This window comes from Triticum aestivum, chromosome 4A, assembly GCF_018294505.1.
Source record: "Triticum aestivum cultivar Chinese Spring chromosome 4A, IWGSC CS RefSeq v2.1, whole genome shotgun sequence".
Taxonomy (NCBI): Eukaryota; Viridiplantae; Streptophyta; class Magnoliopsida; order Poales; family Poaceae; genus Triticum; species Triticum aestivum.
Window position 1 is genome coordinate 188,164,650 of NC_057803.1, and position 72,089 is coordinate 188,236,738.

Here is a 72,089-nt window from a genome sequence, read left to right on the forward strand (position 1 = left end):
CGGATTTTCGGTTTGTAAATTCATCCAAAAGTTACTCCCTTTAAGGAGCCCCTTCATCAAGGAAAGGCGGCGCAGACGTGCGACAGGAGGTCCAAAACAACTTTTTAGACTGTACTCTCTATTTTGCGAGCCTGTAAAGTGCCTTCTACCTCAGCCATCGACCCTTGGTGTGTCAAATAGCCAGGGTCGTGGCGTTATTATATACAAAACAATGATTGGCATGTCACTCAAGTTCTAGTGAATATTAATTTATATCCTGTATTCACTTTTCTCTAAAAAAATTGTATTTTGCTCCTTGTGTTATTTCACATGCCTCGCCAGGGGCTCGATATGGGAACAAACTAAATTGCCAATAAGTCTAAACAGCTTTATAGCATACTTCGGCGTTGCGAGTCTGGCCTTATATGCATCAGCTCCGAATCATGTCTTGGGTCAATAGTTGGGTTGCCCGGCTCCTGTGCTTGTGATGTCTACTACACAACCTTCTTCTTGTAGACGTTGTTGGGCCTCCAAGTGCAGAGGTTTGTAGGATAGTAGAAAATTTCCCTCAAGTGGATGACCTAAGGTTTATCAATCCGTAGGAGGCCTAGGATGAAGATGGTCTCTCTCAAGCAACCCTGCAACCAAATAACAAAGAGTCTCTTGTGTCCCCAACACACCCAATACAATGGTAAATTGTATATGTGCACTAATTCAGCGAAGAGATGGTGATACAAGTGGTATATGGATAGTACATAATGGTTTTTGTAATCTAAAAATATAAAAACAGCAAGGTAACAAATGATAAAAGTGAGCGTAACCGGTATTGCAATGCGTTGAAACAAGGCCTAGGATTCATACTTTCACTAGTGCAAGTCCTCTCAACAATAATAACATATTTGGATCACATAACTATCCCTCAACATGCAACAAAGAGTCACTCCAAATTCACTACTAGCGGAGAACAAACGAAGAGATTATGGTAGGGTACGAAACCACCTCAAAGTTATTCTTTCCAATCCATCCGTTGGGATATTCCTATAAGTGTCACAAACAGACCTAGAGTTCGTACTAGAATAACACCTTAAGAAACCAATCAACCAAAACCCTAATGTCACCTAGATACTCCAATGTCATCTCAAGTATCTGTGGGTATGATTATACGATATGCATCACACAATCTCAGATTCATCTATTCGACCAACACATAGAACCTCAAAGAGTGCCCCAAAGTTTCTACCGGAGAATCACGATGAAAACGTGTGCCAACCCCTATGCATAGGTTCATGGGCAGAACCCGCAAGTTGATCACCAAAACATACATCAAGTGAATCGCGGGGTATCCCATTATCACCACAGATACGCACGGCAAGACATACATCAAGTGTTCTCAAATCTTTAAAGACTCAATCCGATAAGATAACTTCAAAGGGAAAACTCAATCCATTACAAGAGAATAGAGGGGGAAGAAAACATCATAAGATCCAACTATAATAGCAAAGCTCGCGATACATCAAGATCGTATCACCTCAAGAACATGAGAGAGAGAAACAGAGAGAGAGAGAGAGAGAGAGATCAAACACATAGCTACTGGTACATACCCTCGGCCCCGAGGGAGAACTACTCCATCCTCATCATTGAGAGCACCGGGATGATAAAGATGGCCACCGGAGAGGGATTCCCCCCTCCGGCAGGGTGCCGGAACGGGTCTAGATTGGTTTTCGGTGGCTACGGAGGCTTCTGGCGGCGGAACTCCTGATCTATTGTGCTCCCTGATCGTTTTAGGGTATATGGAGATATATAGGCGGAAGAAGTACGTCAGGGGAGCCACGAGGGGCCCACGAGGGTGGAGGGCGCGCCCAGGGGGGTGGGCGCGCCCCTGCCTCGTGGCTTCCTCGTTGCTTCCTGTACGTGGACTCCAAGTCTCCCGGGTTGCTTTCCTTCCAAAAATATGTTCCGTGAAGTCTCAGGTTAATTGGACTCCATTTGATTTTCCTTTTCTGCGATACTCTAAGACAAAGTAAAAACAGAAACTGGCACTGGGCTCTAGGTTAATAGGTTTGTCCCAAAAATCATATAAAATAGCATATAAATGCATATAAAACATCCAAGCTTGATAATATAATAGCATGGAACAATCAAAAATTATAGATACGTTGGAGACGTATCAGCATCCCCAAGCTTAATTCTTGCTCGTCCTCGAGTAGGTAAATGATAAAAACAGAATTTTTGATGTGGAATGCTACCTAACATATTTCTCTAAGTAATTCTTCTTTATTTTGGCATAAATTTTTAGATCCATAAGATTCAAGACAAAAGTGTAATATTGACATATAAACAATAATACTTCAAGCATACTAACTAAGCAATCATGTCTTCTCAAAATAACATGGCCAAAGAAAGTTCATCCCTACAAAATCATATAGTTTGGTCATGCTCCATTTCCATCTCACAAGAATGCTCTCATCATGCACGACCCCGATGACAAGCCAAGCAATTGTTTCATACTTTAGTAATCTCAAACTCATAAACCTTCACGCAATACATGAGCGCGAGCCATGGATATAGCACTATGGGTGGAATAGAATATGATGATGGGGGTTATGTGGAGAAGATCAAACGGGAGAAAGTCTCACATCAACGAGGCTAATGAATGGGCTATGGAGATGCCCATCGATTGATGTTAATGCAAGGAGTAGGGATTGCCATGCAACGGATGCACTAGAGCTATAAATGTATGAAAGCTCAACAAAAGAAACTAAGTTGGTGTGCATCCAACTTGCTTGCTCACGAAGACCTAGGGCACTTGAGGAAGCCCATTGTTGGAATATACAAGCCAAGTTCTAAAATGAAAAATTCCCACTAGTATATGAAAGTGACAAAACAAGAGACTCTCTATCATGAGGATTATGGTGCTACTTTGAAGCACAAGTGTGGCAAAGGATAATAGCATTGTCCCTTCTCTCTTTTTCTCTCTCTCTTCTTTTTTTGGGCCTTCTCTTTTTTATGGCCTTTCTCTTTTTTGGGGGGCCTTCTCTTTTTTATGGCCTTTCTCTCTCTTTTTTTATTCCTCACTTGGGACAATGCTCTAGAAAATGATGATCATCACACTTCTATCTATTTACAACTCAATACTAGAACAAAGTATGACTCTATATGAATGCCTCCGATAGTGTACCGGGATATGCAATGAACCAAGAGTGACATGTATAAAAGAATTATGAACAGTGGCTTTGCCACAAATACTATGTCAACTACATGATCATGCTAAGCAATATGACAATGATGAATGTGTCATGATAAACGGAATGGTGGAAAGTTGCATGGCAATATATCTCGGAATGGCTATGGAATTGCCATAATAGGTAGGTATGGTGGCTGTTTTGAGGAAGATATAAGGAGGTTTATGTATGAAAGAGTGTATCATATCACGGGGTTTGGATGCACCGGCGAAGTTTGCACCAACTCTCAATGTGAGAAAGGGCAATGCACGGTACCGAAGAGGCTAGCAATGATGGAAGGGTGAGAGTGCGTATAATCCATGGACTCAACATTAGTCATAAAGAACTCACATACTTATTGCAAAAATCTACAAGTCATCAAAAACCTTGGCACTACGTGCATGCTCCTAGGGGGATAGATAGGTAGGAAAAGACCATCGCTCGTCCCCGACCGCCACTCATAAGGAAGACAATCAAATAACACCTCATGTTGCAAATTTGTTACACAACGTTTACCATACATGCATGCTATGGGACTTGCAAACTTCAACACAAGTATTCCCCAAATTCACAACTACTCAACTAGCATGACTTTGATATTATTACCTCCATATCTCAAAACGATCATCAAGTATCAAACTTCTCATAGTATTCAATGCACTCTATATGAAAGTTTTTATTACATCCCTCTTGGATTCCCATCATATTAGGACTAGTTTCATAACCAAAGCAAACTACCATGATGTTCTAAAGACTCTCAAAATAATATAATTGAAGCATGAGAGATCAATTATTTCTATAAAATAAAACCACCATGCTCTAAGAAGATATAAGTGAAGCACTGGAGCAAACGACAAACTACTCCAAAAAATATAAGTGAAGCTCAATGAGTAGTCAAATAATTATGCAACTATGTGAAGACTCTCTAACATTTAAGAATTTCATATCTTGGTATTTTATTCAAACAGTAAGAAAAACTAAATAAAATAAAATGACACTCCAAGAAAAACACATATCATGTGGTAAATAAAAATATAGCTCCAAGTAAAGTTACCGATGAACGAAGACGAAAGAGGGGATGCCTTGCGGGGCATCCCCAAGCTTAGGCTCTTGGTTGTCCTTGAATATTACCTTGGAGTGCCTTGTGCATCCCAAATCTTAGGCTCTTGCCACTCCTTATTCCATAGTCCATCAAATCTTTACGCAAAACTTGAAAACTTCACAACACAACACTTAATAGAAAACTCGTAAGCTCCGTTAGTATAAGAAAGAAAATCACCATCATAAGGTACTGTAATAAACTCATTCTAAATTCATATTGCTGTAATATATACTGTATTCCAACTTCTATATGGTTCATACCCTCCGATACTACTCATAGATTCGTCAAAATAAGCAAACAACACAATGAAAACAGAATCTGTCAAAAACAGAACAGTCTGTAGTAATCTGGATCAAACGTATACTTCTGGAACTCATAAAATTCTCAAATACATTGCTGGACGTGTGGAATTTATCTATTAATCATCTCCAAAAATAATTAACTAAATAGCACTCTCCAAATAAAAATGGCAGCAATTCTCGTGAGCGCTAAAGTTTCTGTTTTTTACAGCATGATCAACAAGACTTTCCCCAAGTCTTCCCAAAGGTTCTACTTGGCACAAACACTAATTAAAAGCATAAAACCACATCTAAAAATAGGCTAGATGAATTATTTATTACTAAACAGGATCAAAAATCAAGGAACAAAAATAAAATTGGGTTGCCTCCCAACAAGCGCTATTGTTTAATGCCCTTAGCTTGGCATGATGATTTCAATGATGCTCACATAAAAGATAGGAATTGAAACATAAAGAGAACATCATGAAATATATAACTAGCACATTTAAGTCTAACCCACTTCCTATGCATAGGAATTTTGTGAGCAAACAACTTGTGGGAACAAGCTTAACTTCAAAATTTTAAGCACATAGAGAGGAAACTTGATATTATTGCAAGTCCTACAAGCATATATTCCTCCCTTATAATAATTTTCAGTAGCATCATGAATGAACTAAACAATATAATCATCACATAAAGCATTCTTTTCATGATCTACAAGCATATAATTTTTATTACTCTCCACATAAGCAAATTTCTTCCCATGAATAGTAGTGGGAGCAAACTGAACGAAATAACTATCATGTGAGGCATAATCCAATTGAAAACTAAAATCATGATGACAAGTTTCATGGATATCATTAATCTTTATAGCATACATGTCATCACAATAATCATCATAGATAGTAACTTTGTTCTCATAATCAATTGGAACCTCTTCCGGAATAGTGGAATCATTACTAAATAAAGTCATGACCTCTCCAAAATCTCTTTCATAAATATAATCATAATAAATATGAGGCATGCTTTCATCATAATAAATTTGCTCATCAAAACTTGGGGGACAAAAAATATCATCTTCATCAAACATAGCTTCCCCAAGCTTGTGGCTTTGCATATCATTAGCATCATGTATATTCAAGGAATTCATACTAACAACATTGCAATCATGCTCATCATTCAAATATTTAGTGCCAAATATTTTAATGCATTCTTCTTCTAACACTTTGCACAATTTTCCTTTCCATCATACTCACGAAAGATATTAAAAATATGAAGCGTATGAGGCAAACTCAGTTCAATTTTTTGTAATTTTCTTTTATAAACTAAACTAGTGATAAAACAAGAAACTAAAAGACTCGATTGCAAGATCTAAAGATATACCTTCAAGCACTCACCTCCCCGGCAACGGCGCCAGAAAAGAGCTTGATGTCGACTACACAACCTTCTTCTTGTAGACGTTGTTGGGCCTCCAAGTGCAGAGGTTTGTAGGACAGTAGCAAATTTCCCTCAAGTGGATGACCTAAGGTTTATCAATCCATAGGAGGCGTAGGATGAAGATGGTCTCTCTCAATTAACCCTGCAACCAAATAACAAAGAGTCTCTTGTGTCCCCAACACACCTAATACAATGGTAAATTGTATAGGTGCACTAGTTCGGCGAAGAGATGGTGATACAAGTGGTATATGGATAGTAGATAATGGTTTTTGTAATCTGAAAAATATAAAAACAGCAAGGTAACAAATGATAAAAGTGAGCGTAAACGGTATTGCAATGCGTTGAAACAAGGCCTAGGGTTCATCCTTTCACTAGTGCAAGTCCTGTCAACAATAATAACATAATTGGACCCCATAACTATCCCTCAACATGCAACAAAGAGTCACTCCAAAGTCACTAATAGTGGAGAACAAACGAATAGATTATGGTATGGTACGAAACCACCTCAATGTTATTCTTTCCAATCAATCCATTGGACTATTCCTATAAGTGTCACAAACAGCCCTAGAGTTCGTACTAGAATAACACCTTAAGACACAAATCAACCAAAACCCTAATGTCACCTAGATACTCCAATGTCACCTCGAGTTCCCGTGGGTATGATTATACGATATGCATCACACAATCTCAGATTCATCTATTCAACCAACACATAGAACCTCAAAGAGTGCCCCAAAGTTTCTACCGGAGAATCACGACGAAAAAGTGTGCCAACCCCTATGCATAGGTTAATGGGCGGAACCCGCAAGTTGGTCACCAAAACATACATCAAGTGAATCACGTGGTATCCCATTGTCACCATAGATACGCATGGTAAGACATACATCAAGTGTTCTCAAATCTTTAAAGACACAATCCGATAAGATAACTTCAAAGGGAAAACTCAATCCATTACAAGAGAGTAGAGGGGGAAGAAAACATCATAAGATCCAACTATAATAGCAAAGCTCGTGATACATCAAGATCGTATCACCTCAAGAACACGAGAGAGAGAGAGAGATCAAACACATAGCTACCGGTACATACCCTCAGCCCCGAGGGAGAACTCCTCCCTCCTCGTCATGGAGAGCACCGGGATGATGAAGATGGCCACCGGAGAGGGATTCCCCCCTTCGGCAGGGTGCCGGAACGGGTCTAGATTGGTTTTTGGTGGCTACGGAGGCTCCTGGCGGCGAAACTCCCGGTCTATTGTGCTCCCTGATCGTTTTAGGGTATATGGAGATATATAGGCGGAAGAAGTACGTTAGGGGTGCCACTAGGGGGCCACGAGGGTGGAGGGCGTGCCCAGGGGGGTGGGCGCCCCCCTACCTCGTGGCTTCCTTGTTGCTTCCCTTACATGGACTCCAAGTCTCCCGGGTTGCTTTCCTTCCAAAAATAAGTTCTGTGAAGTTTCAGGTCAATTGGACTCCGTTTGATTTTCCCTTTCTGTGATACTCTAAAACAAAGAAAAAATAGAAACTGGCACTGGGCTCTAGGTTAATAGGTTAGTCCCAAAAAGCATATAAAATAGCATATAAATGCATATAAAACATCCAAGGTTGATAATATAATAGCATGGAACAATCAAAAATTATAGATACATTGGAGACGTATTAGCTTGCACCTTACGTTCTGCTCCATCGACTAAGGTAGTAAAGGGAGAACTACTGCGATTGTGCCCTGGTTTGCCCAGGCGAGCACCTCAGTAGAGAAGGCCGAAAACTGACTGTCATGATGCGGCAAGAGCTGGTCAACCACTTGACCACTTATCGGAATCTTTCGCGATTCCCTCCGTATTATACGAAGGATCTTTCTTTAGGTCATACGTGTGAACGCACCACATTGGGATAATAGCATACATACCAGGGTTTATATCGTAAACCCACCATAAAACTCCTATGGATAAGTCAAAGTGTTTACGCCCTATAGTCCAGTTGCCTCGTTCACCACATTGACACCTCCATTCATGGACCAAGATGTTGGGTTAAGAGTGATCGTATGCTTTCCTAAACACCCCTCGTATTTTCTACATGGGGTATGAAGCCGACGACTGTAAAACTTTTGGATTATGCAAACAACAGCCGCACAGGAGGAACCAAAAACTTTTAAGCAAAAATCATAATATTATCATCATAATGTCTTTTACAATTCAATACATTTCATTCAAATATCATATCTTTCAAGCACTGACCCTCTATCAAGCGGGCACCCTCTAAGACGTCCTCGAAATAGTGTTCGGGTGCGTGATGGTCCTTACCCTTGGGGGGACTCCTGGCGGCAATGTCAGCGGCCTTCATCTTGGCCCAGTATGTTTTGACATGTGTAAAGGCCATCCGTGCACCTTCAATGCACATTGAGCACTTAACAGCGTCGATACGTGGCACCTCATCCACAAGCCGCTACACCAAACCAAAGTAACTATTCAGAATCGGCTCCGTAGGCCACATCCGGACTATGACGTCCTTCATGGAGGAACCAGATATCCTGTGGAGCTCGTCCCACTAGGCCATCTGTTCATTCAATAATAACTGACGCTTTGGCACGCCGAACTGTGACAAAAAAAGCTTCTCCGTGGCACACCCTTCCTGCACTTGGTAAAATTGCGATGCATCGGAGGCACTCTTCGGCAGGTCTAAAATAGGGTCCGGAGAACTCCACATTTGGTTAAGCGGGGAATACTTTGGATCGCCGAACTTCGTCTTTAATAAGAAAGGCTTACCAGCCGCTATCTCCCTAGCTTGCCAGATCTCTTCCTGAGCCACCCTAGACTCAGACTGTGCTTCTTTCACTTCTTGCAAGGCCTTGTCGAGATCGGCCATTCTGGCCTTGTTATCCTTATCAAGGAATTCGCACCGGACTGTGGTCTCCTCAAGTTTGCGCGCCATGGTAGTAATTTTTTCCTCACATTGGCGCCGAACAGCCTGTTCAGTTTTTAATTCTTCAGCCGCCTTATGGGGAGCCAAATTACTCATCCGGGTTTGTTCCTTGGCAAGGATAAGCTCAGCCCGAAGGGCCTCCACCACAGCAGCACCATCTGTAGTTACGCATGTCTCAGTATACAATTTTAGCTTCACGCTCATGTTATCATGCATAAATATACTGGCTGACCCAAAAACATACCTTGTGCCTCGTCAAGACGCTTGTTGATCAGCGTGATGTCATCATCAGCCTCATCAATCTTCCGCTATAGATCCGCAAACTCCGCGGATCGGGCAGTTGTAGGGGAAGTAATAGCCTGTGTTACAAGTAGTCTTATTATTTCCTGGATAAATATTTTTGATCCTCTGATTGCCTCCCTTGGGGAGCCTATCAGAGTCTTAGGGGGTACTATCTATACATAGGAGTATTTTGTGAATAAACACAATTGAAAGCATTACATCACAAACCTCGAAACCTCTTAGCAGGCTCGTGAAGGCTTCATCCAATCCGTCTTTCGTGGACAGGATCTTTTTAACCACCGTACCCATCAAGTTACAATGCTCTTCGGAGACGGACGCCTGTCGCAGCATGTTCGTCAATATATCTGGCGTTTCTGGGTCTCTGGAAGCAGTCGTAGCAGCACGGCCTCCCTTCAAAGGGATCCATTCATTCGCCCCTAGAGTTGTCTCCGGCTGAAAGCCGGACAGCCCGGGGCCTTCATTGTTGGTCACCGGACCCTGGGCTGCTGAAGCATCAGCTTCGGTTCGTGTTTTCATCACCCCTCGCATCGCTTGCGGATCAGGAGATACCCTCTGGGACGACACCTTGAGGTCACCCTCCTTATTGGGCGAGGAGACTGGTGGAGGCGTCTCGCTTTCCATCATCTCTGGGAGAAGGTCTCGTGAGGAAGACGATTGTTGAGAAAGATTGTGCGCCGAGCTACAAAGAACATACATTTTAGATGTTACCCTGGTCATAGGGGAGGAACGGGGTATGTGTAAAACGCCCTTGTTTGCTTACGATTTAGGCTTGGCCTCGCTGGACGACTGCGCGATAATGCCGTCCTTCAAGCCTGAGCCGCCCGACAGGGGCATCTTGCCTCGCTTGGGAGCTTTTTCTTCCCAATCTTCGGAGACGACCCTTTTCTTGCCATGGGGGGAATGAATGTTGGCTCCCCCTTTACTTTTGCCTTCGAGCGATGGAATTTTCATCTCCCCGGACAGGGTGTCTAAAATATCTTCGGGATGCAGGCCCTCTTTGGTCCTCCCGCTCCCCGTCTTGTCCTCCTTCGCAGGCATCTAGTATGGTGTCGGGGCCAGCATCATTCTTAATACGGGATCCACTAAGCCTTCGGGAAGGGGGGCCGAACACCTAATTAGTTCCGCTTTCTTTATCTAGCCCTGAAAGAAGATAATTTGTTCGGTAACATATCACGATATACTTAACTACAAAGTGTTCGAAAGACAAGGGCTTACCGGGGTGTCCGGACGGTTGCAGTCAAGGCCGACGTCTTAGGAGGTGTCCAGCCAATGTTTTTGTTTCCCACAAAACATCTTCCACATCCCTTTGTGCATAGCACCGAAGAAGTGTTGGAGGGTTCGTGGCCCTTCTGTATTAAACTCCCACATGCGGAGTGGCCTACGCTGGCATGGCAGGATTCGGCGGATCAGCATTACTTGAATCACGTTGACAAGATCGGTGTACCTCTCAAGGAGGGTTTGGATGCGACTTTGTAGAGTCCGCACTTCATCAACTGATCCCCAGTCCAGCCCCTTATTGACCCATGATGCAAGCTGTAATGGAGGGCTGGAATGGAATGCAGGTGTAGCTTCCCACTTGGTGCTACGGGGTTCCGTAACATAGAACCACTCTCGCTGCCATTGATTGGAAGCTTCGGTGAAAGAACCTTTTGGCCAGGGAGTGTTGGTAAGATGGCTTACTACAGCACCGCCGCACTCCACTTGTTCCCCGTTGACTACCTTTGGCTTTACATCAAAGGTCTTGAGTGTGGGGGATTCGGAGGAAGGCCTCGCACGTGACAATAAACGCCGAGACATGAAGGAAAGAATCTGGAGCTAGATCGTGAAAATCTAGTCTGTAATAAAACATTAGCCCCCGGACAAAGGGGTGGAGAGCGAACCCTAGCCATTGAAGGAAGTGAGAGATAAATACAACTCTCTCGCCAGATCTGGGGGTCGGAACAACCTGTCTGAGGGAGTCCTGGATTAGGGGGTCTCCGGACAGCCGGACTATATCCTTTGGCCGGACTGTTGGACTATGAAGACACGAGATTGAAGACTTCGTCCCGTGTTCGGATGGGACTCTACTTGGCGTGGAAGAAAAGCTAGGCAATACGGATATGTATATCTCCTCCTTTGTAACCGACCTTGTGTAACCCTAGCCCCCTCCGGTGTCTATATAAACCGGAGGGTTTTACTCTGTAGGACAACATACAATCATACCATAGGCTAGCTTCTAGGGTTTAGCCTCTCCGATCTCGTGGTAGATCAACTCTTGTACTACTCATATTATCAAGAATAATCAAGCAGGACGTAGGGTTTTACCTCCATCAAGAGGGCCCGAACCTGGGTAAAACATCGTGTCCCCTGCCTCCTGTTACCATCCGCCTTAGACGCACAGTTCGGGACCCCCTACCCGAGATCCGCCGGTTTTGACACCGACATTGGTGCTTGCATTGAGAATTCCTCTGTGTCGTCGCCGTTAGGCTTGATGGCTCCTTCGATCATCGATAGCTATGCAGTCCAGGGTGAGACTTTTCTCCCCGGACAGATCTTTGTATTCGGCGGCTTCGCACTGCGGGCCAACTCGCTTGGCCATCTGGAGCAGATCGAGAGTTACGCCCCTCGCCACCAGGTCCGGTTTGGAAGCTTAAACTACACGGCCGATATCCGCGGAGACTTGATCTTCGACGGATTCGAGCCCCTACTTAGTGCGCCACACGGTCACGATGTCGGAGTAATGGGCCACGGGTAGGCCAACCCGAGCCCCACGACCTTTCAAGACATCGGGGGCAGGCTGCGCCCCTCAAGACCACAGGGCGAAGAGCCGCCTCCTGGGGAGTCTACGGCAAGGCGGCTGACTGCCCGCTCATGGCCGAGTCCCAGGGACGACTTCCAGAGAAGCCGGCTTTGGGGAGTCGGCCGGCGACTCCAACAAACCGTGACCTCATCGAGAGGGACGGGGCAGGGGCGTGGCTACAATAAAGCCCACTCCCTGCCCCTTACCAAGGGCAGGCATGGCTACAGCGTGCCGTACTTGGGAAGATCTCCCCGCGGCGTGGCACTGTTGCCCAGCCGGCCCTGACATCAGCACCACTGTACCTAGTCCTGCGCCCACGACGGCTTGTCTGTACGGCCTGCAGGCAGCAGGGCCCACCAGCCAGCGAGACCTTGGAAGACGGTGGGGGCACCGCCAGTCGGACCCAACGGGAGTCGGCCCAGGGGAGTCGGCCGAGCCCTCCCTCGGGCCCACGCACCATTAATCAAGGAGAGATGGGGTGTGGCCACAGTGATCGCCCGCCAGGCGGCGGGGCTGTTGCCATGACCCCATGACCAAACTTGCATCATCAGGAGCACGGCTACAGTAATCAGCAGCTGGCAAGACCCGCCCGCGGCGGACGCGGCCTGTTGGCTCCGTACCAGAACAGTCGGTGGGGCCCACCAGTCGGCGGGCCCCAGCAGTCGGCGGAGAAGTCGGAGGTCGGAGACACTGATGGCTGGGCCCGCGCCCAGTCACATTACCATTGTACCCCTGGGGGGTAGGCGTATATAAACCCCCAGGGCACCCATGCAAAGGGTTGGATCCTAGTAATTCCATACCTCACCCGATAGAGGGAGAGAGCTAGCCATGCCCTCTCCTACCACCATACACAGCTCAAGGAGCAACCGTGTAAACACTTGACCATAGTGATCATGCGGAGACCCCGCAGAGCAGCAGTAGGGGTATTATCTCCCCGGAGAGCCCCGAAGCTGGGTAAGATTCGCCGGCGTGCATGCCTTCGCCTCATCCCGTTTCCAGGCACCGGCGACATTCTACTCGCCCCCACCATGATAAGCCATCCGTTGGCATGTGTCGCACCAAACCCCCGACATTTGGCGCCCACCATGGGGCATGGTGCACCGCCGTCCGAAGATCTGTTCTCGACGGGAACCCTTTTCCTCCCTGGCGAGCGCAGCCAGCCAGGCACGCCAGACGAAGTTTGCGTCGACGCGCTGCGTGGCATGAAGATCGCCTGCGCAGCCAGCTCCTTGGCCGAACTTGTCGGCGAGGTCCGCCTCTCCAACGAACCTGCGACTGACGCAGGCGTAGGCGGCCCCAAAAACCTCCTCGCTGGCCTCCTCGATCAACTCCACGTTTCCGACGAGCCTGCCACAGACTTGGAGTCCGTAGGCTCCACCGACCCGATGCTGGTCGACTCCGACACCGTGTCGGTCGACGCTTTCCCCTCCAACATGGTGGTCTACGACGAACCTCTCCCCCACGCGTAGAGCGACGGGAGCACCGTCACTGAGGTGCTGGTCATCAGTCATGACGAGTTCCCTGGTGGAAGGGCGCTCGACTCACTCGGCGCGGCGCTGCAAGACCTAGCTGCGCCCATTCCAGAAGATGCTGACGCAGAGACGCTAGAAGCGCGCCGCCTTCAGCTTGTTGAAGGCGCGAAGAAGCTAGCCAGCATGAGACGCTTGTCAGAAGCTTACCAGCGGGAGATGGATCGCGCTGTTGGCGGCTCACCGGCTCCGGTAGGGCCTAGCCGCCTTGGCACGGTTCAGCAGCGCGGCGTAGCCATCGCCAGCCTGTTTGGGGCTAGTCGCCCCGTGTATGCCACGCCAGCGGAGAACATCCGAGCCGCCCAGGCAGCGGCGGATGAGCTGGACAATTTCGAGGGCGAAGAGCACCGCCTCATGATGGAGCGAGTCCAGCGGCTCCTCGACGCGGCCGCCGCGCAGAACGAGGCTAGCTGCCGCACAGAGGCGCCGCAGCGGCCAAACGACGACCCACACTGGGATCAAGGCGTGACGTCTCGGACACCGACTGGCGGTACCCGAGGAAGGAAGGACAAGGAGCCGGCTGTCAGCCACAGTCGGACTCGGGTTACCATAGAGCGCGACCGAGACGGCCGCCCGAGAGCAGTGGAACGACGGGACGACTGTCCGCCTCCCCCTCCCCGCAAGGAGAGGCGAGTCTCCCCGCCGCCTGTTGACCATCCGACTCTTGGTGACCGCCTTGGCCACCGAGAGGTAGTCGGAGAGAATGACGCCCGCCACCAGATCGACCGACTTCACCGGTCCCTGGCGCAGGAAGAAGAAGACGATCTGGGTCCGCCTTGTTTCGGGCCCCGCATTCGGGACGAGCCCTTTCCCAGAGGGTTCATGCTCCCAAGAGACATGCCCAAGTATACCGGCTCCGTGAAGCCGGAAGACTGGCTAGTCGACTACTCCATGGCTATCAGCATAGCAAACGGCAACAAGCGTGTCGTCGTAAAGTATGTTCCGCTCATGCTCCAAGGCACGGCCCGGACATGGCTGAACAGCCTAAAGCCCCGCAGCATCAACAGCTGGGTCGACTTCATCGAAGCATTCGTTTGCAACTTCATCAGCATGTACAAGCGTCCTCCCAAGCCTCGCCAGCTCTCCCTATGCGTCCAAGGTCCTGATGAGTCGACTCGCGACTACCTCACGCGTTGGGCTGAGCTCCAGAACTCCTGCGAGGGCGTGCACGAGGTGCAGGCCATCGAGTACTTCATAGCCGGGTGCCGAGAAGGCACCCTCCTCAAGCACAAGCTCCTCTGCGACGATCCAGAAACCCTCGACGAGTTGCTGATCATAGCGGACAAGTACGCTACGTCCGACTCCTCCATGAAGACGGAAATTCAAATCAGCACGACTGGCAAGGTAGCTCCTCAGGCTCCAAGAACTCCGACAGCGGACGCCGACCGGCGACAACAGCAGGGCGAGCACAAGCGCAAGGCCCCGCAGCCGGCTTCCAGCAGCCGGCAGGTCGCGACCGTCGAAGCCCAGCAACCAGAAGAGCAGCCTCCGCCCAAGCGACAGAAAGGCGGCAAGCCGAACTGGTTGCCGGCCTTCTCCTATGAGCAGACCTTGGATGGACCTTGCAAGTTCCACAGCGGCGCGAAGCCATCAAATCACACCACCCAGAAGTGCCACTGGCTCACCAGGATCGCCAAGGGAGACGGCCTCCTGCCACCCCCGCCTGCTGGGCAGCCACCTCCGCCTCCGCCCCAGCAGCCGGCAGCCAGGCCAGTCGGCGCAGTACAAGACGAGTACCCTGAAGAGCACGGAGCCTATGCGGTGTTCACCAGTGTGGCTGACGAACAATGCAGCAGGCGGCTGCAGCGACAAGAGGTGAATGCGGTAGCCTAAGAGACGCTAGAGTTCATGCATTGGTCAGAGACGCCCATCAGCTGGAGCAGGGCTGACCACCCAGAAGTGATGCCGAGTCCGGGCTCCTACGCCTTGGTCTTGGACGTCACCTTTGCCATGGACAAACGGGCCGCGCGTTTTTTGCGAGTTCTGATAGATGGGGGCAGCAGCATCAACATCCTATACAAGGACACCATGGAGAAGTTAGGAATCAAGCAGAGACAGCTTCAGAACAGCCGGACTGTGTTCCACGGCATTGTTCCTGGGCTTTCCTGTTCACCAATCGGCAAGATCCTGATTGACGTCCTCTTTGGGGACAAAGATCACTTCCGAAGAGAGTCTGTTTGGTTTGAGGTGGTGGACCTCGAGAGCCCGTACCATGCGCTACTTGGCCGGCCCGCCTTGGCCAAGTTCATGGTGGTCCCCCACTACGCCTACCTCAAGATGAAGATGCCCAGTTCCAGGGGAATTCTGACTGTGGTCGGCGACTACCGGAAGTCGTCCGCTTGCGCGGCCGAGAGCAGTGGGCTGGCCGAGTCCCTGGTGATTGCGGCCGAGAAGCGACTCCTTGAGCGAGCTGTGGCAATGGCCGGCAAGCAGCCGGAGATATCGCCCGACCCGAAGGAGTCGGAAGCCGAAGGTTCGTTCAAGCCGGCCAAAGAGACAAAGAAGATACCCTTGGATCTGGACCACCCAGAGAGGTACGCTGTCGTAGGTGCAATCCTCGACAGCAAATAGGAAGGCGAGCTCGTCGATTTCCTCCGTGAGAATCGGGACATCTTCGCGTGTTCTCCCAAAGACATGCCAGGTGTGCCGACGGAATTCGCCGAGCACAAGTTACATGTCCGATCTGATGCAAAGCCGGTCAAGCAGCCCCTGCGCCGCTTATCAGAAGAGAAGAGAAGAGTTGTCGGAGAAAAGATAGCCCGACTCCTAGCAGCCGGCTTCATTATGGAAGTTTTCTTCCCGGAGTGGCTGGCAAATCCAGTCCTGGTGCTAAAGAAGAACAAGCAACGGCGAATGTGTATTGACTACACGAGCCTCAACAAGGCCTGCCCCAAGGACCCGTTTGCTCTACCGAGAATTGATCAGGTGATAGACTCCACAGCCGGATGCGAGCTGTTGAGTTTCTTGGATGCGTACTCAGGATATCACCAGATCAAGCTGAACCCGGCTGATAGATTGAAGACTGCCTTCATCACGCCGTTTGGAGCATTCTGCTACCTCACCATGACGTTCGGCCTGAGGAATGCCGGCGCCACCTTTCAACATTGCATGCAGAAGTGCCTCCTCAAGCAGCTCGGTAGGAACGCCCACGTTTACGTGGATGACGTAGTGGTGAAGACAGAAAAGCAAGGAACATTGCTGGAAGACCTCAAGGAGACCTTTGAGAACCTGAGCTGATTCCAGATCAAGCTCAACCCCGAGAAGTGTGTCTTCGGAGTACCAGCCGGCCAACTGCTAGGTTTCCTGGTCTCTGAGCGCGGCATAGAATGCAACCCAGTAAAAATCAAGGCCATCGAGAGAATGGAGGTACCTAGCCGACTGCTGGATGTGCAGAAGTTCACTGGCTGCTTGGCGTCCATCAGTCGATTCATCAGTCGGCTGGGCGAGAAAGCTCTCCCCGTATACCAACTCATGAAGAAGACCACTTTTTTCGAGTGGAACCATAAGGCGGACGAAGCTTTCCACCAGTTGAAGAAGATGCTGACTGCTCCACCCGTCCTGGCGGCTCCGACTCCCAAGGAACCTATGCTCCTGTACATCACCGCCACCAGCCGAGTAGTCAGCACAATCATTGTAGTAGAGCGCAAGGAGGAAGGCAAGGCGCTACCTGTCCAGAGACCAGTATATTACCTGAGCGAGGTACTGTCGACCTCCAAGCAGAACTACCCCCACTACCAGAAGATGTGCTATGCCGTGCGCTTTGCTGCCAAGAAATTGAAGCCTTACTTTCAAGAACATCCAATCACGGTGGTCTGCACGGCTCCACTTGCTGAGATCATCGGCAGCCGTGATGCCTCTGGTCGAGTGGCCAAGTGGGCCATAGAGCTGGCTCCTTACACCATCTACTACCAGCCCCGCACCGCTATCAAATCACAAGCACTAGCCGACTTTCTCGTCGACTGGGCCGAGACCCAGTACCTGCCTCCAGCACCTGACTCCACCCATTGGCGGATGCACTTCGATGGCTCCAAGATGCGCACCGGCTTGGGAGCCGGCGTCGTCCTCACCTCTCCCAAAGGCAACAAGCTCAAATATGCACTGCAAATCCATTTTGCCACCTCCAACAACGTGGCCGAGTACGAGGCGCTCATTCACGGGCTCCGGCTTACCAAAGAACTTGGCATCCACCGGATCTTGTGTTATGGCGACTCGGACTTAGTGGTCCAGCAGTCGTCTGGCGATTGGGATGCCAAAGACACAAACATGGCGAGCTACCGTTTCCTCGTGCAGCAACTCAGCGGGTATTTCGAAGGGTGCGAGTTCCTCCATGTGCCAAGAAACGACAACGACCAAGCAGACGCCTTGGCACGAATCGGCTCTACCCGCCAAGCAATACCATCTGGCGTCGCCCTTCAATGCCTCCTCAAGCCGTCTGTCAAGCCTTCACCAGAATCAGACTCCATATTTGTGCCGGCTCCTCCCGAAGACAGCGGACCCGACTCCAGAGTTCCGGCAGTCAGAACGGGGACTTTGGCGGACGACTCCAAAGTTGCCACGGTCGAGCCCGGCCCAGGGACTGCGGTAACGAACTTGGAGATTCTAGAACTCAGCCCAAGGACCGAGCCAGTCGGCCTGGGGACTTCATCAGCCCAACAAGCGGTTGTTGACTCCAGCCCGCCGCCTCCTAGCACAGCCGCCCTCGTCCAAGTCGCAGTTCTGATAGTCGACGAAATAGCAGCACCCTCATGGGCCCAGCCCATCCTCAAATTTCTCGTGAACAAAGAGCTACCAACTGATGAGACCTCAGCTCGGCAAGTACAACGCCGGGCAGCAACTTATACCATAATCAACAGAGAGCTGGTCAGGCGCAGCGTCACTAGTGTCTACCAGCACTGCGTAGAGCCAGAGCAAGGCCAGGCAATCCTCAAAGACATCCATCAAGGCGAATGTGGCCACCCTGCGGCTTCAAGAGCACTCATCGCCAAAGCTTTTCGGCACGGTTTCTTTTGGCCGACTGCCTTGGAAGAGGCCAAGGAGTTGGTCCAAAAATGCAAAGGGTACCAGAAGTTCAGCTCCAAGCCGCACCAGCCGGCTTCCGCGCTAAAGACCATCCCCATTGCTTGGCCTTTCGCAGTTTGGGGTCTAGACATGGTGGGACCATTCAAAACAGCACGAGGCGGTCTAACTCACCTACTTGTCGCAGTGGACAAGTTCACCAAGTGGGTGGAAGTGAAGCCAATCAAGAAACTGAACGGTCCGACTGCCGTGACCTTCATCACCGACCTCACAATTCGGTACTGCATACCACACAGCATCATCACCGACAATGGCACAAATTTTGCCAAAGGCGCCTTGGCCCGTTTCAGCGCAACATAGGGCATCCGACTGGACCTAGCATCCGTCGCCCACCCGTAGTCAAACGGCCAAGTGGAGCGAGCAAACGGCCTCATCCTGTCCGGCATCAAGCCTCGGTTGATCAAGCCTCTCGAGCACTCGGCTGGCTGCTGGCTCGACGAGCTGCCAGCCGTCCTCTGGAGTCTGTGCACGACTCCAAACAAGTCAACCGGCTTCACGCCCTTCTTCCTCGTCTACGGTGCCGAAGCCGTCATCCCAACAGACATAGAGTTCGACTCCCCACGAGTCACCATGTACATCGAGGAGGAAGCAGAAGAAGCACGACAAGACGGCGTCGATCTGCTGAAAGAGGGCCGGCTGTTGGCACTCAGCCGGTCCAGCATCTACCAGCAGAGCCTGCGCCGATACCACAACAAGAAGGTCAGGCCAAGATCTTTCCAAGAAGGCGACCTTGTACTCCGGCTGATCCAGCGAACAGCCGGCCAGCACAAGTTGTCGCCGCCTTGGGAAGGCCCTTTCATCATCAGCAAAGTACTAGGCAACGACTCCTACTACCTGATCGACGCTCAGAAGCCCCGAGCACGCAAGAGGGACGACTCCGGCAAGGAGACAGAGCGGCCATGGAATGCAAATCTTCTCCGAAGATTTTACAGTTGATGCAGTATGTACCACGCTACCTTTTGTATTAAAATACCAAGACTTCGGGCCCCCTGAGACGAGATCGGGGACTGCCCTCTTTTGTCTGTATGATAAAAATTATGCCTACAAGTATGTTACCCTTTGTCATGCCGCTTGGCACCGGGCTCGACAAGTCGGCCCGGGGACTTGCCGCCTTGCACTATGAAATGCTTCCTGCAGTCGGACAAGTAGTGTGTAAACGCCTAAGCCGTCTCCTGCCAGAAGCCACAGCTCACAAAGCGACTGTACGGTGGGAAGCAGTAAGGTAGAATGGGCATTCACATGAAAAATGGCTAAGGACCCAAAGCATAAAACATAGCTCAAGACGGCTTCCAAGCCCTTCTCGCAAACTGACTCTCGGACAGTCGGATTGTCGTTTTCTATCCAACTTGCTCAAACAATCTTGAAATCGGCTAAGTACTTGCTTTCCCAAAGTAGCCTAGCACTTGATCCAGCAATAGTCTGCAGAGCGGCTGTCCGATTGGCAAGGCAGGCAACTAGGAGAAAGCAGCAAAGGAAAACAGCCAAAAAGAACAATGAGCAAGAAAAGATAGACACATATATATAACACAGGCCCCTGGCCGAATTGTCAAGTAGAGGTTCTGAATACACGCCGCGGGTGGAATTGTGCGAATTAACAAGTTCTTCAAAAGACTACTAAAACAGATAAAACAAAAGACACAGCGGCATCTTAGGAGGCGGCAGACGGAGTCGGGGGTTCGGAGGAGGCGCCAGCGTCAGTCGTCGGGGCGGTCGGCCGGCTAGTCTCGGCTTGATCGCCTCCGGCAGCAGTCGGATCGGTCGCACACGGCTCATTGCTGGAGGCGCGGTCGGGCTGAGGCTGGTCGTCTACTCCGTCTTCTGGTGCCTCCGCCTCGCCCTCACCCTCCGCCTCGTCCTCCTCCTCGACGCTGGAGCCGATCACCTCCGCCGAGTCTTCGCCGTAGTCTGGGTTCATCCCAAATCACTCTGGCGGGACCTCCTCGCCGTCTTCAAACCGCTCGGGGATGAAGATGCTTTTGTCGGTGTACTCGGCGATCACCGCAGCACGCTTGAGGAGGGCATCTTCCGAAGCCGCCAGCTCTGGCTGGGCCTCCGACTGAAGCGTGGCCAACCGGTCTAGATCCAGCCCCGGGTACCACGCCTTGACGAACTCCAAGGCCCGGCGCGCTCCAGCCCGGGCCGAAGAGCCCTTCCAGGCCTCGAGGCGACCAGCCGCGACCTCCAACCAGTTGGCCGTCAGGCTGGGGGAGCGCAGAGCCTGCATATCCGGCCAAAGGGAGGAGATCTCCTGGGCGCCGATGCGCTGAAGCCGGCACCGCATCCGGTGAGCCGGCCGGAGGCGAGCCTCGATACTCAAGATGTGCTCATCAAGAGTTTGGGGGCATCGGCGGTGATCTTTGCGCCCTCCGCCCTCCGACTTGCACGATCGGCCTTGATGGCTTGGATAGCGGCCTGAGACTGCCCAGGGAAGAAGTCTGCAAAAGACACGAAGAAACAAAAAAGCGAGTCGAAAACCAGGAGTCGGCACGACCTAGGTCGGCGGCTCAAAGAAAGAAAACAAAGAGACTCACCATCAACGATGTCTTCGATCTCGTGGAAGCCGGAGGACAGCATCGCCTCCTTGTCAGACCAGGAAGAGCGCACACTCGTGAACTCGGCCAGGAGGGCGGCCTCCGTCTCCTCCGCCTCCCTCTGCGACTTCGCGAGCAGCCCCTTCTGCTCTGCCAACTGAGTGGTCAGCAGATCGCGCTCCGTGGCAAGCTTGCTGCACTCCTCCCCTTTGGCGAGCAGGGCGGAGTTGGCTTCACTCAGCTGATGTTGAAGAGCAGCGTTGGCCCCTGAAGGAAAGAAAGAAAGATAGCAGTCGTTAATAAAGTAGGTCGCCGGGGAGATCCGGCCTGACTGCTCAGCAGTCGGCCCGAATCTCAGGGACTACAGCCCGCGGGTGCGCTAGCGCGCCCCCGCAGAGAAGAGAAAAAGGAGGAGGACTTACTCCGGCTCTCCGCCAAGTCAGCGGTCCGCTTGCCCAACTCCTCAACATTACGGTTGAAGGTGGTGACGCGGAGGTTGTGGTAGTCCTGCAACAAGCATTTCAGACAAAGTTAGTACCCAGAAGTTCATCAAATTGGAGTTCTAGACCGCCTGCTCAGCAGCCGACCCGAAACCCGGGGACTACACCCAGTGGGTGCACTGGCGCGCCCCCACAGAGAGGAACAAGAAAAATAAAGGCCCAAAGAAAAGACATACCCGGACGGCCGCCCGCGATGCCAGGAATGCCTTGGTGCAGCTCTGGAGGGCGTCGCCCTCAGCGCGGAGCTTCGCCTGGACGTCCAGGAGCGCCCGGTTCAGCGGCCCTGTGCCGCCTCCCCGCACCCACCCAGCAGGTGCGGCGCTCGTCACCTCGGCGTCTGGAGCCGCGGAGCTGGTGGTGCCGGCCTCCAGGGGGCGGGGTGCCGAAGTCGCCTTCTCCAGATGACGGCACACTGGCGAGCCGACCTGGAGGAGCAGCCTCGCCACGGCCTCTTCTTTGGTCTGCGGCACCGGAGGGTCCGCTGGCTGCTCGCCTCGCACGCCTTCAGACGGCGGTGGAACATTCGCGCCCGGAGTAGAGGGCTCGCCGCCTTCCCTCTCCTCGACGAGGTTCTCCCCGCCGGCTCCTCCAGTCTGCCCCGTGAACTCCGGCAGCGGCGGTGCAGAGTTCAGCGGGGTAACAAGCAAGGCTGCCTGGCGGCGTGCGGCTTCCTCAGCCCGCTGCTTCGCCATGGCGGCGGCTTCGGCCTCCACTAGTTTTTTCTTGGCGGAGGCCTCCACCCTGTCGGCATCCGCCTTCTCCAGGCGGAGGGCTTCTTCTTCATTGCGCTTCTCCTGCGCATTCCGCTCCGTCGCCTCCCGGAGGTCTGCAGCGGGGTCTATCCGCCGAGTGGTGGCGGGCGTCTCTGCTGACCCCATGACGGAGGCGGCGGCGACCCGCTCAAGAGAGAGGGGAGCCCTAAAGAAAGAAGGGCGAGCAGAGACTCGGACAAAACACGAAGAAAGAATAAACTTTGAAGTCAGAATACTTACGCGGAGACCAACGGCGGCTTCTTCACCTCCTTACGGAAGCGGATGGCCTTTGCGGCTGCCTCGTCCCACCGGGTCGCCGCAGCCGAGCCCTTGGGCTTCTTCGGCCGGCTGCCAAACAAAGTCGGCGCAGCCCGGTGTTTCTTCCCGCCGCCTGGAGCGCCCGACGCGGCAGAAGAGCCCGCGCCCGGCAGGCTGGCTCCTGGCCGATGATGAGGGGCGACTCCTCCCTCGGCATCGTCTTTAGGCCAGTCGGCAAAGGTAGCCGAGGGCCTGAAGTTGCCAGTCATTCCTCCTCCTCCCTCGGCGTCGTCTTCCAGAGCCGCCGCCCCCAGATCGGGGTCGTCGACATCGCTCTTCGCCCGATCGGCGGCGAACTCACGGGTCGGCCCCGAGGTGCCGGCTGGTGGGTGAAGAAGGGGATTCTAACCAAAAAGCAGACTGATTAAAACAAGACTCGGCAAGAAGAAGACAATCTAAAGAAAAGAAAGGCGACTCACCACGGGTGGGGGGTTGGTGCGGGAGTATGGCTCCTTGCCGAATTGTCAGTCCTCCGGGAGCCTGTTGTCCGAGAGGTAGTTCACCATCAGGGCCACCTCTTCGTGAGGCATGTCCTTGGTGCACATCCGACTCGGGTTGCGGCCCCCGCTCATCTGGCATATCAGGTGAGGGCGTCCTTGGAGTGGGAGAATTCGGCGCAAGACGAAGGCGGCCAGTAGGTCCGGGCCAGTCAGACACCCCGACTGCGTCAGCACTCGGAGTCACGTGATGGCGCCGGCTCCCGCAGGCATCAGTGGCCTGGCCCGGTACGACCTGTTGGGCAGTCTGCCAGCCGGCGGGCCGGCTTCGAAAGCCGGCAGATTAACCCAGTCGCCCCTCGTGGCGACGTTCTTGACGTAGAAGTAGGACCGCTGCCACATCTTCACCGACTTCAGCAGCGAGATGGAGGGGAAGTGGTTGTCGGCTCCTGTCCTTCGCACGGCGATGAAGGCGCCGCACTGAGCCGGCACGCCCGCGGCATGGGTGCCGAGCTTGGAGAAGAAGAACTCCCCCCAGAGCTCTAGGATGGGGAGGACTCCAAGGAAGCCCTCGCACAGAGCCATGAAGGCGGACAGCAGCACCACTGTGTTGGGGGTGAGGTGATGCGGCTGGAGTCCGTAAAACTCCATGAACGACCGGAAGAAGCTGCTCGCCGGCAGCCCCAGCCCGTGTAGGTAGTGCAAGCGGAAGATGACCCGCTCGCCCTCCCGCGGGGCGGGGGAAATCTCCCCATCCGGCGCGAGACGCACCCGCACGCGATCCTCGTCGGGAAGCCGACGGGTCTGGCGGAGGAACTCGATATGGTCTTCGTGGACCTCGAAGCCGTCCTAGGTGCCGGAGCGCATTGGGGGAGGCGCGGCAGCGGAGGAAGAGCTCATCGCGAAGCTGTCGCCGTGGCGTTCGCCGGAGCTTGGGCATGCGGCAAGGCAAGGAAGAGAAGAGGAAGCAGGAGAGCAGGAGAGCGAGGAGCTGCGAGGAGGAAGAAGCGAGGGGTAGTGGGGAGGAGGGGTGCACGTGCCCCCCTCTTCCCCCTACTTATAGCCCTATGGGTTGTGAAGCCGATGGGGCGGACATGGGGATTTACTGCGCCCGTAGCCCCACGACCCCCACGATCCACATAAAGTTACTGCGCGCAGTAACTTCACGAGAATCCTAACCGCCCACCAGGGCCGCGGCGGATCCGCTCGGGCGCCGAGGCGCGGTAGTGGCGGGCCCCGCCTATGGGCCTGTCCCGTCATGCGCGTGGGATGGCAGAACGGCCTGGCCACGTGCCCTTGTGTGACAGGCCAGGAACGGGCGGCTTTCTCTGGAAGCTTAGCTAGCTTGCCACTTGAAATCCCGCTGCGACGTTCGAACTACTGAGCAAGTCAGAATTGAGTAAGTCCGAGTTGGGCGAGTCCGACTCCTTCTAGTCAGCCCGGCGGAAGTCAATCAAGACCATGAGTTGCGCCCGGAAAGAGAAACTGCTGAGGCTTCTCGGCCGATCGTCCGTGGCGCCTCACCAGCTTCGGGGACTACTATCGGAGTAATGGGCCACGGGCAGGCCAACCCGAGCCCCATGACCTTTCAAGACATCGGGGCAGGCTGCGCCCCTCAAGACCACAGGGTGAAGAGCCGCCTCCTGGGGAGTCTACGGCAAAGCGGCCGACTGCCTGCTCACGGCCGAGTCCCAGGGACGACTTCCAGAGAAGCCGGCTTTGGGGAGTCGGCCGGCGACTCCAACAAACTGTGACCTCATCGAGAGGGATGGGGCAGGGGCGTGGCTACAATAAAGCCCACTCCCCGCCCCTTACCAAGGGCAGGCATGGCTACAGTGCGGCATACTTGGGAAGATCTCCCCGTGGAGTGGCACTGTTGCCCAGCCGGCCCTGACATCAGCACCACTGTACCTAGTCCTGTGCCCACGACGGCTTGTCTGTACGGCCTGGAGGCAGCAGGGCCCACCAGCCAGCGAGACCTCGGAAGACGGCGGGGGCACCGCCAGTCGGACCCAACGGGAGTCGGCCCGGGGGAGTCGGCCCGGGGGAGTCGGCCGAGCCCTCCCCCGGGCCCACGCACCATTAATCAAGGAGAGATGGGGAGTGGCCACAGTGATCGCCCGCCAGGCGGCGGGGCTGTTGCCATGACCCCATGACCAAACTTGCATCATCAGGAGCACGGCTACAGTAATCAGCAGCTGGCAAGACCCCCCCGCGGCGGATGCGGCTTGTTGGCTCCATACCAGACCAGTCGGCGGGCCCCAGCAGTCGGCGGAGAAGTCAGAGGTCGGAGACACTGACGGCTGGGCCCGCGCCCAGTCACATTACCATTGTACCCCTAGGGGGTAGGCCTATATAAATCCCCCAGGGCACCCATGCAATGGGTTGGATCCCAGTAGTTCCATACCTCACCAGATAGAGGGAGAGAGCTAGCCTTGCCCTCTCCTACCACCATACACAGCTCAAGGAGCAACCGTGTAAACACTTGACCATAGTGATCATGCAGAGACCCCGCAGAGTAGCAGTAGGGGTATTATCTCCCCGGAGAGCCCCGAAGCTGGGTAAGATTCACCGACGTGCATGCCTTCGCCTCATCCCGTTCCAGGCACCGGCGACATTCTACTCACCCCCACCATGATAAGCCATCCGTTGGCATATGTCGCACCAAACCCCCGACACACGATGAGCATTATTTAGCTCTGCCATCGGACAGTGTCCACGAGATCGCGCCGGCAACTGCTCCAACCCTTAATTCGGAGCCAGTTGCACCATCCATGGACGGGTGGATAGACCCCACCACGGATGCCACACTCTCATCGGCGATCGAGCCGAGTATCGACCTTACCCTTCACGGGAGCCGTGACGCTGAACTACCGGATTCCTCCCCGGCCACGGACTCCGAACCGCCTGTGCCCGTGCCCATCGAATCAGATTGGGCGCTGATTATGGAGTTTACCTCCGCGGATATCTTTCAGCACTCGCCCTTTGATGACATACTGAACTCATTAAGGTCTCTCTCCCTGTCAGGAGAGTCCGGGCCGAATTATGTTCGGCAGGATTGGGATGCGGATGACGAAGAAATTCGCCCCCACCCACCACCCACTTAGTAGCCACTGTCGACGATTTGACCGACATGCTCGACTTCGACTCCGAAGACATCGATGGTATGGACAACGATGCAGGAGACGAACAAAAACCACTGCCCACAGGGCACTAGATGCCCACTTCATCATATGATGTATACATGGTGGACACAACCATAGAAAACGATGACGAGGAATGGAAGGATGCAGCGAAGGGTTGTTCCCTCGAGAAGCAGTCAAAGCGGTGGCGTAAGCGCCGCTCCAAATCCCGCCTCGGCAGAAACAGCGAGCATATAGACCCGGCGATAGAGCAGGGTGAACCATCGCCCGACCAGGGCAACATGGAGAATCAAACCGAACAACCTGACCCCGTCGAAGATAACAGTCCGGACGACACCACACCGGATAGGCACCCGGAGCAACAGAATGCCCATCAAAGGCTGGTTGCCACTGCGAGGAGTCTGAAAAAGGAAGCAAAGGCTCAGGGCTGCACAAGACACACTCAAAATCAGATGGAGTGAAGTACTCAACACTGCAGCGAAGTACGGAAGTAATCGCCACACCAAGAGCTACCCAAAGCAAAAGTTGCTACCTGAATTCAATGAGGAGGCCTTAGATCCCCCGCAACCAAAAATTAAAATGGCCATCTGGTAGGATAGACGACCTCATGGCCAACATAGAGCGGCAAACGACGCCGCACATAAGCCAGTACGTGATCCACGCGAGGGCTCGCATCAAAAGGACGGCGCAACCAGATCCACATACGGGCCACGCAAGCATGCTCCAGCATGCAATGCAACACAACAAACATCCGAACACCATGGTACACCCAAATATAGGGGTGCCGCACACCCCCTATGTTTCACCGATGAGGTGCTGGACCATGAATTTCTAGAGGGATTCAAACCCGTAAACATAGAGGCGTACGACGGAACAACAGACCCTGGAGTCTGGATTGAGGACTACATCCTCCATATCCATATGGCTCAGGGAGACGATCTCCACACATCAAGTACTTACCAGTCAAGCTCAAAGGGCCAGCTTGGCACTAGCTTAAAAGCCTCCCCGAAAACTCTATTGGAAGCTGGGAAGAGCTCGAAGACGCCTTTCGGGCAAATTTTCAAGGGACCTATGTCCGACCACCGGATGCAGACGATTTAAGTCATATAACTCAACAGCCCGGAGAGTCAACCCGAAAGCTTTGGAATAGGTTCCTCACTGAAAATAACCAAATAGTCGACCGTCCGAACGCCGAAGCCTTAGCAGCTTTCAAGCATAGCGTTCGAGACGAATGGCTTGCCAGACACCTCGGCCAAGAAAAGCCGAGAACTATGGCAGCATTAACAAGCCTCATGACCCGCTTTTGCACAGGCGAGGACAGCTGGTTAGCCCGATGCAGCACCAGCGACCCAAGTACATCCGAAGTCAGGGATGGAAACGGGAAGTCACAACGCAGCAAAAATAAGCATTGGAATAAAGAAGACAGCCCAAAGAGCATGGCGGTAAACGCCGGATTCAGAAGCTCTCGGCTAGGTCAGCAAAAGCTGCCCTCCAAAGGCAACAGAGACGAACTGTCCAGCCTAAACAAGATTCCGGATAACATATGTCAGATCCACAGCACCCCCGATAAGCCTGCAAATCGTACCAATAGGGAATGTTGGTTTTTCAAGCAGTCCGGCAAGCTCAACGTCGAACATAAGGGGCAGGATACACCAAGCGAAGACGAGGATGAGCCTCGCAAGCAAAGCACTGGGGAACAGAAGAAATTCCCACCAGAAGTCAATACAGTCAACGTGTTACACGTGATAAAGGGGAGAAACAAAGCGGCACTCCCAGAGGCACATGCCCCAGGGCCTATCACCGCGGAGTTCTGCCACTGGTCATCCCAACCGATCACCTTTGACCATCGGGATTACTCGGCAAGTATCCGGTGTGCAGGATGGGTTGCCTTGATATTAGACCCAGTAATTGACGGATACCACTTCACACGAGTCCTGATGGACGGCGGCAGCAGTTTAAACCTGATATATCAGGACACAGTCCGCAAATGGGGATAGACCCAGCAAAAGTTAGCCATAGCAATACTACCTTTAAAGGTGTAATGCCAGGCCCAGAAGCCCATTGCACGGACTCCCTGCTACTATAGGTTATATTCGGCTTTCCCGATAACTTCCGCAGCAAAAAGTTAACCTTCCACATCGCTCCGTTCCAAAGTGGTTATCAAGCACTACTCGGACGCGAAGCTTTCGCTCGCTTTAACGCAATAACGCATTATGCTTCTCTCATGCTTAAGATGACAGGTCCACGTGGCATCATTACAGTAAATGGAAATATTGGGTGCTCCTTGCGCGCGGAAGACCGTGCGGCTGCCTTGGCAGCTGCACACTAAACGGCCTCACCAACTAAATCATCTGACAGGTCGTTAAGACCACGGACACGGTTGGACGAGTCCGGTAAAGCTATATGTAATTGATACAGGTTTGATGGCTATGCCCCTATTACAATACAAGGGGCTCAATGTGCGCGCGCAAGTGGCAATCAGGCTCAACTTTACTTATTTTAAACTATATATTGTTTATTTAGTATAACTTACCTTTTGCACGGCAAATTGTCAATTAAGTTCCTCTCTTTTTTAGATGACCATCGTGCTACACCCATCCAGAATATGGCACAACGGAGACACAGGCACAGACGTGCAGCAGGGACCCGTTCCAAGGATTCTTTTTAGATTAAGACTATGCGTAAACCTTTTTTACTGTCTCTTGTTGATACACATCCCTTGGATTATCAGTACAATTGAGAAGGATGCTAACGTCTTGGCATGTGGCCACATCAGAATAATGCACGTACCTGGGCACCAGGGGCTTATTACAAAGGGCACAGTTTAGGCCCGGTTTACACCATTGTCGGTGTCAAAACCGGCGGATCTCGGGTAGGGGGTCCCGAACTGTGCGTCTAGGCGGCTGGTAACAGGAGACAAGGGACATGATGTTTTTACCCAGGTTTGGGCCCTCTCGATGGAGGTAAAACCCTACTCCTATTTGATTAATACTGATGATATGGATAGTACAAGTGTAGATCTACCACGAGATCAAGGAGGCTAAACCCTAGAAGCTAGCCCATGGTATGATTGTTGTCCCTATGGACTAAAACCCTCCAGTTTATATAGACACCGGAGAGGGCTAGGGTTACACAGAGTCGGTTACAATGGTAGGAGATCTACATATCCGTATTGCCAAGCTTGCCTTCCACGCCAAGGAAAGTCCCTTCCGGACACGGGACGAAGTCTTCAATCTTGTATCTTCATAGTCCAGGAGTCCGACCGAAGGTATAGTCTGGCTATCCGGACACCCCCTAATCCAGGACTTCCTCAGTAGTCCCTGAACCAGGCTTCAATGACGACGAGTCCGGTGCGCAGATTGTCTTTGGCATTGCAAGGCGGGTTCCTCCTCCAAGTACTTCATAGAAGATTTTGAACACAAAGGTAGTGTCCGGCTTTGCAAAATAAGTTTCCACATATTGCCATAGAGAGAATAATATTTACACAAATCTAATCTGCTGACGTATTCCGTAGCGGGACATCACACCACAGCCAAGTCTTTATTCGAATCGTTTTACTGCCCCACCTCAACGCGTTTAGTGAGGCGGTTTCCTTGGCACGTCTTGTCAAAGCAGAGATCGTGTCCCCTTATTCTAGGATTCTCATCAATACGGGCGTGGGTAACCCAACCGTGCCATTGACTATGGCGCTTGGGAGATAAGCGAGTTTTACCAGGCTGGTGGGGACGCATAGTCGCGTCCACCCATATAAGGGGATAAGGATCCACCTTTTCATCCATGCCTTCTTCCTCCTTTGCCTATCCATTTCCACGCACTCGAGCTCCAGCGCCCAAGTCCGCACACCCCACCTCAACCTTCTCCAGCCATGTCCGGAGCGGGAGGCAAGTGGATGGTCTCCTCCGTCACGGAGGGACACATCAAAAAACTGAGGAAGGCCGGATACTTGTCTAACGACATTGCGCACCGGCTTCCCAAAGAGGGGCAGCTCATCCCCACCCCTAGGCCCCATGAGAGGGTGGTGTTCCTCCCCCATTTCCTCCGTGGACTGGGCTTCCCTCTCCACCCATTTGTCAGGGGGCTCATGTTCTACTATGGCCTGGATTTCCATGATCTGGCCCCGAACTTTGTCCTCAACATCTCGGCGTTTATCGTCGTGTGCGAGGCTTTCCTCTGCATCCGCCCCCATTTCGGCCTATGGCTCAAGACTTACAATGTCAAGCTGAAGGTGGTGCGCGGCACCCAGGCGGAGTGCGGAGGCGCCATGGTGGGCAAGATGCCCAACATCCTATGGCTCGAGGGCTCCTTCGTGGGGACCCTAAAGGGGTGGCAATCGGGGTGGTTTTACATCACCGAGCCGCGCGACCCTGAATGGGTCGCAGCCCCCGAGTTCCGATCCAAACCCCCTACATGGCTCACCTCCTGGAAAGAGACGGGCCTGTCATGGGGTAAAAAAGGAGAGCTGACCGGACTCCAAACATGTGTCCAAACCCTGGTGGACAAGAAGCTCAAACTTGTCAATGTAGTCCAGGTTATGCTCATCCGCCAGATCCTCCCGTGTCAACAACGGGCTTTCAACCTGTGGGAATTCGACCCGGCGCAACACCGAACTCTGAGCAGGCTCTTCGACACGGCATACGAAGATGCCTGGAAGGTGCTTTTCAAGGGCGCCGAGGCCCCCGCCTCCACTACCGAGGATCGCAGATTCAGCACGCAGCGGCACGCTAGTGCGGTAAGCTATTTTTACCTTTTACAGGGTATTAGTTTTTCATAGTTTGACTCCATGCGGGATCTAAGCTCCCTTACCTTTGACAGGATTGGCAGGAGACATCTGGACAGATCAACTGTCCGGCTCCTTTGCCCGAAGGCCCAGCGGACGCTCGCTTGGCGAAGCTGCTGGTTCCGGCACCCTATATGGTGCCGGAGAAGAAGGCCAAGAAGAAGGCCACGGGGACTCGAAAGAGTGCCCGGCGCCTGGAGGTGTCGGATTCATCATCCGACGACTCCAAGACGCACTCCTCCCGTGAAGACGAGGAGGAGGAAGAAGAGACCTCTCCCCCTCCAGTGGGGGGAGGGAAGAAAAGGAAGGCCGCCCCAACTGGGGAGGCCGAAGGGTCCAAGAAGGGGAAGACCCTTCCTCCGGACTACTCCACTAACGCCGACGACGGCGAAGAGGAGTGGCCGCACAAGGCCAAGCCCCTGGCAAGATCGTAAGTATTCGGACACCAGAGCAATTCATAGTGTTCCTTTCTTGCACAGCTCCTCCTTACGCCGAATGTGACTATGCAGTCCACCCAAGGCCGGGCTCGACGAGTCGTCGAGCGGCTCCCTGGATTCGTCGGACTTGAATTCACTTCCGCCCGCTACCTCCCCCCACCCTACGGACGACACCGAGGTGCTGTCCCAACAAGTTCCAAGCCGGGAGGAGGTGGTCCTGGAGGCGCCGCAAGGCGACCTCCCGGACTCCAGGCGCAAAGGGGATAAAAGCCCCAAGGGCTTCGAGTCCGGCCTTGAGCCGAACACCACGCCGGAACCTTCAACGGTTCTGGACTCCGGTAGGCAGCCTCCTTCCAAGAGGAGCAAGCCTACCGAGCCGGTGACCTCCGTCCAACCGGAGGCACCGGACAATTTGCTGGAGGTGCTTAACAGCGCCTCCATCGACGAGGAGCACCACACTATTATGAGTGCAGTGATCCAGAAGGTTCAGTCCGCCAAGAGCGGATTGACTGAAGCCTGTGCCAGCCTTCTAACAGGCTTTGAGGTAAGTAAAGAATATGTAAAAATATTACCGCATAGACAGTAGCCCCTAATGCTCTGTTTAGCGTTCGGAAAGAAAAGCCAAATAGAGGATCTAATAACATTCGCAGGAGTCTAACATAATCAAGTCAATATGCGTATGCAGGCTTCGCTGCTGGCCTCTGCCGCACTGACTGCGGAGGAGGCTACGCTAAAGCAAAACCTCGCGCGGTCCGAGAACGAGCTCGGCCATGCCAAGAGGCAACTTGAGGAGAAGGAAGGTAAGTAAAACCTTGCGCAAGTATATAGAGAAGATGTGGTTGCAAAAAATGACAGGAGCAACGTGCTATTATAGGGGCCATGACCGAGGTGGCAACCCTTAAGAAAGCGCTGTCCGAGGCCGAAAACAGAGCGGCCGCAGAGCGCATAGAGAGAGGGAAGCAGGAGGCACGGGTGGAGGAGGTGCAGAAAGAGCTCCAGGCTCTCGTGAAAAAACACGAGAGTTTGGAGCTTGACTCAAAGACGCAAGCGTCCGAGCTTGCGGCAGCCCTCGAAAGCGTGAAATCTGCCAAGGCCGAAGCCCAGAAAGCCCTCCAAGAAATTGAAGCGATGAAGAAGATAGCGGCGGGTAAGGCATTCATTATGCAAACCAAGCACGTGAAAGTGAATTACTTGTTACTTACCCGAGTCCGGAGCTCTCTAGGAGCATTCGCAGATTTGCCCTGCAGTGCGTCTGATGCCGCCGCCTACTACCAAGCCGAGGAGGGGAGCTCGATGGAGAAGGTGTTCTGGTCACAGTATGCTGAGGCCGGACACCTGGTGCCTTTGAGCGACCAGCTGAAGCAAATGGTAGAGCTCCACAAGGTGGCCGAACAGGCCATAAAGGGTCTCATAGTTCGGATTTAGCCTGGAGAGGCTCTGCCTAGGAGCTACTTCGGGCTGGTGAGGCGGCTGGTGGATGCCTGTCCATGGCTTGAAGTAATCAAGCGCTCCGTCTGCATCGAAGGTGCCCGTAGGGCGCTCGCCCGTGCTAAAGTGCACTGGGGCAAGATGGATGCGGAGAAGCTGGTGAAGGACGGGCCGCCGTCTGGCAAGGAGCATCGCATCCTGGAAGCGTATTATGAGGGTGTCCTGAAGGGTGCCTGCCTTATAGCGGATGAATGCTCCAAAGATGTAATTTTTTAGTAAACTCGCATTTGTGATCCTGTACGCTGAAAACTTGTTCATATGCGCTAAGCAATGCTTTTGAATTTAAAATATTACCTTCTGTGCGGCCGTTTATCAAATTTGAGAGATGGCGAGTCGTCGGCTTCTGCCCCCATGCCACGAGTGCTGGGGTGTTCGGGATAAACATGAGCGCTCTTTTTCCCATTCTTGGGTCCTTCGAGGGAGGCACTCAACACAACGAACAAGGCAATCGGACTATAATGCTTGAACACTCTCACTTAGCCATAGAATTCTATAATTTTAAATTTCGGCGAAGCCCCTAGTGTTCGGAAGACCGTGTTCGGGGCGCTATCCACGCCTAGGCTGGACAAAGCCGACTCCTCGCTCTAAGCGGCATAAGTCTTTAGGGACTCGAAAACCTCTCGAACAGCGACCAGCTCTCGCCTCATCATGACGGTCAGTTTTAGCTTTCTCTACTGAGGTGCTTAGCCCAGCTCAACTGGGGCACAATCGCAGTAGTTCTCCTAGTGCTACCTTAGCCGATATAACGGAATGTAAGGTACCAAAACATAGGAGCCGGGAAAACCCAACTATTGAACCAAGACATGATTCGGAGCCGATGCATATAATGCTATAAGTTCGGGGTACCGCACTTGTGAAAGTGTTCGGACTTCTCACACCGTATTGTGGGGTACTTAAGCCCCTGGCGTATTGGCCGTACCAAAGTGTAGGGGTGCAACATGTCCTTAATGAACATATATTCATAAAAAAGAGTAATGCAATAATAGACGGAAGCTATGCATTGTTTGTTTAAAAAGGCTGCGATCAAAGCAGAATGATACAAATAGTGCGATAAGCAAAAGATGGAACTATTTAACATGTCCTTTCCAGGGGCGAGCTGTGGAATGGTATGTGAAACAGGTATACTTCTCGTTATAGAGACCAACTTAGAGTTCCATAGTGCGGCGTAGCTTTCTGCTCCCCTGGTTGTTGTATCGTTTATGCGGCAATTGTACTGCCGGATGGGCCTTCCGAAGAGTGGAGTCCTGAAAGTAAGAGAAAATGAAGAAGTCGACAGCCCCTAGTGTAGTTTAAGCCGTGTTTCGGGCGTGCCATGATGGTGCCCCTCCCCCTTTGCCCATGGTATTTCCAGAGCGTAATTATGTACGCGCAACACTGGTTTCGCAAGTTCGCGAGGGCTGGGGTTGGGGCCGCATTGCTACGCTTGCTCAGAACATGCCAGGCGGTCTTGTTGTAGGTTACTCCGGGCGCGCTTGACAGTGTCCAGACGTTTAATGGCCGGACTGGACAATTGCCTTGAGAGGCTGCTTTGTACTTCCGCTGTGATAGCCGCCGTATGCTCCTCCATTCAGAGAGAGCGTTCGGTGTTTCCATTGGCCGTGATGACTCCTCGAGGGCCTGGCATCTTGAGCTTGAGGTATGCGTAGTGTGGCACCGTATTGAACTTGGAAAATGCGGTTCGCCGAGCAGTGCGTGATAGCCACTGTGAACGGGACTATGTCGAAGATTAACTCCTCGCTTCGGAAATTATCCGGAGATCCGAAGACCACTTCAAGTGTAACTGAGCCTGTACAGTTGGCCTCTACACCTGGTATGACGCCTTTAAAGGTCGTTTTAGTGGGTTTAATCCTCGAGGGATCGATGCCCATTTTCCGCACTGTATCCTGGTAAAGCAGGTTCAGGCTGCTACCGCCGTCCATAAGGACTCTAGTGAGGTGAAATCTGTCAATAATTGGGTCTAGAACCAATGTGGCGAATCCGCCATGACGGATGCTAGTGGGGTTGTCCCTTCGATCAAAAGTGACCGGGCAGGAAGACCATGGGTTGAACTCTGGGGCGACTTGCTCCATCGCGTATACGTCCCTTAGCGCACGCTTCCGCTCCCTCTTGGGGACGTGGGTTGCGTATATCATGTTCACCGTCCGCACTTGTAGGGGAAAACCTTTCTGTCCACTGTTGTTCGGCGGACGGGGCTCCTACTCGTCATCGCTATGCAGCCCCTTGTCTCTGCTTTCGGAATTTAACTTGCCTGCCTGCTTGAACACCCAACAATCCCTGTTGGTGTGATTGGCTAGGATTTCGAGGGTGCCATGTATCTGTCATGAGCGGTCGAGTATTCGGTCCAAACTGGACGGGCCCGGAGTATTTCTTTTGAATGGCTTTTTCCGCTGACCGGGTTTAGAGCCTCTGAATCCGGCATTAACTGCCGTATCCTCGATATTGTCGCCGTTAATGCGGTGCTTTTGCTTGTTGCGACGCGACCTACCACTGCTGTCCTTGGTATCTGAATTACCAGGGCTCTTAGTCATGTTATTGCTGCAAGCTAGCCAGCTGTCTTCTCCCACACAAAAGCGGGTCATAAGTGTGGTGAGGGCTGCCATTGATTTCGGCTTTTCCTGTCCTAGGTGCCATGCAAGCCACTCGTCGCGGATGTTATGCTTGAAGGCTGCTAGGGCCTCTGCGTCCGGACAGTCGATGATTTGATTTTTCTTGGTTAGGAACCGTGTCCAGAATTGTCTGGCCGATTCCTCTGGCTGCTGAATTATGTGGCTAAGGTCATCGACGTCTGGTGGTCGCACGTAAGTGCCCTGGAAATTGTTGAGGAATGCGGTTTCCAGGTCCTCCCAACAACCAATTGATTCTGCTGGCAAGCTGTTAAGCCAATGCTGAGCTAGTCCTTTAAGCTTGAGTGGGAGGTATTTGACGGCGTGTAGGTCATCACCGCGGGCCATGTGGATATGAAGGAGATAGTCCTCGATCCATACCGCAGGATCTGTTGTGCCATCGTATGATTCGATGTTCACGGGTTTGAAACCCTCGGGGATTTGATGATCCATTACTTCATCTGTGAAGCATAGTGGGTGTGCGGCGCCTCTGTATTGGGCTATATCACGACGCAGCTCAAACGAGCTTTGTCTACTGTGTTCGGCACGGCCAGATTTACTATATCCGGAGTGACAATTACTGTCTCGTGTCGTGGGGCGCCCACGCGATCCGTAGATCAATCTTGTTTGCCTTGCCTTGTCCTCCAATATATCTCGCAGGTCTGGCGCATTTTCCCGTGCCTTGGTATTTTTTGAGCGGTGCCGGGGTGCGGCTTGATTGGAGGGCCGAGAGGCCTCTCTGTCGCGGCCACGGGGTGGCCGAGAGGCCGCATCATGCGCTGGTGATGTAGGTTTAGGTGCTTCCTCCTCTAATCGGGGTAGCAACCTGCGCTTTGGGTAGCTCTTGGGGGGGCGTTCGAGTTCATACTCTTCGGCCGCAAGGACTTCAGTCCATCTGTCGGCTAGCAAATCTTTATCAGCTCTAAGTTGTTGCTGTTTTTTCTTGAGGCTGCTCGCCATGGCCATAAGCCTGCGTTTAAAAAGATCTTGTTCGACGGGATCCTCCGGCACGACAAATTTGTTGTCGTCGAGGCTTGCCTCGTCTTCGGAGGAAGGCATATAATTATCGGCCTCGACCTCTCTGTCTGCCGCTCTCTCATGAGGGCTGGCTTCTCCATCCTCCTGTGCTGAATCTTGCTTGAGGTGGTTGTCTTCGGCACTGTCCGGGGTGTTATTATCTCCCGTGCCGAAATCACCGTTTTTGCTTTGGAGGGATTTAGAGCGGCGTCGCTGACGCCGGCGCTTAGGTTGCTTCTTGGAGGGGTCATCCTCCGCTGTTCCATCGCCATTGCCTTCTTTTGGGGTGTCCACCATGTATATATCATAGGATGAGGTGGCTTTCCAGTGCCCTATAGGCGCTGGCTCTTGATCGTCTCCTGCATCGGCATCCATATCGTCGATGTCTTCAGAGTCGAAGTCGAGCATGTCGGTTAAATCATCGACAGTGGCTACGAAGTGGGTGGTGGGTGGGCTTTGAATTTCTTCATCATCCACCTCCCAACCTCGCTGACCATAGTCCGGCCAGGGCTCTCCTGATAAAGAGAGAGACTTTAGTGAATTCAGAATATCGTCGAAGGGCGAGTGCTGAAAGATGTCCGTGGTGGTGAACTCCATGATCGGCGCCCAATCGGGTTCGATCGGTAGGGGCACGGAGGGCTCGGAGTCTCGAGAGGAGTCCGGCTCCTTGGAGTCACGAGCTTCGCAGAGAATAGGGCTGGTGTTCGGCTCGATCGCCGTAGAGATTGCAGCCCCCGAGGCGGTGTCCAACCACCCATCTTCGATCGGCGCAGTTGGCTTCGAATTAAGGGTCGGAGCCGATGCGGGTGCGGCCTCTAGGGCACTGTTCGGCGGCAGAGCTAGATCATGCCCATCGTGACAGTGCGGCGCGCTCGGCTGCGGCTCGAATCCGTCGAAGATCAAGTCTCCGCTGAGGTCGGCCGTGTAGCTCAAACTTCCAAATCTGACCTGATGGCCAGGGGCGTAGCTTTCGATCTGCTCCAGATGGCCAAGCGAATTGGCCCGCAGTGCAAAGCCGCCAAATACGAAGATCTGTCCAGGGAGAAAAGTCTCACCCTGGATTGCATCATCGTTGATGATCGGAGGAGCCATCGGGCCTAAAAGTGATGACACAGAGGAACTCTCAACGAAAGCACCAATGTTGGTGTCAAAACCGGCGGATCTTGGGTAGGGGGTCCCGAACTGTGCGTCTAGGTGGATGGTAACAGGAGACAAGGGACACGATGTTTTTACCCAGGTTCGGGCCCTCTCGATGGAGGTAAAACCCTACTCCTGCTTGATTAATATTGATGATATGGGTAGTACAAGAGTAGATCTACCACGAGATCAAGGAGGCTAAACCCTAGAAGCTAGCCTATGGTATGATTGTTGTCCCTACGGACTAAAACCCTCTGGTTTATATAGACACCGGAGAGGGCTAGGGTTACAAAGAGTCAGTTACAATGGTAGGAGATCTACATATCCGTATCGCCAAGCTTGCCTTCCACGCCAAGGAAAGTCCCTTCCGGACACGGGACGAAGTCTTCAATCTTGTATCTTCATAGTCCAGGAGTCCGGCCGAAGGTATAGTCCGGCTATCCAGACACCCCCTAATCCAGGACTCCATCAACCATAAAGACCGAATACCTTAGGGAGTGTTTAGTGTCGCGAGTTTGGCCTTATATGCATCAGCTCCGAATCATGTCTTTGGTCAAATGTTGGGTTTGCCCGGCTCCTGTGTTTTGCTGCCTTACGTTCCGCTCTATCTGCTAAGGCGGCACCAGGAGAACTACTACGATTGTGCCCTGGTTCATCCGGACGAGCACCTCGGTAGAGAAAGGCGAAAACCGACTGTCATGATATAGTGTGAGACTGGTCAACCACTCGACGACCTATCGGAATCTTTGGGATTCCTTCGCCTTATCGAAGGGCTGTTTCTCGGCCAGGCATGTACGCACCCTGAATTCGGATGAGTGCGGAGCCACCAGGGGCTATATAGTAGCCCCACTGTCAAACTCCTCTGGCTAAGTGAAAGTGTTAAAGCATTATAGTACGGTTGCCTAGTTCGTTGCACTATCACCTCCTTAATGGACCAAGACGTTGGATCAAGTGTGAACACGCGTCTTCTGCGAACACCCCCGCATTATATGCGTGGGGGCTGAAGCCGACGACTACAATCTTTTAGGTTATATACATATATACATAAACGGTTGCACAGGAGGCATCATAATACTTTCAGGCAAAAGTATAAATACAGCCTTGATAAACTTAACAAAACATTGTTTTTACAATGGGAATACATGTCACTCAAACATAATATTCTTCGAGCACTGGGCCTCTATCGAACGAGCGCCTTTAAGAACTTCTTCAAAATAGTGCTCGGCAGCCACTCGGCCTATGGCCGAACCCTGCGCCGCAACAGTGGTGGCATCCATCTCCGCCCAGTATGTTTTGACACGGGCAAGGGCCATCCGCAAGCCTTCTATGCACGCCAACCTCTTCATCGTATTAATGCACGGCACCGCACCAAGGAACTACTGCACCAAACTAAAATAGTTGTTCGGCTTTGGCCTTTCTGGCCACAGATGACCCACAACAGACCTGATGGCAAGTCCGGACAATCTATTCAGCTCGTCCCATTCGGCAAGCCGATCAGTCAATGGAAGCGGACGCTCTGGAACGTTAAATTGTGACCAGAATAGCTTGTCCACTTCACGATCTGTTTGATCTCGGAAGTATTCGACCGCATCGACAGCACTCACCGCCAAGTCCAAATATGCGTCCGCCGAACTCCACAGCCGGTCCAGAGGAGCATACCGAGGATCTCCAAACTTCCTCCGTAGCATAAAGGGTTTCCCAGCCGCGATATCGCTGGCTTGACGCAGCTCCTCCTTCTTTGCTCTCATTGCAGAGCGGGTATCTTTGGTCGCCATCGTGGCCTTTTCCAGGTCGTCTCCTTCGCCCGGTTTTCTTCTTCAAGAAGCTGGCACCGGTCGGCAGTATCTTTTAACTTTACAGCCATCTTGGCCATTTTTCTTTGCTCTCGCTATGTGCGGCCTTTTCGGCTCTTAACTCTTCATCCGGCTTTAAAGCGGCCGCATTGCTACTCCTGGCTTGCTCCTTGGCTCGGGCAAGCTCCGCCCGAAGGGTCTCCACGGTGGCCGCTCCATCTGCAGTCACAAACATATTAAAGATACTGGCATCAGGCAGCTCTTATTATGTGACAATCGCTAGAAAAATCACTGACCCTGCGCCTCGTCAAGTCGCTCATTGACAAGCATGGTGTCGGCATCCGCTGCATCCAGCTGCCGCTTTAGTTCGACATACCCATCGGTCCAGCTAGCCACCGGAGCCTCCACCACCTGCACATACAGGCAGTCTGGTTATTATCTGGGACTATGATACTCTGTTTTCCGCCGTTTTCGACAACAACCAAAGTCTCAGGGGCTACTATCTACACAGGGCACATCCCAAAATGTGCGGTACTTCCAAAAATGTACATCATTTCACGTACCTCAAAACCCGTCAGTAGACTCATAAAGTCTTCATGCAGCCCGCTTTCGGTGGACGAAATCCTTTCGATCACTATACCCATCAATGTGCGGTGCTCTTCTGAGATAGCCGCTTTCTCCAGCAGATCCCTTCGTACATCCGACCGCACACCAGACAGTGCCGGACTCTTTAGATTTCTCTCTTCGAGAGCCGGATACTGAGGACTTCGGGTGGCCATAGGATTACCTTCTGGGCTTGCCGGATCAGGAGAAGCCCTCCGTGACGACACCTCAAGGTCGCCCGCTTCGTAAGGCGGTGTGGCAAGGGGAGGCGTGTCACTCTCCATCATCTCTGGAAGAAGATCCCCCGAAGATGAGCTCAGCTGAGAAGGGCTAAGATCCTAACTACAAGATAAATGCTTCGATTATTCTCCTCGGAAATAGAGCAATATATTTTTGTTATTGAATACCCTTTTACTTATACCTTGGTAGAGGGTTGATCCCCGCGCGGACATTGTGCAGCAAGAGTACCCTCTGAGGCAGGTCCCTCTGGCGGAGATTTCTTCTCCTGTTTGGAAACCATAGTTTCCGGATCTTCAGAGGTAGACCTCTTCCTTCCCCAGAGAGAGAGAATGTCAGATTCTTCCCCTTGGTTATCCTCCCTCGCGGAGGCGCTCATTCCCTCGGTTGGAATAGGTAGTGATGGAGGCCCGCTTTCGCCCTCTTTATTCCCCCCTTCATCTTCCTTTGAGGGCACGAGGCAAGGTGCTGGCTCAAGCATCTTTTCTAGCACTGGATTGTCCAAGCCCTCGGGAAGGGGGGCCGAACACCGGATCATCTTCGCCTTTGTTATCATGTCCTAGTCAAAGAGTGATTCTTCAGAATGATGTCATGATAAATAAAAGGACAGTGTGTTCGGCCATGGGATTACTTACTTGGGTAGCGGTGCGGTTGCTGCTCAGGCCCACGTCCTCGGTAGTGTCCGGACACTCTATTTGGGGTCTGCAGAATGACTTGTACATCTCCTTGTGCGTCATGCCGAGGAAATTCTGAATAGTGCGCGTACCTTTCGGGTTGAATTCCCACATGCGGAGGGGCCAACGTTTGCAAGGCTGGACTCGACGAACCAGTATAACGTGCATTACCATAACCAGACTAAAATCTCCCTCGAAGAGATCCCAGATGCGGCTCTGTAGTATGGGCATGTCCTTGGCTAGACCCAGCTTAGCCCCCTGCTAATCCATGACATCAGTTGTGGTGAAGGGCCCGAGCGAAAGGTGGGGGCAGCTACCCACTTGGCACTTCGGCGAGCTGTGACATAAAATCACTCCCGTTGCCACAATCCGGACACCTCTGGGAAGGAACCCTTTGGCCATGGAGCGTCAACAATCTTGCTTATTAGAGCACCTCCGCACGCTGCTTACTGCCCCTCGACCATCTTCGGCTTCACATCGAAGGTCTTGAGCCACAGACCGAAGTGAGGGGTAATGCGGAGGAAGGCCTCACACACGACAATAAATGACGAGAGGTGAAGTAGGGAATCCGGGGCCAGATCGTGAAAATCCAGCCCGTAATAGAACATCAGACCCCTAACAAAGGGATCCAGAGCAAGGCCTAGTCCTTGGAGGAAGTGGGAGACGAACACAATGCTCTCGTTGGGTTCGGGAGTAGGGACAACCTGCCCTCGGGCGGGCAGCCTGTGCGAAATTTCGGCGGTCAGATATCTGGCCTCCCTCAACTTCTTGATGTCCTCCTCCGTGACGGAGGAAGGCACCCACCGGCCTTGAAGGATGGATCTGGACATGATTGAAGGTCTGAAGCACCAGACCTTGGCTTTGGGTGTTAGAACTCGAGGCGGGGGAAGGATTCGATTGAGCATGGGAGGGAAAAAGGTAAAAGCCTTGTCCCTTTATAAAGAGGGTGAATATCAAGCGTCCTCCTCGTGGCCGTTTGGGACTTGCCTAAAATCTAGGAGTCCTGGGCACGGTTGGGTTACCCACATCCGTATTAATGAGAATCCCATAATAAAGGGAACACGATCTCTGCTTTGAAAAGATGTGTCAAGAAACTGCCTCGCGTTATGTGCGGGGCTGGTTAAAGAAAAACGGTTCGAATAATTACCGAGCCATGGCGTGATGCCATGCTGCTAAAACATGTCAACAAATTAGATTTGTGGAAATATTATTCTCTCTACGGTGGTATGTGGAACTTATTTTGCAGGGTCGGACACTATCTTTGTATTCAAACTCTTCTGTGGTGTGTTCGGAGGAGGAACCCGCCTTGCAATGCCGAAGACAACACTGCGCGCCGGACTCATCGTCATTGAAGCCTGGTTCAGGGGCTACTGAGGGAGTCCTGGATTAGGGGGTCTCCGGACAACCAGACTATATCCTTTGGCCGGACTGTTGGACTATGAAGACACGAGATTGAAGACTTCGTCCCGTGTCCGGATGGGACTCTACTTGGCGTGGAAGGCAAGCTAGGCAATACGGATATGTATATCTCCTCCTTTCTAACCGACCTTGTGTAACCCTAGCCCCCTCCAGTGTCTATATAAACCGGAGGGTTTTAGTCCGTAGGACAACATACAATCATACCATAGGCTAGCTTCTAGGGTTTAGCCTCTCCGATCTCGTGGTAGATCAACTCTTATACTACTCATATTATCAAGAATAATCAAGCAGGACGTAGGGTTTTACGTCCATCAAGAGGGCCCGAACCTGGGTAAAACATCGTGTCCCCTGCCTCCTGTTACCATCTGCCTTAGAGGCACAGTTCGGGACCCCCTACCCGAGATCCACCGGTTTTGACACCAACGCTGTCCTTGAGCATGGAGCCTGTGGTGGATCTCCACGGTCAGGTATCTGGCCGCCCGAAGCTTTGCAATATTCTCCTCTGTGATGGAGGAAGTCACCCATCGACCTTGAGGGATGGGTCCGGACATGATGGGGAAAGCTTGGACCAATGAAGTCGAACCTTGGGTGCTAAAACTTGAGGTTAGAAAGGTTGAGGAGAGGTTTGGCATAAAAGGATAGCCCTTGGTTCCTTTATAAAGGCAGCAGGTATTGAACGCCTCCTCCTAAGCCTAAAAACCTGCCTATTCCCAAGGAATCTTTCCAGTGGAACAGTTGGGTTACCCATGCTTGTATTAATGAGGATCCCGCAATAAGGGGACACGATCTCTGCTTCAGCAGAATGTGCCAATAAAAACCGCGCCTCGAAACGTGGAACAGGAAACGGTTCGAAATAGCAACCGGACAGACGTGATGTCATCTTGTAAAAAAGTTGTCAGCGGATAGGACTCGTGAAATATTATATTCCCTGCAGTCATGTGTGGTACTTGTGTTGTAGATCTGGACACCTTCATTTTATCCAAAGACTATCTTGGAGTATTCGGAAAGTGGAACCCGCCTTGCAATGCCGAAGACAATCTGTGCGCCGGACACATCATCATTGAAGCCTGGTTCAGGGGCTACTGAGGGAGTCCTGGACTAAGGAGTCCTCGGGCTTCCGACCTATCAATATGGGCCAGACTGTTGGGCTGTGAAGATACGAAGACCGAAGACTCTACCCGTGTCCGGATAGGACTCTCCTTGGCGTGGAAGGCAAGCTTGGTGTCGACTATGAATATTCCTTTCTTTGTAACCGACCTTGTGTAACACTAGATCCCTCCCGTGTCTATATAAACCGAAGGGCTAGGTCCGTAGATATCACAGAATAATCATAGCCAGGCTAGACTTTTAGGTTTTAGCCATTACGATCTCGTGGTAGATCAACTCTTGTAATACTCATATTCATCAAGATCAATCAAGAAGGAAGTAGGGTATTACCTCCATAGAGAGGGCCCAAACCTAGGTAAGCATTGTGTCCCCCGTATCTTGTTACCATTGATCCTAGACGCACAGTTCGGGACCCCCTACCCGAGATCCGCCAGTTTTGACACCGACAGTAGAAGCACTCAGTTTCAGGCTTAGGTCTAGCTTTGGGCTTCTTCACAGGAGTGGAAACTTGCTTGTCATTCTTATTGAAGTTCCCTTTCTTTTCCTTTGCCCTTTTTTCTTGAAACTAGTGGTCTTGTTAACCATTAACACTTGATGCTCTTTCTTGATTTCTACCTACGCCGATTTCAGCATCGTGAAGAGCTCAGCAAGCTTTTCTGTTATCCCTTGCACACTATAGTTCATCACGAAGTTCTAGTAGCTTGGTGATAGTGACTAGAGAACTCTGTCAATCACTATCTTATCTAGAAGATTAACTCCCACTGATTCAAGTGATTGTAGTACCCAGACATTCTGAGCACATGCTCACTGGTTGAGCTATACTCCTCCATCTTGTAGGCAAAGTACTTGTCAAAGGTCTTGTACCTCTCAACACGGGCATGAGTCTGAAATACCAATTTCAGCTCTTGGAACATCTCATATGCTCCATGGTGTTCAAAATATTTTCGAAGTCCTTGTTCTAAGCCGTAAAGCATGGCACACTAAACTATCAAGTAGTCATCATATCGAGCTTGCAAAATGTTCATAACGTCTGTATCTGCTCCTGCAATAGGTTTGTCACCTAGCGGTGCATAAAGGACATAATTCTTCTGTGTACCAACGAGGATAATCCTCAGATCACGGACCCAGTCTGCATCATTGCTACTATCATCTTTCAACTTTTCTCTAGGAACATATCAAAAATATATAGGAGCTACATCGCAAGCTATTGATCTACAACATAGATATGCAAATACTATCAGGACTAAGTTCATGATAAATTAAGTTCAATTAATCAAATTACTTAAGAACTCCCACTTAGATAGACATCCCTCAAGTCATCTAAATGATATGTGATCCAAATCAACTAAACCATGTCCAATCATCATGTCAGATGGAGTAGTCATCAATGGTGAACATCTCTATGTTGATCATTTCTACTATATGATTCACGTTCGACCTTTCGGTCTCCCGTGTTCCGAGGCCATGTATGTACATGCCAGGCTCGTCAAGGTTAACTCGAGTATTCCGCATATGCAAAACTGTCTTGCACCCGTTGTATGTGAACGTAGAGTCTAACACACCCGATCATCACATGGTGTCTCAACACAACAAACTTTCGCAACGGTGCATACTCAGGGAGAACACTTATACCTTGAAATTTTAGTTAAGGGATCATCTTATAATGCTACCGCTGTACTAAGCAAAATAAGATGCATAAAAGATAAACATCACATGCAATCAAAATATGTGACATGATATGGCCATCATCATCTTGTGCTTTTGATCTCCATCTGCAAAGCATTGTCATGATCTCCATCATCACTGGCTTGACACCTTGATCTCCATCATAGCGTTGTGGTCATCTCGCCAACTATTGCTTCTACAACTATCACTAACACATAGTGATAAAGTAAAGCAATTACATGGCATTTGCATTTCATACAATAAAGAGACAACCATAAGGTTCCTGCCAGTTGCCAGTAACTTTTACAAAACATGATCATCTCATACAATAATGTATATCACATCATGTCTTGACCATATCACATCACAACATGCCCTGCAAAAACAAGTTAGATGTCCTCTACTTTGTTGTTGCAAGTTTTACGTGGTTGCTACGAGCTTCTAGCAAGAACCGTTCTTACCTACGCATCAAAACCACAACGGTGATTTATCAAGTTTGTTGTTTTAACCTTCTACAAGGACTGGCCGCAGTCAAATTATATTCAACTAAAGTAGGAGAAACAGACACCCGCCAGCCACCTTTATGCAAAACTAGTTGCATGTCTGTCGGTGGAACCGGTCTCATGAACGTGGTCATGCAAGGTTGGTCCGGGCCGCTCATCCAACAATACTGCCGAATGAAAATAAGACATTGGTGGTAAGTAGTATGACGATCACCACCCACAACTCTTTGTGTTCTACTCATGCATATCATCTATGCATAGACCTGGCTCTAATGCCACTATTGGGAAACGCAACATGCAATTTCAACAAATTTCCTACGCTCATGCATGATCTATCTAGGAGATGCATAGCAACGAGAGGGGGAGAGTGTGTCCATGTACCCTCATAGACCGAAAGCGGAAGCGTTTGAAAACATAGTTGATGTAGTCGAACTTCTTCTAGATCCAACCAATCAAGTACCGAACGTACGACACCTCCGAGTTCTGCACACGTTCAGCATGATGACGTCCCTCGAACTCTTGATCCAGCAAAGTTTCGAGGAAGTAGATGAGTTCCGTCAACACGAAGGTGTGGTGACGGTGATTGTGAAGTGATCCGCACAAGGCTTCGCCTAAGCACTACGAAGATATGACCGGAGGCGTAAACTGTGGAGGGGGGCACCGCACACAGCTAACAATTGTTGGTGTGTGTTCTAGGCGCCCCCTCCCCACATATATATAGGTGGGAGGGGGAGGAGAGGCAGCCAGGGGCAACCTAGGGTTGGCCGCCGCCCCCTAGGGGCCCTGCCTTGCCCTGTGCCCTGATAACCCACAAGTATAGGGGATCGTTTGTAGCCTTCTTCGATAAATAAGAGTGTCGAACCCAACGAGGAGTTACAGGTAGAAAAGATATTCCCTCAAGTTCTATCGACCACTGATACAACTCTACGAACACTTGACGTTTGCTTTCCCGAAAACGAGTATGAAACTATTTGGTAAGAATAAAACTATGAGTACTTTGCGAGAATAAACCAAGTATAGGGGATCGTTTGTAGCCTTCTTCGATAAATAAGAGTGTCGAACCCAACGAGGAGTTAAAGGTAGAACAGATATTCCCTCAAGTTCTATCGACCACCGATACAACTCTACGAACACTTGACGTTTGCTTTCCCGGAAACGAGTATGAAACTATTTGGTAAGAATAAAACTATGAGTACTTTGCGAGAATAAACCAACGGATAAATTGCAAGGTAATAAAAGTAGATAGCTTTTATCAACAAGAAAGTCATTTGTCCCTAGGCAATCGATAACAAGTACTGGTAATCATTCTTGCAATTTATACGGGGGAGAGGCATGAGCTAACAAACTTTCTCTACTTGGATCACATGCACTTATGATTGGAACTCTAGCCGGCATCCGCAACTACTAAAGATCATTAAGGTCGTGAAACCTAACCATAGCAGTAAGTATCAAGTCCTCTTTATCCCATACGCAAAAACCCACCTACTCGGGTTTAAGCTCCTGTCACTCCCACAACCCACCATAAGCAAATTATGAACGTATTGCAACACCCTACAGCGAGGATCCCTCCTTTTGCGCGAGATGGAGGGCACCGTAGGACATCACCATAAATAAAATATACAATCATACCAACCAAGATCACGATTAACCCACAGGACAAAATGGATCTACTCAAACATCATAGGATAGCCAAATATCATTGGGAAATAATATATGGAGTTGAGCACCATGTTTAAGTAGAGATTAGAGCGGAGAGAAGAGGTGTTACACTGCTGCATAGAGGGGGAGTTGGTGTTGACAGTAGCAAGATTGTTGATGTAGATCGTCGTCCTGATCCTTGCACCGGCGACACTCCGGCGCCACCAGGAGAGAGGGGGGAGAGCCCCCCTCCTTCTTCTTCTTACTTAGCCTCCCCCTAGATGTGAGGAGAGTTCCCCCTCTGGTCCATGGCCTCCATGGTGGCGGAGGGGCGGGAGCCCCTCCGAGATTGGATCTCCCTCTCTGTTCTCTTCTGTTTCGCGCTCCCCAGATCTGGTCAAAAACCGCTTCTTATATTCCAGGAGATCCGTAACTCCGATTGCGCTGAGATTTTAACACGATTTTTTTTGGATATAAGCTTCCTTGCACCCGAAGTAGAGCTCCAACTGACGTACGAGGTGAGCACAACCCACCACCACGCGCTTGGCCCCTAGGACGCGCCCTGGTGTCTTGTGGGCACTGTGGGCCCCCGTTTGCGATGATTCCAACTCCCAAAAATCACATATTTTCCAAAATAATTCTCTGTAAAATTTTATTGCATTTGGACTTTGTTTGATATGTATTTTCTGCGAAACAAAAAACATGCAACAAACAGGAACTGGCACTGGGCACTGGATCAATAGGTTAGTCCAAATAAATCGTATAAAATGTTGCTAAAAGTATGTGAATGTTGTATAATATTGGCATGAAACAATAAAAAATTATGTATACGATGGAGACGTATCAGCATCCCCAAGCTTAATTTCTACTCGTCCTCGAGTAGGTAAATGATAAAAAAGATAATGTTTGATGTGGAATTCTATCTAGCATAATCTTGGTAATATATCTAATCATGGCATGAATATTAAGACATAAGTGATTCACAACAATAGTCTATAATTTGACATAAAGACATCAATACTCAGGCATCCCAATAAACAATCATGTCTTTCAAAATATCAACACTAAAGAAAGCTACCCCTACAAAATCATATAGTCTTGTCATGCTCTGTCTTCTTAATACAAAGTATTTATCATGCACAACCCCGATGACAAGCCAAGCAATTGGTTCATACTTTTTAACGCGCTTCGGCTTTTTCAACCCTCACGCAATACATGAGCGCAAGCCATGGATATAGCACTACGGGTGGAATAGAGTATGATGATAGGGGTAAATATAGAGAAGACAAAAAGTAAGTAAGTCTCACACCGACGTGGCTAACCAACAGGCTATGGAGATGCCCATCAATCGATATCAATGCGAGGAGTGGGGATTTCCATGCAACGAATGCACTAAGAGCTATAAGTGTATGAAAGCTCAATATGAAACTAAGTGGGTGTGCATCTAATCCTAAAATGGAAAATTCCCACCAGTATATGAAAGTGACAACATAGGAGACTCTTCATATGAAAAACATGGTGCTACTTTGAAGCACAAGTGTGGAACTAGCATGCTCCTTCTCTCTTTATTTTTTTTCTTTCTTTTGTTTCTTTTTTTCTTCTTCTTTTTATATTTTTTTTCTCATTTTCCGGAGTCTCATCCCGACTTGTCGGGGAATCATAGTCTCCATCATCCTTTCCTCACTGGGGCAATGCTCTAAAAATGAATAATGATGATCATCACACTTCTATTTACTTATAACTCAATATTACAACTCGATACCTATAACAAAATATGAATCTATATGAATGCCTCTGGCAATACCAGGGTGTGCAATGATCTAGCGTAACATGTATGAAAATGATGAACGATGGCTGAGCCACAAATACTATGTTAGCTATATGATCATGCAAAGCAATATGACAATGAATGCTCAAGTCATCAAAACGGAAGCCGCGGAAGTTGCATGTCAATATATCTCAGAATGGCTATGGAAAGGCCATAATAGGTAGGTATGGTGGCTGTTTTGAGGAAGATATAATAAGGCTTATGTGTGATAGAGCATATCATATCACGGGGTTTGGACGCACCGGCGAAGTTTGCACCAACTCTCGAGGTGAGAAAGGGCAATGCATGGTACCGTAGAATCCATGGACTCACATTAGTCATAAAGAACTCATATACTTATTGCAAAAGTTTACTAGCCCTCGAAGAAAAGTACTACTATGCATGCCCCTAGGGGGTAGATTGGTAGTAGAAGACCATCGCTCATCCTTGACCGCCACTCATAAGGAAGACAACCAATATAATAAATCATGCTCCAACTTCATAGCATAACGAGAGACTATACGTGCATGCTTCGGGAATCACAAACCTTAACACCAATATTCTTACTAACCACAACCGTTTACTAGTACCTCCCACATATTCCATCTCTATATCGCAAAATTATTGCAAGGGATCAAACATATCATATTCAGTGATCCATAAGTTTTATGTAGGATTTTATGACTAACCATGCAAATGACCAATTCCTTTTGACTCTCTAAATAGGTATAAGTGAAGCATGAGAGTTTAATTATTTTTAGAAAATATCATGCTCTAACAAATATAAGTGAAGCAAAAGAGCATTCTACAAACAACGGTTTTCTATGTGAACAGAAACAGGCAATCCACACTTCAAATGATATAGGTGAAGCACATGAAGCATTCGATAAAGCCATACTCAAAAGATATAAGTGAAGTGCAATGATCATTCTATAAATCAACCATGGACTTTCTCATACCAGCATGGTGCATAAAACAAAAATGAAAACTAAACGAAAAAGACACTCCAAGATTTGCACATATCACATGAACGAAACGAAGACGAAAACATACCGGTACTTGTTGAAGAAAGATGGGATGCCTTCCGGGGCATCCCCAAGCTTAGATGCTTTAGTCTCCTTGAATATTTACTTGGGGTGCCTTGGGAATCGCCAAGCTTGAGCTCTTGCCTCTCCTCCTTCTCCTCATATCAAGACCTCCTCGATCTTTGATCACTTCATCCACACAAAACTCAACAAAAAAACTCGATAAGATCCGTTAGTATAATAAAGCAAATCACTACTCTAAGTACTGTACTGTTGCAAACCAATTCATATTTTGTTTTTTCATTGTAGCTACTGTAATATAACTTTTCCATGGCTTATACCATCGATAAAAATTGATAGTTTCATCAAAACAAGCAAACAATGCATCAAAAACAGAATCTGTCTTAAACTGGACAGTCTGTAGCAATCTGAACATTCACCATGCTTATGGTACTCCCAAAATTCTGAAAATAGGACAAAATAAAAACATTGTATAGCAATACTGCGCAAAAAGTTTGAGAAACTTTTGATGTTCCAGTAAAAAATGTAAAATCGCGCACTACAACCAAAGTTTATGTTTTTGCATCGCACATACCAACAAGCAATCTACTCGTCCTAAAGGCAAATCTTGGCACATTATTTTTATAATACAATGGAATTGTACAAGGGGATAATTATTTTTGTGAGAATCTTCATGAAAAATTCTACATTGTTTCCGTGAGCATGAACACAAGTGTTCAAGGTCGACCCTCACTTCTCCAATGCATAACTTCCAATCGCTTCTCTTTTGTCGAAAAGTTTTAAGTTCCCCTCTATATATTTTTTGTTTTAAAACTTTATAAAAGCACTCAACAGAAATAAATGACTCTCTAAAACTTTCGGGTTGTCTCCCTGGTAGTGCTTTCTTTAAAGCCATTAAGCTAGGCATATCCACCCAGATCCCAAGGTATATCAAAGCCAATTTTAATTAACAATTATTTATAATTTAGTAGTGAGCACAAAGAGACATATATCATGCAATGACGAAGTCTATATCTCTTCCTATGCATCGGCATGTCATACAAGGACAATCCATGCACATCAAGTACAGGCCAACACATAGTATAAGCAGTTTCTTGCAATTTTATCGTGTTGGAAACATAGAGAGGCGGAGATATCGTTCCTCTCTCATAATAATTGCAAGTAGGATCAGCAAGCACATTCATATTATATTCATCAAAATCATCACGTATAATGGTAGAATGCAACCCATCAATATAATCCTTAATGTAACGCCCTCGATGCGGCTATAGCTCCCACGTGTCGAGGCACGACTTAGAGACATAACCACATTGAAAGCAATGTCGCAAGTTAGGCAATCTTCACAACAACCCATGTAATATAAATAATAAAGGGGAGAAACATAGTTGGCTTACACTCGCCACGTCAATCAAGTACATAAATAGCATTACAACATTCAAACACTCATGGCCCGACTACGGCGCCAAAATAAAAGATAACCCAACATGTGACATGGTCCCGATCTGTGAGCCATAGGGACTCAGCAATCTCGCACCCTCGCGATCAAGACTGTTTAAGCTTAATAGGAAAGGCAAGGTAAATGTGTGGAGCTGCAGCAAGCGACTAGCATATATGGTGGCTATCCTGTTCGCAAAAGAGAGCGAGAAGAGGAGGCAAAGCGCGAGCGAGAAACTAGAGAGCAACCTGCACAAGCATTACTCCAACACCGTGTCCACTTCCCGGACTCCGCCGAGAAGAGACCATCACGGTAACTCACACTGTTGATTCATTTTTAATTAAGTTAAGGTTCAAGTTATCTACAACTGGACATTAACAAATTCCCATCTGCCCATAACCGCGGGCACGGCTTTCGAAAGTTCAAATCCCTACAGGGGAGTGCCAACTTAGCCCATGACAAGCTCTCACGGTCAACGAAGGAATAGACCTCCTCCCGAGACGTTCCGATCAGACTCGGTATCTCGGTTCTTCAAGACACTTCGACAGGTTAAAACAAATCCAGCAACACCGCCCGAATGTGCCGACAAATCCTGATAGGAGCTGAACATATCTCGTTCTCAGGGCACAATCGGATAAGCAATCCGTACAACTAAAACCAGCCCTCTAGTTTCCCCGAGGTGGCGCTGCAAGGGGCTCTAGGTTGGACCAACACTCAGAGGAGCACTGGCCCGAGGGGGTTTAAATAAGATGACCCTCGGGCTCCAGAAACCCAAGGGAAAAAGAGGCTAGGTGGCAAATGGTAAAACCAAGGTTGGGCATTGCTGGAAAAGCTTTAATCAAGGCAAACTATCAAGGGGTTCCCATTATAACCCAACCGCATAAGGAACGCAAAATCCGGGAACATAACACCGATATGACGGAAACTAGGGCGGCAAGAGTGGAACAAAACACTAGGCGAGAGGCCGAGCCTTCCACCCTTTACCAAGTATATAGATGCATTAAGATAACAAGATAATATAATGATATCCCAACAAGTAAATAATGTTCCAACAAGGAACAGTCTCCAATCTTCACCTGCAACTAGCAACGCTATAAGAGGGGCTGAGCAAAGCGGTAACATAGCCAATCAACGGTTTGCTAGGACATGGTGGGTTAGAGGTTTGAGATGGCAATTTGGGAGGCATGATAAGCAAGTGGTAGGCATCATGGCATGGCATAGCAAAAGAGCGAGCATCTAGCAAAGCAAAGATAGTAGTGATTTCGAGGGTATGATCCTCTTGCCTGCAAAGTTGTCAGAGTTGACTGGGTCCTCGAAAGCAAACTCAACGGGCTCCTCGTTAGCGAACTCGTCTCCCGGATCTACCCAAACAAGACAAACAAGCAAACGGAACACAATCAACCATGTGCAAGGCTCAAACAATATGATGCAAGGATGGTATGCTATGCGGGATGCGATGTGGGATGCATATGCAAGATGTTACAAGGAATGCATGAACCTGGCCTCAACTTGGAAAACCAAGTGTGCCACTGGAAAGATGAGATGAAATCGCTTCAAAACGATATAAAGAACGCCGGAATCGGAGTTACGGTGGCAAGCAATTCAAATATGACCACGTTCTGCGATTTACAGCAAGTAGCCATCTAAATGCAACAAGATGAACATGTTACAGCACCCAAACATGGCATCAAAATACATGGCAGGAATCCATTCAAGAAGCTTAACAAAAGTCTAGCACTGAGCAACGGCCAATTCATTCATTAACAGGTTCAAACAAGCATGGAAAAAATGCATTTGACAAACAGATCTCAGACTTAGTGAAATTAACACTTGTCTGGAATTTCAGATCAGATAGCACTCTTTGGAGCAACAAAACTACATGCTACAGGACCTTAACATGGCAAAGTAAAGCATGGCATGGAGCTACTCAAAGAGCTTAACAAAAGTCCCTTAGTGACCTTGAGCCAAAATGGAACTGAAAATACATTTGCAAGCATGTGAACATGGCAAAAACATAATCAGTTCTCAGACTTAGTGAAAACTGGAGCATGCTGAAACAGATATCAAGTAGGCATGTTTGCGAGCTCGATGCACTCACTACACAGCATGTCATGACAATCTAAGCATACACCCATCAAGAATACACAAAATGCAAGCAAGACATGGCAAGAACAATAGCATAGCATGCGCGGATCAACTACAACATCATCGGCAAAATCGCTAACAAGTAGACAATCTGCCCAGATTCACGAAATGACAAAAGTAGAGCTCGATTGACTCAAGCTAGGGTGCTCCATAATTACAAACAAAGACATGGATGGATAGAGCACTACAAGATTAACAAAACATCCTTACTGATCATCCTCAAAAGAGGCACAGATCACTAGGAAACAACATGAACATATGGCCATATGAGATAACCAGCTCAAGGACTTAGTGGAAATGTTAAGTCCCTGAAATCAGCATTAACAAATGCACCACTTTGCAAGCTTGTGCTAGTCACCACACACGTCACAAAAATACATGGGTTACACCTCTGGAAAGATGGCAAAACCCTAAACAAAACATATGTAGAGCTCATGGGCATATCATGCACACAATAATCATGGCAAAAATGACAAATATCTAAATGGAGCAGCAGATCTGACAATTATCTCTAGTAGCACTCTTCCAACAGCATTTCGGGCATCAAGATGAACTCAAATGAAAATGATGCAATGATACGAAATGATGTAATCTCTGAGACGAACATTTTGATATGCTATACGCCCAAAATGGAGCTACGGATCAGGAGTTACGATGCGTCAAAATATGCAAAAAAAATACTAAGATTAGGGTTTCGGGGAAAAGAGGTCAACCGGATCCAGATCTGGAGTTCGTCGGCACGCGAACCGAGGTCGGCGGCGTGGGCTCGCCGGAGAAGGGGGGTGGCCAATCGGACAGCGAGGTGGCGGAGGGCGGCGCCGGTGGGTGCGGACGACGCCGGAGACGGTGGCGTGGGCGGCGTGCGGAGCCGGCGGCGGGCGGCGGGTCGCCGGAGCCGGACCGGCGAGGAGGCGCGGTGGGCTTGCTCCGGCCGGCGATGAGGGCTGCGGCCGGCGCGGTCTCACGGCGGCGCGGCGAGCTGGAGTTGAGGACGCTGGCGGTGTAGGGTCCGGCGCGGGGCGCGGCCCGGCTTGCGGCGAGGAGGGCCCGGCTCGGGCCGGCGGCGGGGAGGCTGGCGCGGGACACGTGTCACATGTCCATTGGCTGCGGGCGGCGGCACAAAGACGTCCGGTGGACAGCGGACATGTCCGGTGGCGGCGGGAGCGATTTTAGGGTTTCGGAGAGGGAAGAATCGAGAATTTCGGAAGGGGGCTATTTATAGGCATAGAGGGAGCTAGGAGTGTCCAAATGAGGTGCGGTTTCGGCCACGCAATCGTGATTGAACGCTCTATATGATGGAGAGGTTTTTGGTGGGTTTTGGGCCAACTTGGAGGGGTTTTGGGCTGCAACACACACAAGGCCTTTTCGGTCCCTCGGTTAACCGTTGGAGTATCAAACGAAGTCCAAATGGTACGAAACTTGACAGGCGGTCTACCGGTAGTAAACCAAGGCCGCTTGGCAAGTCTCGGTCCAATCCGGAAATGTTTAATCCCCACACACAAAAAAAGGGTAGAAATGACCACCGGAGGAGAACGAAGCGCCGGAATGCAAAACGGACAACGGGGAAAATGCTCGAATGCATGAGATGAACACATATGCAAATGCAGTGCACATGATGACATGATATGAGATGCATGACAACAAGAACAACACACGGAGACAAAAACCCGAACCCGAGAAAATAAAATAACTTAAGGCCGGAAACGGCAAGAGTTGGATTACATATTGGGTAAATCACATCTGGGCTGTTACACTTAATAAGTGCAAACTTCTCCGATATAGTGTAGTTTGGAGAATTCAAAAATATAATAGTACTATCATGTGTGGGTGCAACAACATTGTCATTCTTAACATAAGGAACTATAGAAAGTTCATCTCCATAAGCATAATTCAAATTCGCATCATGGACACAAGCATAGCAAGCATAAAGTTCATCAAAAAGGGATATTTCAAATGAACCAACGGGATCATAGCAATTATCATAGCATTCATCCTTCGGTAAGCATGAAGAGATATTAAATAATGTATGAGTTGGAGGGTTACTCTCATTAGAAGGTGGGCACGGGTAGCTAATCCACTCTTCCTCCTTTTGTTCTTCGCTCTCCTCATCATGTTTTTCATCCAATGAGCTCACAGTTTCATCAATTCCTTCTTCAGTAGACTCCTGCAAAATATTACTCTCTTCTTGGACAACAGAGACTTTCTCAATAAATTCATCAATGTCGGAATTGTATTTATAACTATCATAGCAAAACTTTTAGGTCTATAGATTGAATCATCAAAATCTTCAAACTTGTCAAACAAAGATTCAATTTCATAAGCACCCTAAAAAGCAACAAATTCTTCTAATTGTTCCACATCATAGTAATCATATATACCATTAGCATAAGAAGCCTAGGTTTCATTATCATTAAATTTGCATGAAAAGGGAAGGTGTGGAGCTTTCATCCTAGAGCAACAAGCATACATATCTCAAGCATAGCTCCTGAGCATACCAATGCAACATATGAATTTGATCCCATAATAATTTCCCTTTTTGTGTCAAGCAATAATCCCTAAAGTATTCACATTGATCCAATGTTACTCCCATTATCAAGTTGAATGGGGTTTTCTCAGGATTATCAAAGTACAGCATAATATTTTTCACATAATGAGCATCGAGGGTCTTAGGAGGTTCCCCATCTCCATGAGTAGCAACTATCACTACTTTTTTTGGTCTTTCGTGTTCCATATCCATAACTAAAGATAGAGAACAACTCAGAACAGAAAATAAAAACTACTTAGTGATAAAGCAAACAAGCACACATGAGAATATTCATCCCATGCTATTGCTCCCCGGCAACGGCGCTAGAGAAAGGTCTTAATAACCCACAAGTATAGGGGATCATTTGTAGCCTTCTTTGATAAATAAGAGTGTCAAACCCAACAAGTAGCTAAAGGTAGAAAAAATATTCCCTCAAGTTCTATCGACCACTGATACAACTCTACGCATACTTGACGTTTGCTTTACCGGAAACGAGTATGAAACTATTTGGCAAGAATAAAACTACGAGTACTTTGCTATAATAAAATTACGAATAAATTGCAAGGTAATAAAAGTAGATAGCTTTTGTCAACAAGAAAGTCATTTGTTCCTAGGCAATCGATAACAAGTACCGGTAATCATTCTTGCAATTTTATACGGGGGAGAGGCGTGAGCTAAAATACTTTCTCTACTTGGATCATATGCACTTATGATTGGAACTCTAGAAAGCATCCGCAAATACTAAAGATCATTAAGGTCGTGAAATCCAAACATAGCATTAAGTATCAAGTCCTCTGTCGGTGTCAAAACCGGTGGATCTCGGGTAGGGGGTCCCGAACTGTGCGTCTAGGACGGATGGTAACAGGAGGCAGGGGACACGATGTTTTACCCAGGTTCGGGCCCTCTTGATGGAGGTAAAACCCTACGTCCTGCTTGATTAATATTGATGATATGGGTAGTACAAGAGTAGATCTACCACGAGATCAGAGAGGCCAAACCCTAGAAGCTAGCCTATGGTATGATTGTATGTTATGGTTGTTCTCCTACGCACTAAAACCCTTCGGTTTATATAGACACCGGAGAGGGTTAGGGTTACACAAGGTCGGTTACAAAGGAGGAGGTATCCATATACGTATTGCCTAGATTGCCTTCCACGCCAAGTAGAGTCCCATCCGGACACGAGACGAAGTCTTCAATCTTGTATCTTCATAGTCTAACAATCCGGCCAATGGAGATAGTCCGGCTGTCCGGAGACCCCCTAATCCAGGACACCCTCAGTAGCCCCTGAACCAGGCTTCAATGACGATGAGTCCGGCGCGCAGTATTGTCTTCGGCATTGCAAGGCGGGTTCCTTCTCCGAATACATCACAGAAGAATTTGAATACGAGGATAGTGTCCGACCCTGCAAAATAAGTTCCACATTCCACCGCAGAGAGAATAATATTTTCGCGGATCTAATTTGCTGGCTTGTTTTGGCAGCACGACGTTATGTCATGGCCCGGTGATTATTTGAACCGTTTCCTTTAACCAGCTCCACACATAACGCGAGGCGGTTTCTTGACACGTCTTGTCGAAGCGGAGATCGTGTTCCCTCAATTACGGGATTCTCATTAGTGCGGTCGTGGGTAACCCAACCATGTCTAGGACTCCTAGATTATAGGCAAGTCCTAAACAGCTACGGAGAGGACGCTTGATATTCACCCTCTTTATAAAGGGACAAGGTTTTCGCTTTTCCTCTCTCGTGCTCAATCGAACCCTTCCCCCGCCTCGAGTTCTAACACCCAAAGCCCAGGTTAGGTGCTCCATATCTTCAATCATGCCCGGATCCAGCCTTCAAGGCTGATGGATGCCCTCCTCCGTTATGAAAGAGGACATTAAGAAGTTGAGGGAGACCAGATACCTGACCGCCGAGGTTTTGCATCGGCTGCCTGCTCGAGGGCAGATCGTCCCTACTCCCGAACCCAACGAGAACGTTGTGTTTGTCTCCCACTTCCTCCGAGGTCTAGGCCTCACTCTGGATCCTTTCATCAGGGGTTTGATGTTCTATTATGGGCTAGATTTCCACGATCTAGCTCCGGACTCCTTTCTCCACATCTCGACATTTATTGTCGTGTGTGAGGCCTTCCTCCGTGTTACCCCTCACTTCGGCCTGTGGCTCAAGACCTTTGAAGTAAAGCCAAAGATGATCGAGGGGCAACATGCAGCGTGCGAAGGTGCATCAATAGGCAAGATGGCAGGAGCTCAATGGCTGAAAGGTTCCTTTTCCAGAGGTGTCCGAATTATGGCAACGGGAGTGGTTTTATGTCACGTCTCCCAGAAGTGCCAAGTGGGCGGCTGCCCCCGCTTTCCTCTCGGGCCCCCCACCACAACTGATGTCATGGATTAGTAGAGGTCTGAGCTGGGGTCCAGCCAAGGACGTGCCTATACCGCAAAGCCGCATACGAGATCTCTTCGAGGGAGATTTTAATTTGGCTGTGGTAATACAAGTTATGCTGGCTTGTCAAGTCCAGCCTTACAGACGCCGGCCCCTTCGCTTGTGGGAGTTCAACCCAGAGGGACCGCGTGCCATTCAAAGTTTCCTCGGCCTGACACACGAGGAGATGTACAAGTCATTCTTCGGACCTCAAGTAGAGTGTCCGGATATTACCGAGGACGTGGGTCTGAGCAGTAACCGTGCCGCCGAACAAGTAAGAAAACCTTTGGCCGAACACACTATCTTTTATTCATCACGAAGTTATTTCTGAGAGTTTGCTTTTTGACCAGGACTGACTAACAAAGGCTAAGATGATTCGGTGTTTGGCCCCCCTCCCTGAGGGTTTGGAAAATCCGGTATTGGAAAAGATGCTCGAGGTCGCACCTTGCCCGGAGCCCTCGAAGGAAGATACCGGGGGGGATAATATGGGCGGATGCGGGCCCCCATCGCTGCAAGTTCCAACCGAGGGAATGAGCATCTCCACGAAGGAGGACAACCGGGGGAGGAAAAGGACTGCTTCCGAGGATCCAGAAGCCGAAGCCTCCAAACGGGAGAAGAAGTCTCCCACAGAGGGTCCTGCCTCAGGGGGTGCTTTTGCCGCACAAAGTCCGCGGGGGGATCAGCCCTCCAACGAGTCGTAAGTGATCAAAAATACTTTAATAGTAAAGGTATGCTATCTTTTTTCTGAGAAAATAACCACCGCATATATCTTGCAGTTCGGGCCTTAGCCCCTCTCAGATGAGCTCGTCTTTGGGGGTTCTTCTTCCAGAGATGATGGAGAGCGAAATGCCTCCACCGGACTCCTCCGCTCAAGAAGCGGGCGACCCCGAAGTGTCGTCACAGAGGGCCTCTCCGGATCCGGTGAGGCCAGAAGATAATCCCATAGACCCCCGAAGTCCCCAGCGTCCGGCTCCCGAAGAGTGCAGACAAAAGAGTCCGGCACCGTCTAGTGTGCGGTCGGACGTTCTGAGGGAGTTGGTGGGGCGAGCGGCCATCTCAGAAGAACACCGTATGCTGATGGGTACGGTGATGGAGAGAATCTCGTCCGCCGAAAGCGGATTACATGAAGCCTTTATGAGTCTACTAACAGGCTTTGAGGTACGTGAGATAATATGTGATAGTACTGCACATGTTAGGTGGGCCCTGTGTAGATAGTAGCCCCTGAGACTCTGGTTGTCATCGAGAACAGCGGCGAACAGAGGATCATATTCCCAGGCAATAACCAGACTGCGCCTATGTGCAGGTGGTGGAAACTCCGGTGGCTAGCCGGACTAGTGAGTTTGCCAAATTAAAACGGCAACTGGATGTGGTAGACGCTGACATCGAGCTTGTTAACAAGAGGCTTGACAAGGCACAGGGTAAGTGTTATTATCCGGTGAACGCCACATAGTAAGAGCAGCATGATGCCAGTATCTTTAATATGTTGTGACTGCAGATGGAGCTGCCACCATGGAAGCCTTGCGGGCAGAACTTGCCCGAGCCAAGGAACAAGCGAGGATTAGTAATGCGGCTGCTTTGAAGGTGGCTGAAGAGTTGAAAGCCGTGAAGGCCGCACATTGCGAGAGCCAAGAGAAGATGGCCAAGATGGTCATAGAATTAAAAGACATTGTCGACCATTGTTGGGTCCTTGAAAAAGAAAACCGAGCGAAGGCAACGAACCTTGAGAAGGCCGCGGCGGCGGACAAAGACACCTGTTCTGTTATGAGAGCGAAGGAGGAGGAGCTGCGGGAAGCCGGGGATATTGCGGCTGGGAAACCCTTCATGTTACGGAGGAAGTTCGGAGATCCACGGTATGCCCCTCTAGATCGGCTGTGGAGTTCGGCAAATGCGTATATGGATTTGGCGGCGAGCGCTGCCAATGCGGCCAAGTACTTCTAAGGTCAGATAGATCGTGAAGTGGACAAGCTGTTCTGGACGCAATTCCACGTTCCAGAGCGTCCGCTTTCATTGACTGACCAGCTAGCCGAATGGGCCGAACTGAATAGGTTGTCCGGACTCGCCATGAGGTCTGTTGTGGATCAGCTATGGCCGGAAAAGCCAAAGCCGAATAGCTATTTCAGCTTAGTGCAGCAGTTCCTTGGTGCGGTGCCGCGCATTAATGCGATGAAGAGGTCGGCGTGCATAGAAGGCTCGCGGATGGCCCTTGCCCGTGTTAAAGCATACTGGACGGAGATGGACGCTACCACTGTTGCGGCGCAGGGTTCGGCCATAGGCCGAGTGGCTGCCGAGCATTATTTCGAGGAGGTTCTCGAGGGTGCTCATTTGATAGAGGCCTAGTGCTCGAAGAATATTATGTTTGAGTGATATGTATTCCCATTGTAAACACACTGCTTTTATGAAGTTTTTATAAGGCTATGTTTATACTTTTGCTTGAAAGTAGTATGATGCCTCCTGGGCGGCCGTTTATGTATACATGTGTATAACCTGAAATATTGCAGTCGTCGGCTTCAACCCCATGCATATAATGCGGAGGTGCTCGCAAAAAACGCGTGTTCACACTTAACCCAATATCTTGGTCCTATTAAGGAGGTGATAGCATAGCGAGCGAGGCAACCGGACTATAATGCTTTAACACTTTCACTTAGCCATAGGAGTTTCACAGTGGGGCTACTAGATATCCCCTGGTGGCTCCGCACTCTCCTGATCGTGGGGTGCGTACATGCCTGGCCGGAAAACGGCCCTTCGTTAAGGCAGAGGAATTCTAACATTCCGATAGGTCATCGAGTGGTTGACCAGTCTCACGCTATATCATGACAGTCAGTTTTCGGCTTTCTCTATTGAGGTGCTCGTCCGGATGAACCAGGGCACAATCGCAGTAGTTCTCCTGGTGCTACCTTAGCCGGTAAAGCGGAACGTAAGGCACCAAAACACAGGAGCCGGGCAAACCCAACATTTGACCAAAGACAATGATTCGGGGCTGATGCATATAAGGCCAAACTCGCGACGCCGAACACTCCCTAAGGTATTCGGTCTTTATGGTATAAACCGGGCCTAAATAGTGCCCTTCGTAGGAAGCCCCTTGTGTCTAGGTATGTGCATTATTCTGACATGGCCACATGCCCAGACGTCAGCATCCTTCTCAACTGTGCTGAGAATTTGGTGGATATGTATCAACAAGAGACAGTAAAAAAGGTTTACGCAGGGTCTTAATCTAAAAAGAATCCTTGGAGCGGGTCCCTGTTGCATGTCTGCGCCTGTGTCTTTGTTGTGCCGTATCCTGGACGGGTGTTGCAAGATGATCATCTGTAAAAGAGAGGAACTTAGGTGAAAAAGTTGTTCTGCGAAAAGATAGTTTTTAAAGAAACCATATATAATTCAAGATGAGTAAAAATTGTCACTTGTCTGCGCGTGTTGAGCCCCTTGTATTTGTAAAGGGGTGTGACCATTGATCCGGTATAAATTACATATAGCAGCGCCAGACTCGACTAACCGTGTTCGAGGTCTTGACGACCTGTTAAATGCTTTAGTTGGTGAGGCCGTTTTTAGTGTGCGGCTGCCAAGGCAGCCGCACTCTCTTCGGCGCGCAAAGATCGCTTAATACTTCCGTTTACTGTAATGATGCCACGTGGGCCGGGCATCTTGAGTGTGAGGGAAGCGTAGTGTGGTATTGCATTAAAGCGAGCGAAAGCTTCGCGTCCAAGTAGTGCTTGATAGCCACTTTGGAATGGAGCGATGTGGAAGGTTAAATGTTCGCTACGGAAGTTATCGGGGAAGCCAAATATAACTTTTAGTAGTAGGGAGCCCGTGCAATGTGCCCCTGGGCCTGGCGTTACTCCTTTAAAGGTAGTATTGCTATGGCAAATTTTTGTTGGGTCTATCCCCATTTCACGGATTGTATCCTGATATATCAGGTTTAGACTGCTGCCGCCGTCCATCAGGACTCGTGTGAAGTGGTATCCGTCAATTATTGGGTCTAATACCAGGGCAGCCCATCCTGCATGCCGGATACTTGCTGAGTAATCATGATGGTCGAAAGTGATCGGTTGAGACGACCAGTGGCAGGACTCCGCGGTGATAGGCCCTTGGGCATATTTTTCTGGGAGTGCCGTTTTGTTTCTTCCCTTGATCACGTGTAACACGTTTACTATTTTGACTTCTGGTAGAAATTTCTTTTGTTCCCCAGTGTCTTGCTTGAGAGGCTCATCCTCATCTTCGCTTGGTGTATCCTCCTCCTTGTGTACGGCGTTGAGCTTACCGGACTTCTTGAAGACCCAACATTCTCTGTGGGTATGATTAGCAGGTTTACTAGGGGTGCTATGGATCTAACATATTTGGTCTAGAATTTTGTTTAGGCTAGATAGTTCGTCTCTAGCGCCTTTAGGGGGCGGCTTTTGCTGACCTGGCCGAGAGCTTTTGAATCCGGCGTTTACTGTCGTGCTCTTCGTGTTGTCTTCTTTATCCTGGTGTTTGTTATTGCTGTTGCACCGTGATTTTCCGTTTCCATCTCTAACTTCAGATGTACTGGGGTCGCTGGTGCTGCATCTGGCTAGCCAGCTGTCCTCACCCGTGCAAAAGCGAGTCATGAGGCTTGTTAATGCTGCCATTGTTCTCGTCTTTTCTTGGCCGAGGTGTCTGGCAAGCCATTCATCACGGACGCTATGCTTAAAATCTTCCAAGGCTTCGCGTCCAGACAGTCGACAATTTGGTTCTTTTTAGTAAGAAATCTTTTCCAAAGTTTTCGGGCTGACTCTTCGGGCTGTTGAGTTATATGACTCTAATCCTCCGTGTCCGGAGGTCGGACATAAGTCCCTTGAAAATTTGCCTGAAACGCGTCTTCGAGCTCTTCCCAACTTCCAATGGAGTTTTCGGGGAGGCTTTTGAGCCAGTGACGAGCTGGCCCTTTGAGCTTGAGGGGTAAGTACTTGATGGCGTGGAGATCATCTCCTCGAGCCATATGGATATGGAGGATATAGTCCTCAATCCAGACCCCAGGGTCTGTTGTTCCGTCGTATGCCTCTATGTTTATGGGTTTGAATCCCTCTCGAAATTCATGGTCCAGCACCTCATTGGTGAAACATAGGGGGTGTGCGGCACCCCTGTATCTGGGTGTACCGCGTTGTTCGGATGTTTGTTGTGTTACATTGTATGCTGGGGCGCGCTTGCGTGGTCCATAGATGGATCTGGTTGCACCGTCCTTTTGGTGCGAGCCCTCGCGTGGATCGCGTATTGTCTTGTGAGTGGCATTGTTTGCCGCTCTATGTTGGCCGTGAGGTCGTCTATCCGGCCAGGTGGCTATTTTGATTTTTGGCTGTGGGGGGTCTGAGGCCTCCTCATCGAATTCAGGTAGCAACTTCCGCTTTGGGTAGCTCTTGGTGGGGCGATTGTCGCCGTACTTCGCTGCTGTGTTGAGTACTTTACTCCATCTAATTTGGAGTGTGTCCTGCGCAGCCTTGAGCCTTTGCTTCTGCTTTTTCAGACTCCTCGCGGTGGCAACAAGCCTTTGACGGGCATTCTGCTACTCCGGGTGCCTGTCCGGTGTTATGTTGTCCGGACTATTATCTTTGACAGAATTGGTTTGTTCGTTTTGATTCCCCGTATTGCCATGGTCCGGCAGTGGTTCGCCCTGCTCCAACGCTGGGTCTGTATGATCGTTATTTCTGCCGAGGCGGGATTTGGGGAGGCGCTTGCGCCGCCGCTTTGACTGCTTCTCGAGGGAACAAGCCTTCGGTGCATCCTTCCGTTCCTCGTCATCGTCTTCTTTTGGTGTGTCCACCATGTAAACGTCATATGATGAAGTGGACGTCCAGCGCCCTGTGGGTGGTGGTTCCTCTTCGCTTCCCGCATCGTCGTCCATACTGTCAATGTCTTCGGAGTCGAAGTCGAGAATGTCGGTTGAGTCATCGACAGTGGCTATTAAGTGGGTGGTGGGTGGGTGTCGAATTTCTTCGTCGTCCGCATCCCAATCCTGTTGGCCATAATCCGGCCAGGGCTCTCCTGACAAAGAGAGAGAGACCTTAGTGAATTCAGAATGTCGCCGAAGGGTGTTACGCCCTCGATGCGGCTATATCTCCCACGTGTCGAAGCACGACTTAGAGGCATACCCGCATTGAAAGCAATGTCGCAAGTGAGGTAATCTTCACACAACCCATGTAATGCAATAAGGGAAAGAGATACATAGTTGGCTTACAATCGCCACTTCACACAATTACAGGAATAAAGCATTACATCATCCAGATACAATCAAGGTCCGACTACGGAACCAAAATAAAAGAAGACTACCCCAAATGCTACACAGATCCCCGATCGACCCCAACTGGGCTCCACTACTGATCAACTAGTACGAAACAACATAAAGGACAAGATCTTCAATGAGCTCCTCCTTGAGGTTGGTTGCGTCATCTGCACAGTATCATCGGCACTTGCAAACTGGTTTTGGAAGTATCTCCGAGTCACGGGGACTTAGCAATCTCACACCCTCGCGATCAAGACTATTTAAGCTTATAGGAAGGGTAAAAGGTATGAGGTTGAGCTGCAGCAAGCGACTAGCATATATGGTGGCTAAACATACGCAAATGAGAGCGAGAAGAGAAGGCAAAGCACATTCGAGAAATATATGATCAAGAAGTGATCCTAGAACAACCTACGTAAAGCATAACTCCAACACCATGTTCACTTCCCGGACTCCGCCGAGAAGAGACCATCACGGTTACACACGCGGTTGATGTATTTTAATTAAGGTCAACTTTAGGTTTTCTATAACCAGACATTAACAAATTCCCATCTGCCCATAACCGCGAGCACGGCTTTTGAAAGTTCAAATCCCTGCAGGGGTGTCCCAACTTAGCCCATCACAAGCTCTCACGGTCAATGAAGGATATTCCTTCACCCAAGACAATCCGATCAGACTCGGCATCCAGGTTACAAGACATCCTCGACAATGGTAAAACAAGTCCAGCAACACCGCCTGAATGTGCCGACAAATCCCGATAGGAGCTGCACATATCTCGTTCTTAGGGCACACTCAGATGAGACATCCTACGAGTAAAACCAACCCACAAGTTGCCCCGAGGTGGCCCTGCAGTCTACTCGGTCGGACCAACACTCAGAGGAGCACTGGCCCAGGGGGCTTAAATAAAGATGACCCTTGAGTCTGCAGAACCCAAGGGAAAGAAAAGGCTAGGTGGCTAATGGTGAAACCAATGTTGGGCATTGCTGGAGGAGTTTTATTCAAGGCGAACTGTCAAGGGGTTCCCATTATAACCCAACCGCATAAGGAACGCAAAATCCAGGAACATAACACCGATATGATGGAAACTAGGGCGGCAAGAGTGGAACAAAACACTAGGCATAAGGCCGAGCCTTCCACCCTTTACCAAGTATATAGATGCATTAATTAAGTAAGAGATATTGTGATATCCCAACCAAATATCCATGTTCCAAACATGGAACAAGCTCCAATCTTCACCTGCAACTAACAACGCTATAAGAGGGGCTGAGCAAAGCGGTAACATAGCCAAACAACGATTTGCTAGGACAAGGTGGGTTAGAGGCTTGGTTTAACAATATGGGGGGCATGATAAGCAAGTGGTAGGTATCGCAGCATAGGCATAGCAAAAGAGCAAGCAACTAGCAAGCAAAGATAGAAGTGATTTTGAGGGTATGGTCATCTTTCCTGAAATCCCGCAAGGAAGAAGAACGAGTCCATGAAGAAGACAAACGGACGTAGTCGAAACCAATCCTCACAACACGATGTTACCGGATTACCGGGAAGAAGTACACCGGAAAGAAAGCAAACAACATAGTAAACAACCATCACATAAAACATGGCATGATGCACAATCAAGTATGATGCATGTTCAGTTTAATGAAGCGTGACATGGCAAAATGCAACAAACAACACTACAAATTAAGTGGAGCTCAATATGCAACGGAGTTGCATATTGAAGAAAACACCACATGACTTATTTAGTTCTCTCCCGTTTATATACCCAACAAGATTAAATGTTGTTAGCATGGCAAGAGGTGAAGCATAATGAAACTACCTATCTAGGCAAGTTTAAATGAGGCCGGAACAACAAAACAACAAGTCTGGAAACTCCTCATGTGCATATTTTCGGTTTGGTACTGATCTGCCCTAAACACAATTTTAGAGTTGTTAAACATGTAAAGTGATGCCACCATGTTAAATTAGGCATTTTTCTACCCGATTTACATATCAAGTTTATTTAAAACCGAGCTATGGTTATTTAGTTATGAATTAAAGCATTTTAGCAAGTTATTTAAGCAAATTTAAACAAACATCATTTTAAGCATTTTAAAGATGGATGAATATGTCCATGGGCTGAAACCACCTTGCCCAACAAATACAGGATAGGGGCTGGGCGCTGCACACATGGGCCAAGGCCCGGCTGGTGGAGAGGGGAGGCCGGCAGGGGGGCGCAGCTGGGCCTGCTAGCCCTCTCCTCGGTCGACGCTTGCGAGATGAGCTGCTGCTGTTCTCGTTCCTGAAGAAACAGAACAGGAGCAGAGCCATGGCAATGGAGAAGACAACCGCCAGGGTCTTGGCAACAGGGTCGACGGGAACCGGCCGGAACGGGCGGAACTGAGCGCGGGGAGGTGCCTGGGTTCAAATCCGGCAAGGGGAGTCATGTATTGGAGCTCGGGACGGTCGGCGCGCGATGAGCCCCTGCAGGACACGGGCATGAGAAAAGGGTCAGGGAGGAAGAGAGGGAAAGATAAGAAGGAGCAGGGGCGCATGGCGACCTGCGGAGCTCCGGCGAGGCGTTCGTCCCTGGTTCGTTCGAAGAGGCGAGGCGCTGGGGTCGTGGGGCTCCGGCAGTAGGGAGGCGGACCCGATGGAGCCCGTGCCTGAAGAAGACGGGGGGCGGCCATGCTTGAAGAAGGGATCGGGGACGGGGCTCCCAGGTAAGGATCCGGCCGGTGTAGCTGTGGAGGCGCGCCGGCATCGAGGTGTGGCGAGACGCGGGCGTCCTCCTCTGCTCAAAGCAGAGGCCAGAACTCTCGTTGGCGGCGCACCAGAAGTTGACAATGGCGAGGAGCAGCAGGGATGGGGGTCTGACGACGGGACGGTGACGGCTTGGCTCCTGTCCAGCAACACAACACGGTGGTGACTCCTGCAAGGCAGAGAGGCGGGCGTCGGGGCTCCAGGTTCAGTATTTGGGACGGGATGGAGGAACCGGTGGCGGCTGCTGCTTGCGACACGGCGTCCACGGCTGCTCCTGCAGCAAGAAGAGCACGAGGGAGAGAAGCCGTGAGAGAGAGCTACAGAAGGAGAAAGGGAAACGAGAGGGAAGGGCGAAGGCACGCCTGATTTGGTGCTCCGGCGAGATGCTTGTGGAGCCGGAGGAGCTAAGGAGGACGGTGCCTCACGGGCTGTGCGGGGACGAGGAGGCGCGTCCTCGGGCGGCTGCGGAGAGAGCGCAGGCAGAGGAGCTTGGGAGCGACGACCAGGGTCTCGGGCGGAGGATGGTGGTAGGCTGTTGTGATAGGCGGCGCTGAAACCCAGGGAAGTGGTTGGGGGATTAAATCGGGAGGAGATCCCAAGGGGAAGCGAGAGAGTGGCGGCGGCGGCTGCGGGAAAGGATGGATGGGACGGCTAGGTTTTAGGGTTAGGTAGGCTCAATATATAGCAAGGATTTTTGGTCAGGGGCTAAAAGGATCCTCCGATCGCAATCGGACGATCGCGAATAAAATAGCTAGGGAGTCCAAATACGAAAACGGTGACGTTTTGTAGATGTTTGGGGATGTTCCGGATCCAACGGTGATGGAAGTCTGGTTCGGGTCTGGGACAGCTATCGGACACGCGCGCGAGGAGGGCCGCGGGCTGACGAGAGAGGTTAGGTTGGACCTGGTAGTAGGTAGTGGGCTGTGTAGACGGTCTCGAGCTGAGAGAAGAGAAGAGAGGGAGGCCCGGCGACTGTTTCCGGAGACCGAAAACATCCGACGATAGACCGACTATATTGCCGCTATAATTAATCGTTGGGGCGTCAAACGAACTCCGAATGCGATGAAACTTGACAGGCGGTCTATCTACACTATAATAAGATCACACGCCAACTTTCATCCCATTCCAAGAACCTTTTCCAGCCACTTATAAAATACTATTTCGGACGTGCCGGGGGCGCGTGCAAGTGTGTCTGGGCTCAGAACGGACGACGGAAGGAACTGGGAGAACCCGGGCAAATGCAAGTTTTGAAAACATGATGATGCAATGCACATGATGACATGGCAAGATGCAACACGCAAGCAAAGACATCGCAAAGACAGCGAATAATTGGAAGAGACCTGGCGCAACGGTCTCAGGGCGTCACAACACTCCACCACTACGAGAGGATCTCGTCCCGAGATCTAGAATGGCACCAGAGGGAAAAACGGAAGAGAAAGAGAAGAGGTTAAACTAAGTTGCTTCTTTGACAATTCAGTGAAACCAAAGAACCTTGAAAGGTTGAACAAATTGAAAGAAAGTATACAACAAAGATAAACGAAGCTGAAGACACTCCATTAGTAAAAAGGAACAATGAACATCACTAGAACTTTGTAGGTTGAAAGACATAAGAAAAAAGGTTGCAATGGACAAGAAGTACATGCTAGCACTCTGGTAGAAAAAGAGAAACAAGGAACGATAAGGATCAATTATGACAACACTCTTATTAAAACAAGATAGAGAAGGAATAAGAATGATGTAATTTGGGCAGCACTCCGACTGTAAATGGAAGGAATTGGACATGATCTTGACAAAACAAGATGATGGGTCGAAGAGAGCAGCTTCGCGATGCCTCCGGAACAAATGAAAGAATGCAATGAAAAGAACGGAGAAGAAAACAACATGTTCTACCTCAAATGAATTTGAGAGAGCATCCTTAAAAGAAGGATTTAACGGAGTTGTTGAGAAATCAACAACGAAAAGAACAGGCTTGTTGAGGGCTTATGGAAAACATCTCAAGAACTTGAGGTGAAAACCTGCCATAAATGGAAACAAGATTGGATTGATATGAACAAGGAGACAAGAAACTTATTTCACCGGGAGGATAAATGAAGAACTTGGATCATATATTATCACCATTAATAGCATTAATCCTTAGGGAAAGCTTTAGGTGAAATATAACCCTAAATAACTCCAATGACGAGATTGTTGGATTTAAAATACCTCATTCTTAATAACATGTGAATCATGAAACATGAACTCGAATTATCAAGAATGACATAATGCCACCTCCAATAATATGGAAGAAAGAATTGCACCCCGGATTGCAAGATGAAGAAACTTGAGCTCCTTAGAAAAGAATCTCGATGAACACTTCGATAAGGAACTAAATCCTTGATGAGCCATCATGTAGAGCCTCCATGAAGAATTCCGGTACAAAAGGATGATCAAACGAAAGGAAGGAGAAATTATAAACACAAGGTGAAGCCTTGCGATGATTTAGAAGGAGCTTCGCGACGAGATAATGCGGAAAAGCTTGGAAGTCCGGAAAAGAAAGATGAAACAAATTTAACCGAGAATTTGATGAGCCTCCGGAATAGGGAATTGAGTTCACTCGATGAAACAAGAATAAGAATTACATTATGCTTATCCTTCAACAATTAAATTGATGACAAACAACGGATTTGGCATATTACTTATTCTCGTAGAAAAGATTAAGAGAGATATCGCACCAACTTGAGAAGGTCTTCAACGAAACACCGGTGGAATCAAAACAACGAATGAATTGATATGATAACCAAGGAAGAGAACTCTTGAACTAATCACCGTAAGGATTAAAAATGAACAAAGAAAAGATAAGGAAGACACCGGGAAGAATTTAGCAAATGAACGAAGATGATTGAGAGAATTTAGATACATGAGAACGAAGAGATCACGAGCTGATAAGAGAATACTTGAATGATGCACCAGTAAGATTTAGAGAATGATAGCTAAAAGCTGAGAATGAATAAGTCTTCTGAAATGATGGGCTTCAGAGAATCAAACTGAAAAGACTCCTGAATAGCTCCGGATGAGAGAAAAGAATTCTCACAATCGAAAACAATTATGAGAGGATGGCATCAAGCTAGCATCACGACTCTTGAAGAGAATGGAGCAATATTGATAGAAAAAAACTTCTTCGGTCTTCAAATCTGAGAATGATGACGAGAAACACCACCATGAATTATTTAGACGCTCCAAAAGAATCAGAAGTGAAGAGATTTAGCCAACGATGAAAAGAATTTGAAAGATCTAGGAGAAAAACATTTGACTGATGATAATTCATTCTTACGTCAAACTTTAGAAGATTTGAGAATATCTCCGGGAGAATAAGAAGAGTCAGGTAAGATCCTGGAAAAAAACCTGTGGGTTAGGGCCCACTCAAAAGAAGCACCGTTGAATGATTTAAAAGATATATTGTGCCGGTTGAATTAAAAGGCTTGAATGAGATAACATCCTCGAAAGAGTTTGAACGAAAGCAGAGTGGAAACATGAATCTTCTGAGCTATCTTGAGCACTCTGGAACAATTGAATAGCAAGTGGGGAATGATTAAGAATTGCACCGGCATGAGAAAGCATTAAAATACGGAAAAGAATATGATCAACACCGAAAACTTGAATTGAAACCACCGGAGAAGAAAGAGAATGGGTAAAGATGTACTTGAGGTTCCGTTGGATCTTCATGAAAATCACCAGGTAAGAACATTGACGAAAAAGAATGGAGAGACTTCATATCCATAAGATGGATGCTTGATAAAGAAATCTTAGTCCTTGAAGAAAAAGGGTGGGTGGGCGAGAAAAACAAAGGCAACTTGGAGACGGATGAAACAAACACCGTTGAGAAGAACTGATACTTGATCTTGTAGATGTTGAGATGATCGGACCCACTTGAAGAGAGACACGCCGTTTGAAAAGAATTGACAACACAATCTTGATGATCAAGAAGGATTATTATTCACATCGGAGTATGCGAACACCATTTGGGGAAGGTATGGAATCAACACTTGACATGGAAGCAACTCGAATACCACAACTCAAAACAAAAACAAAGGATTGGCTTGGAAAATAAGCCGGAACAAACATATGATAGAGATTTCGTCCGAAGTTTTCATGGTGGGACCTACACGGGCTCGATTGTACAGCACCATCATGTACAAGGAAGTGCACATGACATACGAAGCGTCCCCGAGTCGGCATAGCCAAGGACTCTTTAGGACACAAGGAGACCACTGTAAAACCAACCGTGGATAGGCGGACCACTAGACGTCGAACCCCAATTTCATATCATACATCTGTCGGAAAGAAATCCTAAGAGCTACTTGAATTCCCACTTATAAA